Source organism: Hemiscyllium ocellatum, chromosome 5 (genome assembly GCF_020745735.1).
Source record: "Hemiscyllium ocellatum isolate sHemOce1 chromosome 5, sHemOce1.pat.X.cur, whole genome shotgun sequence".
NCBI classification, from domain to species: domain Eukaryota; kingdom Metazoa; phylum Chordata; class Chondrichthyes; order Orectolobiformes; family Hemiscylliidae; genus Hemiscyllium; species Hemiscyllium ocellatum.
In genome coordinates, this window is record NC_083405.1 from 133,541,944 (window position 1) to 133,614,032 (window position 72,089).

The 72,089-nt window shown below is 45.8% G+C and overlaps 1 protein-coding gene across 5 annotated transcripts; it reads left to right on the top strand.

The window, feature by feature from the left end:
- The first annotated feature begins 19,139 nt into the window (after window positions 1-19,139).
- LOC132816171 (leucine-rich repeat-containing protein 14-like) lies at window positions 19,140-38,593 on the top strand. Of its 5 annotated transcripts, XM_060825659.1 has the most exons (6): window positions 19,140-19,272; window positions 20,972-21,041; window positions 21,853-22,228; window positions 23,550-23,591; window positions 35,453-36,094; window positions 37,874-38,593. In XM_060825659.1, the coding sequence occupies exons 3-6, from the start codon at window positions 21,903-21,905 to the stop codon at window positions 38,445-38,447; spliced, it is 1,584 nt and encodes a 527-aa protein (XP_060681642.1). In that variant the 5' UTR covers window positions 19,140-19,272; window positions 20,972-21,041; window positions 21,853-21,902; the 3' UTR covers window positions 38,448-38,593. The 5 variants fall into 5 exon arrangements, with proteins under 5 accessions (XP_060681642.1, XP_060681640.1, XP_060681641.1 ...); XM_060825657.1 differs by lacking the exon at window positions 20,972-21,041; XM_060825658.1 differs by lacking the exon at window positions 20,972-21,041 and having other exon boundaries at window positions 19,140-19,267.
- Window positions 38,594-72,089: the final 33,496 nt, after the last annotated feature.

A 72,089-nucleotide genomic window follows, 5' to 3' on the forward strand; every position in this document is an offset into this window, starting at 1 on the left:
TCTTGGTCATGACAATGTCCAAATGGAAATAAATTGCAGCTAGATCTTCAAGGTTTCCAGTGTTAGGACTGGGATTATTCTCACTGGCAGCCTGTTCAGTCGTTAGATTGAAAGATTGGGAAGAAAGATAGTTGATAAGCTACCTTGGAAATAAATGGTCTGTGCCGTTTTTAGGAGGACCACCTCATAGATTGACAGCTACTTTCAATTCCTCCCAGTTCAGGTGAGGGAGAAGGAGGAAAGGGCAGTGGCTCAATGGTTAGCACTACTGCCTCCCCAGTGCAAGGGACCCCCTTCGATTCCAGTCTTGGGCAACTATCTGTGTGGGCTTTGTGCATTCTCCCTGTGTCTGTGTGGTTTCCTCCCATAGTCCAAAGATGTGCAGGTTAGGGGGATTGGCCATGTTAATTTGCCCATCATGTTCAGGGATGTAAAGGCTAGGTGGGTTAGCCATGGGGAACGCGGGGTCCCAGGGATAGAGTGGGTCTGAGTGGGATGCTCTTCAGAGGGTTGATGTGGTCTCGATGGGCTGAATGGTCTGCTTCCACACAGTAGGGATTCTATTCAACGAAAGGGTATGCTTGCAGAGTGAGATGAAGCAAGGAAGGTCAGAAGAGACCTCTATGGAACATTAACGCATGTAGGCACAGTCTTGATGGGCCAAATAGCCATTGACTTTGTTACAGAGGTGAAGGGATGTGTTCACCTTGCAGGTTGGACATGTTTTAGCAGGGAGGGAATGGCTGACAACCAGGCTGCCCCAGAATACCAGGCGGCTGGTGCACCAATCCTCTGAGCTTACCATGTTTGCTAATCACTTCCATTTCGAACACGGGGGAGGGCAATGGCTCCTCAGGGGTGTGTGGTCACACAAGTGGGTCAGCTGTACGTGGGAAACTGAAGGAGAAAAGGAGTCCGATAGTGATAGTTGATTCCACAGTCAGGAGATCAGCCAGGCATTTCTGTCACCATCAATGTGACTCCAGAGCAGTATACAGCTCCATGGCACCATTGTAGAGATGGCTACAGGACATTGATTTGGGGGAAGGGGGACTGGGGATGATTAGTCATAAGACATAGGAGCAGAATTAGTCTATTCAACCCATCAGGTCTGATCTGCCATTCAATCATTGCTTATAAGTTTCTAATCCCCATTCTCCCACTTTCTCACCATAACCTTTGATCCTCTTGTTACTCAAGAACCTATCTATCCCTCTCTTAAATATCCTCAATGACCTGGCCTCCACAGCCTTCTGTGGCAATGAATTCCATAGATTCCCCACTCTCTGGCTGAAGAAGCTTCTCCCTATCTCCGTTCTAAAAGGTTTGCCCTTTACTCTAAGGCTGTGCCCTCAGGTCCTAGTCTCTCCTGCCAATCAAAACATTTTCCCAACATCCACTCTGTCCAGGCCATTCAGTATTCTGTATGTTTCAATTAGATCCCCCCTCATCCTTCTAAACCCCATCGAGTATAGACCCAGGGTCCTCAAACATTCCTCATATGTTAAGCTTTTCATTCCTGGGACCTCCTCTGAACATGCTCCAGGGCTGGTACATCCTTCCTGCTCACAATACTCCAAATGCAGTCTGACCAGAGTCTTATACAGTCTCAGGAATACATCCCTGCTTTTATATTTAAGTCCTCTCAAAATAAATTCTAATATAGCATTTGCCTTCCTAATACTGACTCAACCTGCAAGTTTACCTTGAGAGAATCCTGGACTCGAATTCCCAAGTCTCTTTCCACTTCAGACTTATGAATTTTCACCCCATTTTAGAAAATAGTCCATGCCTCTATTCTTCCAACCAAACTGCACTCCCTCACATTTTCCCATGTTGTATTCCATCTGCCAATTCTTTGCCCACTCTCCCAATCTGTCTAAATCCTGTAGCCTCCCCATCTCCTCAATACTGCCTGCCCCTCCACCTGTCTTTGTATCATCTGCAAACGTAGCCAGAATGTTGTCAGTTCCTTCACCCGGATCATTAATGTATAAAGTGAAAAATTGTGGTCCCAACACTGATCCTTGTGGAACACCACTTGTCACCAGCTGCCATCCTGAGAAGGGCCCTTTTATCCCCACTGTCTGCTTCCTGCCCGACAGCCAAGCTTCTATCCATGCTAGTACCTTGCCTCTAACACCATGGGCCCTTATCTTACTCAGCAGCCTCCTGTGTGGCACCTTGTCAAAGGCCTTCTTGAAGTTGAGGTAGATAACATCCATAGGCTCACCTTGGTCTAACCTGATCGTTGTCAGCTCATGGATTTCTAACAGATTTGTCAGGCGTGCCCTCCCCTTGATGAGACCGTGCTGACTTTTCCCTATTGTACCATGCACTTCCAAGTATTCAGAAATCTCATGCTTCACAATGGATTCCACGATCTTTCCCACGACTGAAGCTAGTTTAATTGGTCTGTAACTTTCCATCTTTTGCCTTACGCCCTTTGGGACCTTCCCTGACTCTAGCGATTCCTGAAAAATCACCACGAAAACTTCCACTATCTCTTCAGTTTTCTCCCTTAGAACTCTGGGGTGGAGTCCATCTGGTCCAGGTGATTTATCCACCTTCGGGCAATTTAGATTTTCTAGCACCTTCTCCTTGGGGATGGCCACCATATTCAGCTCTGATCCCTGACTCTCTTGAAGTTTTGGGATATTACTCACGTCTTCCACCGTGAAGAGGTTGTCCAGAGGTCATGGTCCACCTTGGTACTGCTGTCACAACGAGGAGTGGGGATGAGGTCCTGGAAGTAGATTTCAGAGAGTTAGGTAGGAAAGTGAAAGGCAGGATCTCGAAAGACTAGTCTCTGACTTCCAAACACAGGTACTAGGGAGTGTGGAAATGGGAGAACTGCAGGAGCTATAGTTAGTAAGTTTGAAGATGACACCAAAATTGGAGGTGTAGAGGACAGCGAAGAGGGTTACAATGAGATCTTGATCAGATGGGCCAATGGGCTGAGGAGTGGCAGATGGAGTTTAATTTAGATAAATGTGAGGTACTGCATTTTGGAAAGGCAAATCAGAGCAGGACTTATACACTTAATGGTAAGGACCTACGGAATGTTGCTGAACAAAGAGACCTGGGAGTGCAGGTTCATAGCTCCTTGAAAGTAGAGTCACAGGTAGATAGGATAGTGAAGAAGGCATTTGGTATGCTTTCCTTTATTGGTCAGAGTATTGAGTACAGGAGTTGGGAGGTCATGCCGTGGCTATGCAGGACATTGGTTAGGCCACTGTTGGAATATTGCATGCAATTCTGGTCTCCTTCCTATCGGAAAGATGTTGTGAAACTTGAAAGGGTTCAGAAAAGATTTACAAGGATGTTGCCAGGGTTGGAGGGTTTGAGCTACAGGGAGAGGTTGAATAGGCTGGAGCTGTTTTCCCTGGAGCGTTGGAGTCATAGAGTCATAGAGATGTACAGCATAGAAACAGACCCTTTGGTCCAACCCGTCCATGCCGACCAGATATCCCAACCCAATCTAGTCCCACCTGCCAGCATCTGGCCCATATCCCTCTAAACCCTTCCTATTCATATACCCATCCAAATGCCTCTTAAATGTTGCAATTGTACCAGCCTCCACCACATCCTCTGGCATGTCATTCCATACACATACCACCCTCTGCATGAAAATGTTGTCCCTTAGGTCTCTTTTATAACTTTTCCCTCTCACCCTAAACCAGCAAGGCATTTGATAAGGTTCCCCATGGTAGGCTCGTTCAGACGGTCAGGAGGAATGGGATACAGGGGAACATAGCTGTCTGGATACAGAATTGGTTCGTCGACAGAAGACAGCGAGTGGTAGTGGAAGGGACGTATTCTACCTGGAAGTCAGTGGTGAGTGGTGTTCCACAGGGCTCTGTTTTTGGGCCTCTACTCTCTGTAATTTTTATTAATGACTTGGATGAGGGGATTGAAGGATGGGTCAGCAAGTTTGCAGACGACACATAGGTTGGAGGTGTCATTGACAGTATAGAGGGCTGTTGTAGGCTGCAGCGGGACATTGACAGGATGCAGAGCTCGGCTAAGAGGTGGCAGATGGAGTTCAACCTGGCTAAGTGCGAGGTGATGCATTTTGAAAGGTCGAACTTGAAAGTGGAGTACAGAATTAAAGACAGGATTCTTGGCAGTGTGGAGGAACAGTGGGATCTTGGTGTGCAGGTACATAGATCCCTTAAAATGGCCACCCAAGTGGACAGGATTGTTAAGAAAGCATATGGTGTTTTGGCTTTCATTAACAGAGGGATTGAGTTTAAGAGCCGTGAGATCTTGTTGCAGCTCTATAAAACTTTGGTTAGACCGCACTTGGAATACTGTGTCCAGCTCTGGTCACCCTATTATAGGAAAGATGTGGATGCGTTGGAGAGGGTTCAGAGGAGATTTACCAGGATGCTGCCTGGAATGGAGGGCCTATCTTATGAGGAGAGGTTGACTGAGCTCGGACATTTTTCATTGGAAAAAAGAAGGAAGAGAGGGGACCTAATTGAGGTGTACAAGATAATGAGAGGCATAGATAGAGTTGATTGCCAGAGACATTTTCCCGGAGCAGAAATTGTTAACATGAGGGGTCATACTTTTAACCTGTTTGGTGCAAAGTATAGAGGGGATGTCAGAGGCGGGTTCTTTGTGCAGAGAGTTGAGAGAGCATGGAATGTGTTGCTGGCAGCAGTTGTGGAAGCGAGGTCATTGGGAATATTTAAGAGACTGCTGCACATGCATATGGCCATAGAAATTTGAGGGTTCGCACATTAGGTTTACCTTACATGAAGATCAATGGTCGGCACAACATCGTGGGCTGAAGGGCCTGTTCTGTGCTGTACTGTTCTATGTTCAATATTCTATGCCCTCTAGTTCTGGACTCCCCAACCCCAGGGAAAAGACTTTGTCTGTTTACCCTATCCATGCCCCTCATAATTTTGTAAACCTTTATAAGGTCACCCCTCAGCCTCTGACACTCCAGGGAAAACAGCCCTAGCCTGTTCAGCCTCTACCTATAGCTCAAATCCTCCAACTCTGGCAACATTCTTGTAAATCTTTTCTGAACCCTTTTCATGAGGGACAGGGAGAGGGTAACTAGACAAAGTCTGCTGTTCCAGCAGCAGGAAGTGCGGAACGTCGAGCAGGAGGCTGTTGGAGAGGTCACAAGGTTACATATCTGGGCAGTTGCTTTACCTGAAACAGTACTCAGATAGTGCCTCCCACCCATCCTCCTCCTCCTCTAACCAAAAAATGTTGTGTGTGTCGGTTGGTAAGGTGGTAAGTGTTTTCTTTCGAGTTTCATTTTTTTCAGCTGTCTATTTAGGAATCTGTAACAGTGGGAACGGAGGTTAGGGCAGTTGAATGGTCCTCCTGCCGTATGTGGAGGTAAGGGTCACCTCTAGTGTCCCTGCTGACTTCATTTGTTGGAAATGCACCCAACCCGAGCTCCTCAAGAACTGTGTTAGGGGACTGGAGCTGGAGCTGGATGAACTTCCGATCATTCAGGAGGTGGAGGGGGTTATTGAGAGGAGTTACGGGGAGATAGTTACTTCACAGCCACAGAAGGAAGGTAGATGGGTTACCATCAGGGTTAGGAAAGGGAACCGGCAGGTAGTCCTGTGGTGGTTCCCCACAACAACAAGTAAACCATTTTGGATACTGTTGGAGGGGGTATGATTTACCAAGGGGTAAGCAATGGGACACAGGTCTCTGGCGCAGACTCTCTCCCTGTTGCTCAGAGGGGAAGAGGGATAAGGAGCAGAGCTTTAGTCATGAGAGACTCCATAGTTAGGCAGGCAGATAGGAGGTTTTGTGGGCAGGAGAGAAACTCCCAATTGGTTTGTTGCCTCACAGGTGCCAGGGTTTGTGATGGCTCTGATCGTGTTTTTGGGATCCTTGAGGGGCAGGGGGACCAGCCGTAAGTCATGGTCCACATGGACACCAACGGCATAGGTAAGAAGATAGATGGGGATCTAAGGCAGAAATCCAGGGAGCTAGGGTGGAAGGTTACAGCTAGAAAAAGAAAAGTTGTTATCTCTGGTTTGTTGCCGATGCCACATGCGAGTGAAGCGAGGAATAGGGAGAGAGAGGGGATAAAGACGTGGCCGCAGGGATGCTGCAGGACGGAGGGTTTTGGATTCTTGGATAATTGGAGCTCTTTGTGGGGAAGGTGGGACCTCTACAAGCAGGATGGTCTTCATCTGAACCAGAGGGGTACCAATATCCTTGGGGGTGGGGGTGGGGGAGATTTGCTAATGCCCTTCGGGGGAGGGGGGTTTAAACAAATGCAGCAAGGGAATGGGAATCCGAATTGTAGAGGAAGTTGAGGGTAGTGAGGTCAGGGGTAGGTTTACAAGGTCGTGGGGGATCACCGGCAATCAGGATGTTGGTTTGAAGTGTGTGTACTTCAATGCCAGGAGCATCTGGAATAAAGTGGGTGAACTTGCAGCATGGGTTGGTACCTGGGATTTCAATGTTATGGCCATTTCAGAGAGGAGAAAGTGAGGACTGCAGATGCTGGAGATCAGAGCTTAAACATGTGTTGCTGGAAAAGCACAGCAGGTCAGGCAGCATCAAAGGAGCGGGGGAATCGACGTTTCGGGCATAAGTTTCCTGAAGAAGGGCTTATGCCTGAAACGTCGATTCTCCTGTTCCTTTGATGCTGCCTGACCTGCTACGCTTTTCCAACAACACATTTTTAAGCCATTTCGGAGACACGAGTAGAGGAGGGACAGAAACGGTTGTTGCAGATTCCAGGATTTAGATATTCCAGCAAGAACAGAGAAGATGGTAAAAGAGGCGGGGGGGTGTCATTGTTAATCAAGGGTAGTATTACAGTAGCTGAGATAACATTTGAGGACTCATCCACTGAGATAGTTTGGGCTGAGGTTAGAAACAGGAAAGGAGAGGTCACCCTATTGGGGGTTTGCTATAAACTTCCGGATTGTTCCAGGGAAGTAGTGGAAAGGATAGCAAAGATGATTCTCAATAGGAGTGGAGTAACAGGGGAGTTGTTATGGGGGACTTTAACTTGTCAAATTTTTTTTTTGATTAGATTACTTACAGTGTGGAAACAGGCCCTTCGGCCCAACAAGTCCACACCGACCCTCCGAAGAGCAACCCACTCAGACCCATTCCCCGACATTTACCTCTTCACTTAACACTACAAGCAATTTAGCGTGGCCAATTCACCTGACCTGCACATTTTTGGACTGTGGGAGGAAACTAGAGCACCCTGAGGAAACCCACACAGACACGGGGAGAATGTGCAAACTCCACACAGACAGTTGCTTGGGGTGGGAATTGAACCCTGGTCTCTGACGCTGTGAGGCAGCAGTGCTATTGACTGTGAATACTATAGTTCAAGTAGGTTGGATGGGTCAGTTTTTGTTCAATGTGTGCAGGAGGGTTTTCTGACACAGTATGTAGACAGGCCAACAAGGGGTGATACCGTATTGGCTTTGGGACTGGGGAATGAACCAGGTCAGGTGTTTGATTTGGAGGTAGGAGATAGTGACCATAATTCGGTTATGTTTGCAATAGTAATAGGCAGGGATAGGTGTATACCGCAGGGAAAGAGATATAACTGGAGGAAAGGCAATTATGATGCGATTAGGCAAGATTTAGGATGCACAGGATGGGGAAGGAAACTGCAGGGGATGTTCACCCTTGAAATGTGGAGCTTATTCAAGGAACAGCTACTGCGGGTCCTTGATAAGTATGTACCTGTCAGGTAGTTGTCGAGAGAGGGAGCCATGATTTACTAAAGAAGTTGAATCTTATGTCAAGAGGAAGAAGAAGGCTTATGTGAGGATAAGGTGTGAAGGCTCAGTTTGGGGGCTTGAGAGTTATGTTAGCCAGAAAAGATCTAAAGAGAGGGCTAAGAAGAGCCAGGAGAGGACATGAGAAGTTGTTGGTGGATAGGATCAAGGAAAATCCTAAGACCTTCTATAGGTATATCAGGAATAAAAGAATGACTAGAGTAAGATTAGGGTTTAGATTAGAGTGGTGCTGGAAAAGCACAGCAGGTCAGGCAGCATCCAAGGAGCAGGAAAATCGATGTTTCAGGCAAAAGCCCTTCATTCCTGATGAAGGGCGTCGATTTTCCTGCTCCTTGGATGTGCCTGACCTGCTGTGCTTTTCCAGCACCACTCTAATCTAAACTCTGGTTTCCAGCATCTGCAGTCCTCACTTTTGCCTAGAGTAAGATTAGGGCCAATCAAAGATAGTATTGGAAAGTTGTGTGTGGAACCTGAGGACTTAGGGAAGTGCTTAATGAATACTTTTCGTCAGTATTCACATTGGAAAGGACAACATTAGTGAGAATATGGAGATACAGGCTACTAGATTAGATGGGATTGTGACTGACAAAGAGGAGGTTTTAGCAATTTTGGAGGATCTGAAAATAGATAGGACCCTGGAACCAGATGGATTTATCCTTGGATTCTCTGGGAAGCCAGGGAGATTGCAGAGCCTTTGACTTTGATCTTTATGTCATCATTGTCAACAGGAGTAGTGCCAGAAGACTGGAAGATAGCAAATGAACTCTTGTTTAGGAAGAGGAGGAGAGTCAACCCTGGTAATTATCGGCTAGTGAGCCTTACTTCGGTTGTGGGTAAGGTGTTGGAAAAGGTTATAAGAGGTAAGATTTAAAATCATCTGGAAAGGAATAATTTGATTAGGGATAGTCAACACGGTTTTGTGAAGGGTAGGTCGTGCCTCACTAATCTTACTGAGTTCTTTGAGAAGGTGACAAAACAGGTGGATGAGGGGAAAGCAGTTAATGTGGTGCATATGGCCTTCAATAAGGCGTTTGATAAGGTTCCACATGGTAGGTTATTGCACAAAATACGAAGTTTCGGGATTGAATGTGATTTAGCGTTTGGATCATAAATTGGTTAGCTGAAAGAAGACAGAGGATGGTGGCTGATGGGAAATGTTCATCCTGGAGCTCAGTTACCAGTGGTGTGCCACAAGGATCTGTTTTGGGGCCACTGCTGTTTGTCATTTTTATAAATGTTCTAGATGTGGGCATAGAAGGATGGGTCAGTAAATTTGCAGATGACGCTAAGGTAGGCAGAGTTGTGGGTAGTGCTGAAGGATGTTGTGGGTTACAGGGGGACATAGATATGATGCAGAGCTGGGCTGAGAGGTGGCAAATGGAGTTTAATGCGGAAGAGTGTGAGGTAGTTCACTTAAGAAGAAATAACAGGATCGCAGAGTACTTGGCTAATGGCAGTGTAGATGAACAGAGATCTGTGTCCAGGTGCATAAATCCCTGAAAGATGCCACCCAGGTTGATAGGGTTGTTCAGAAGGTATATGGTGTGTTGGTGTTTATTGGTAGTGGGATTGAGTTTTGGAGATGATGTCATGCTGCAGATGTATAAAACACTGGTAAGGCTTCACGAGGAGTATTGAGTACAGATGTGGTCACTGCATTATAGGAAGGATGTGGAATCTTTGGAAAGGGTTCAGAGGAGATTTACTAGGATGTTGCCTGGTATGGAGGGAAAGTCTTACAAGGAAAGGCTGAGGGGCTTGAGGCTGTTTTCGTTGGAGAGAAGAAGGTTGACAGGTGACTTAATCGAGACATATCAGATAATCAGAGGGCTAGATAGGGTGGACAGCGAGAGTCTATTTCCTCGGATGGTGAAGGCTAACACAAGGGGACATAGCTTTAAATTGAGGTGTGATAGATTTAGGACAGATATTAGGGTAGTTTCTTTACTCAGAGTAGTAGGGGCATGGAACGTCCTGCCTACAACAGTAGTAGACTCGCCGATGTTAAGGGCATTTAAATGGGCATTGGACCTACATATGGATAATAATGGAATGGTCTAGGTTAGATGGGCATCAGATTGTTTTCACAGGTCGCGCAACATCAAAGGGCCTGTACTGTGCTGTAAAGTTCTATGTTCTATGTTCTATGTCTTTTCCCTGGGGTGGGGCAAGTCCAGAACTAGAGGGCATAGGTTTAAGGTGAGAGGGAAAAAACTTAAAAGGGAGCTGAGAGGCAACTTTTTCACGCAGAGGGTGGTACGTGTATGGAATGAGCTGCCAGAGGAAGTGGTGGAGGCTGGTACAATTACAACATTTAAAAGGCACCTGGATGGGTATGTGAGTAGGAAGGGTTTAGAGGGATATGGGCCGGGTGCTGGCAAATGGGTCTAGATTGGGTTGGGATATCTTGTTGGCATGAATGAGTTGGACTGAAGGGTCTGTTTCCATGCTGTACATCTCTATGACTCTAACTGAGTGATTGAACACGAGTGGAAAACTGATGTTGGAGGGAAGGGATCAGATTTCTGCACATTGGGACCAGTTCTGGAGAAGGTGGGATCCCTTTAGAAATGGTCCAAGCCTGAACAGGCTAAATATCATTTGCAAGGAGACTTGGTGACCCTACTGGGGGAGGGTTTACAAAAGTTTATTAGAATGGCAAGTTGTCTTTTCCCTTGGATGGAGGACTCTAAAGGTGCATATTTTTAAGGTGAGTGAAGAGAGAGATTTAAAAAAGACTTGAGAAGCAATATTTTTTACACAGAAGGAAGGAAGTTGTGGAATGAACTTCCTGAGGACGTGGTAGATACAGGTACAATTACAATGATTAAAATACATTTGGATAGATCCATGAAAAGGAAAGGTGTGGAGGGATATGGGCCAGGAACAGGCAAGTGGGGCTAGTTTAGTTTGGGATTAGGTTCGGCATGAACTGGTTGGACCGAAGGGTATGTTTCTATGATGTATGACTCTTTGACAGAGGATGGGAACTTGAGCAGGGAAACAGAGGAAGGAAAAGCAAGGACAAAGACAGAAGACAGAAAAGAAAGAAGAAAATGTAAAAGGCAGAAAAACAAGGGCAAAAAACAAATGGGGCCATAGTGCAAAATAAAGCTAAGGTCACTAACAAGTTTAAAAAGATTAACCTAAAGGTCTTGTGTCTTAATGCACAGTGTATTTCACAATAAAGTGGGTGAATTAGCAAATAGACACAAATAGTTGTGATTACAGAAACATGCTGCAGGGTGACCAAGGATGAGAATTACCACCCAGAGAGTATTCAATATTTGGGAAGGACAGACAGATATTGAAAGGGGGTGGGGTAGGGTTGTTAGTAAAGGAGTAATTCATTGCAATTGTGAGGAAGGATATTGGTTTGGAAAATTATGATATGGGATCTGTCAGATGAATATAAGAAATACTAGGGTTCAAAAACATTGTTGGATGTTGTCTATACATCCCTGAAACAGTGGTGGAGATGGAAGGGAAGGCATTACACAGAAGATTAGAGATGCATGCAATAAGACTACAACTATAATTACGAGTGATCTACATATGGATCAAACTGGCCATATTACTGTGGGGGAGGATTTCCTGGAGTGTGTGATTTTTTTTTAGAACAATACTTTGTGGAAGCAAATAGACAGCAGGCTATCCTATACTATGTACTATGCAATGATAAAGGATTAATGGAACTTGTTTTGCAGGATCCATTGGAGAAGTACAACTATAAAATGATAGAATTGTTAATTTAGATGGAGAATATGAAGATGAATCCAAAGCTAGGGTTATGAATAGAAAAAATAAACCACAAGGTTATGAGGCATGAATTGGCAATGGATTGGGGAATGTTATTCAATGTGATGGCAATAGAGAGGCTTTGGTGAAGATTTAAGGACGAACTGGATGAAGTACAGCTGGAGTTCTTAGTTCTTAACTGGAGCAAAAATTAAACAGGAAAGATGGCTGAACCATGGCATATAAAGAAATTAGGGATAGTATCAATCTAAAGAGAAAACTTATAACATTGCAAGAAAAGCAAGCCTGAGGCCTGAGAGCTGTTTAAAATTCAGGACAAAAAGGTTTGACCAAGAGGGGTAACACAGAGTATCAGAGCAAACCTGCAGGGAACATAAAAACTGACTGTAAAAGCTTCTATAAATATGTGAAGAGAAAAGTATTAACAAAAGCAAATTAGATCTTTTAGAGTCAGAAATGGGGGAATTTATAATGGGGAACAAAGAAATGGCAGAAGGTTTAAATACATATTTGATTTGTCTTCATTAAAAAGGAAATAAATAACTTGCAGAAAATTTGGGAATCAAGAGTTTAGTGAGAGGGAGAAATTGAAGACAATAGTATTATAGTTTTTAAAAAGAAAAATTGTGCATTAGAAACTAATGGGGTTAAAGGTTAACAGATATCCAGGGACTGATAATCTGCATATCAGAAATCTGAAATATTATGTTCAGTTTTGATCTCCCTAATTAAGAAAGGATATACCTGAGAGAAGAATAGTGCAGTAGCTGATACAAGGGATGGCTGGATGTTTGTTGTGAGGGGAGTTTTGTTCAATTGGACCTGTATCCACTCGCGTTTAGAATGATGAGCAGGGAGATCTGATTGAAAAGTACCAAATTCCATCAGGTCTGGACAAACTGGATGTAGGGAGGATGTTTCCCCTGGTTGGGGAGTCTATAACCAGGAGTCACAGTCTCAGAATATGGGGTAGACAATTCAAGACTGAGATAAGGAAAGATTTTTTCACTCTCAAAAGGTAGTGACTGTGGAATTCACTACTGTGAAGGCTGTGGAAGCCAAGCAAGAGCTAGATGGGTTTATATTCAATGGAGTTTAGAAGGATGAGGGGGAGTCTACTTGAAACATACTGAAAGAATGCTGAAAGATCTGGAAGAGTAGATATTGGGAAGATGTTTCCATTGGTAGGAGAGACTAGGACCCAAGGGCACAGCCTTAGCGTAAAGGGAAGACATTTTAGAACAGAGATAAGGAGAAACTTCTTCAGCCGGATAGTGGGGAATCTCTGGAATTAATTGTCACAGAAGGCTGTGGAGGCCGGGTCATTGAGTATATTTAAGACGGAGATAGACTGGTTCTTGTGTATCAAGGTGATCAAGGGTTACGGGGAGAAAATGGGAGAATGGGGTTGAGGAACTTGTCAGCCATGATTGAATGGTAGATCAGACTCGAAGGGCTGAATGGCCTAATTTCTGCTCCTATGTCTTATGGTCATATGGTCGGTGTGGACTGGTTGGGCCAAAGGGCCTGTTTCTGCACTGTAGGGAATCTAATCTAATCTAAAGAGTTCAATGTGAGCTTATCCAGTGTCTTCATTGTTGAATCTCTCTGTCCCAGGCAACAACCTGGTGAATCTCCTCTGCCCTCCCTGATATAATCATGTCCTTCCCATAGTGTGGTGACCATACTTGCTGGGAGAACGTGACGTCTGTAGATGCTGGAGATCAGAGTCGAGAGTGCGGTGCTGGAAAAGCACAGCAGTTCAGGCAGCATCCGAGGAGTAGGAGAGTCGACGTTTCAGGCAAAAGCCCTTCATCTTTCCTGATGAAGAGCTTATGCTCGGAACGTTGATTCTCCTGCTCCTCGGATGCTGCCTGACCAGCTTTGCTTTTCCAGCACCATATTCTCAACCATGTTTGGTGACCTATATCAGAGTGACCAGCCCTGTAACTGTGTGGAACTTACACAGTTCCTGGTCAAGTCACATAAAGGCTTGGGAATGTTCGGACTTGGATTCTCCATCATTCAATCACTAAAGGCTGTGATTGTTGTGGAGAAAATGTAGAGAATCACCAGGAGACGCAGAGAGTTCTTCAAGGAGTAGTTCTTTTATTTGCAAACAAAAAACAGTGACACTCAGAAAGCAAATTCTTGAATGTCCCCAAACCGTGGGTCTGTGGTTCTTTATGCCGTTTTTTTATCATGTTTTTGTTAGCTTATCAGCATGTCCAACTGTGTTAATCAGAATTACCTCACTCCAACTATACAATAAACCAACGATGTTAATCCCATTATCTCTCTAGTTCCGCCACTATAGTTTTTCCTACATTCTAATTAATGTTATTCTAATGTCATGATTAGGCATTTTATTGTCAACTCTGCAACAATGGCCTTTCATCCCAGACCCTACTAATATTTTTTTAGATATTTTACTGTCAAGGGTCTCGAGCAGGCTGACTCTACTAACTATTAATTACATATATAATGTCATGTCCCAAATATTTATTGTCACAACCTGTCCCAACCTGCCATGATGATATTTAGCAGGCGAGGCTGACTTTACTAACTGTGTTATCTCATCCTTTCAGCCCCAATCTGCTAATTGTAGGAGCATTCTACTATCCTTATCCCATCCTGTCACACTGACCTTTTCACTAGTGTAGCATTCCACAGACCTCTTGCAACAGATCGCCCGTGGTCTTCATGTTTAATCCTTCCCATGCTTTCATGCTCCTTATTTTCTATATGATAGAGCTATAGGATGGGTGTGTGTGTGTGTGTGTGTGTGCGTGCGCGCGCGCTGGGGTAAGGTGGAGTGAAGGGAGCTCCGCTAGCATTGGTTATTACAATGTGGAGGTTGATACTTCTGATAACTAAAACCAAATCACCCAGAAAGGAGCACCTTGCTTTGTAATCTGTTAAAAGAAAGGTGACAAAGAGTATACCTACTTCTCACACCCCCCAATCTGTTACAAAGGACCAATTAAATGAAAGGAATCCCTGATACTCACTTAATCAGTAACAAGTAACAATTTATTTATTTAACAGTGAACAAATTAACAAAATTACTAACAAACCAGACAATTCCTCCCTAACTACTACATGGTCCCTAGCTAAACTAAATTCTCTTGGCATGCTATTTCAGTAACACAGGTCCCACTTAGAGTCATAGAGACCAGAATTGCATGCAATAGTCCAATAGTGGCCTAACCAATGTCTTGTACAGCCGCAACATGACCTCCCAACTCCTGTACTCAATACTCTTCCCAATAAAGGAAAGCATACCAAATCATTGCCTGGCAGTTTTGTCATGGATGTTACTTGCCACTTATCAGTTCAAGCCTGGATCTTGTCTGGGTTTTGCCTCATTTGAACATGGACTGCTTCAATATCTGAGGAACGGTGCTAAACATTGTTCAACCATCGGCAAATATCTTCACATCTGACCTTATGGTGGAGGGACGGTCATTGATGAAGCAGCTGAAGATGGTTGGGTCTGAGGAACCCCTGAAGAAGGGCTTATGCCAGAAAAGTCGATTCTCCTGCTCCTTGGATGCTGGCCTGCTGTGTTTTTCCAGCACCACATTTTTCAACTCTGGTCTCCAGCATCTGCAGTCCTCACTTTCGCCCTCCTGAGGAACTCCTGCAGAGATGTCCTTGAGCTGAGATGACTTGGTAAAAAACACTGAAGTGTTCAATCAGCCATGATTATATTGGAAGCACACTAGCTTTCGGAGCGTAGCTCCTTCATCAGGTGATAGCGGAGGACACAATTGTAAGGCACAGAACTTATAGCAAGAATTTACAGTGTGATGTAACTGAAATTATACATTGAAAAATACCTTGATTGTCTGTTGAGACTTTCATCTGTTTAAATACCATGATAGTTTCACTTCTTTCATGTGTAAATCACAAAACCTTTTTTAAAAGTTGCATTCTCAGTTTAGCTGTAACAATGAGTGTTAGCTAGACAATATGTTGAAGGTATTAGCCCCCTGTGTTCTCTGTCTACACCATGATGTTTAGATTGATTCTAATCTAAAAAGTGAGATAACAGAGGTTTACATGAATCCATACAGTTTTTGAGCAAAGTACGATGTAACTCTGCAAGTACAAATTCAGCCCACAAAATATATGTGTGCATGTGTGCTTTTGTGTCTGTCTGTGAGTGTGTCTGTTTGGATTGGGGGTTGTGAGTGTGAGAGATAGTGTATGTGTGTTGTAGTGAGTGTAGAATGTCTTAAGTCTGTGAGGGGATGCATGTGTGAGTGTGGGAGTGTGTGTGCGTGTCTGGGGTGGGAGGTTGTGAGTATCTGTGAGAGAGAGTGTATATGTGTGTACCTGAGTATAGAGTGGTCTAAGTCTCTGAGAGGCTGCCTGTGTGAGTGCAGGATCTCTAACCAACATTATACACCAGGTACCATTGATGACATTTTCTTCCTCTGGACCCATGGCAAGGAGTCACCGATAAAACTACACAGTGATATCAACACATTTCATCCCACCATCAAACTCACCATGGACTACTCTCAATTATCTGTCTCATTCTTGGACACGTGCGTCTCCATCAAGGATGGACACCTCAGCACCACACTCTACTGCAAACCCACAAACAACCTCACAATGCTACACTTCTCACACCTAAAATATGTTAAAACAGCCATCCCCTATGGACCAGCCCTACGCATACACCAGACCTGCTCAGGTGAGGAGGAGCGTGATGGGTACCTGGAAGTACTCAGGGATGCCCTCACAGAACGGAGTACGATGCCCAACTCATCGACTGCCAGTACCGAAGTACCAGTACCACAACGAGGAACTGTAATGACCTCCTCAGGAGACAGACACGTGCTGCAACCGACAGGGTACCCTTCGTTGTTCAGTATTTCCCAGGAGCCGAAAAACTACACCATGTTCGTCGTGACCTGCAACACATTATCAATGAGGATGAGCACCTCACCAAGACCTTCCCCACACCTCCACTACTTGCCTTTAAACAACCGCCAAACTGCAATCAGATCGCTGTCCGTAGCAAACTGCCCAGCTCTCAGGACAACTCCATACAACCATGTCACAGTAGGCGCTGCAAGACGTGTCAGTGTGTGGACATATGCACCACCATTCTGCGTGGGGACACCTCCCACCTTGTACATGGCAGGTACTCATGTGACTCAGCCAACGTTGTCTATCTTATACATTGCAGGCAAGGATGCCCGGAGGCATGGTACATTGGGGAAACTGAGCAAAGGCTACGACAACAGATGAATGGGCACCGCACAACAATCAACAGACAGGAGGGTTCCCTCCCAGTTGGGGAACACTTCAGTGATCCAGGACATTCAGCCTCGGACCTTCGGGTGACCAACCTCCAAGGTGGACTTCGGGACAGGCAGCAGAGGAAAGTGGCCGAGCAGAGGCTGATAGCTAAGTTCGGTACCCACAGGGAGGGCCTCAACCGGGACCTTGGGTTCATGTCACATTACAGGTGATCACCATTACACTATATACACACACACACACACACTCACACAGGACTCCTCTCAGAGACTTAGACCACTCTACACTCATGCACACACATATACACTCTCTGTCACAGATACTCACACAACCCCCCCACCCAAGACACGCACACACACTCCCACACTCACATATGCACCCCCTCACAGACTTAAGACACTCTACACTCACTACACACACATATACACTCTCTCACACACTCACAAACCCTCCCCAGACAGACAGACACACACACAGACAGACACAAAAACCCACACGCACACATATATTTTGTGGGGTGAATTTGTACTTGCAGAGTTACATTGTACTTTGCTCAAAAACTGCATGCATTCATGTAAAACTCTGTTATCTCTCTTTTTAGATTAGAATCAATCTAAACATCATGGCATAGACAGAGAACACAGGGGGCTAACACCTTCAACATATTGTCTAGCTCACATCAATTGTTACAGCTAACCTGAGAATGCAACTTTTTAAGAGTCATAGAGATGTACAGCATGGAAACAGACCCTTCGGTCCAACCTGTCCATGCCGACCAGATATCCCAACCCAATCTATTCCCACCAGCCAGCACCCGGCCCATATCCCTCCAAATCCTTTCTATTCATATACCCACCCAAATGCCTCTTAAATATTGCAATTATACTAGCTTCCACCACTTCTTCTGGCAGCTCATTCCATACACGTACCACCCTTTGCATGAAAAAGTTGCTCCTTAGGTCTCTTTTATATCTTTCCCCTCTCACCCTAAACCTATGCCCTCTAGTTCTGGACTCTCTCACCCCAGGGAAAAGACTTTGTCTATTTATCCTATCCATGCCCCTCATGATTTTATAAACCTCTATAAGGTCACCCCTCAGCCTCCGACGCTCCAGGGAAAACAGCCCCAGCCTGTTCAGCCTCTCCCTTTAGCTCAAATCCTCCAACCCTGGCAACATCCTTGTAAATCTTTTCTGAACCCTTTCAAGTTTCACAACATCTTTCTGATAGGAAGGAGACAGGAATTGCATGCAATATTCCAACAGTGGCCTAACCAATGTCCTGTACAGCTGCAACATGACCACCCAACTCCTGTACTCAGTACTCTGCCCAATAAAGGAAAGCATACCAAACGCCTTCTTCACTATCCTATCTACCTGTGACTCCACTTTCAAGGAGCTATGAACCTGCATGCCAAGGTTTCTTTGTTCATGTGAAACTATCATGGTAGTCGAACAGATGAAAGATTCAACAGACAATTAAGGTATTTTTCAATGTATAATCTCAATTACATCACACTGTAAATTCTTGCTATAAATTCTGTGCCTTATAATTGTGTCTTCCACTATCACCTGGTGAAGGAGCAGCACTTCGAAAGCTAGTGTTGTACCAATTAAACCTGTTGGACTATAACCTGGTGTTGTGTGATTTTTAACTTTGTACACCACAGTCCAATACCAGCATCTCCAAATCATGATTATATTAAGTGACAGGACAGACTTGATGGGCTGAGTGGCCTTACTCCTTTTCTATGCAAGCCCATCTGTATTCTAAACTTGTCTTTGTCCCATCATAGACAAGAGTCACTGCAGTGCAGGACATAATTCTGCTGCTAGCTCCCAGTGAACAGCTAGCCTTTGCCCTGCAGTTTTCAGCAGCCATTCATTTGGAGAGCTCACAGCGAGTGACCTCCGACCTTCAGGTGGCGCTGTAACCGAGCCCACAATTCAACGCCGGGCCGATGGAGGGCGCACGCACGCACTTACGGTTGCGCGGGTGCTCTCACGCCATTCACCAAACTAGGCTCCGCCCTTACGTCACACCACGCCCGTTCATCTAACCCCGCCCATTCACGGACAACGCCCTCCGCACTAGCCCCGCCCTCTCCAAATTCCCAGCCCATGCACCGGATCGCGTCCCATTCCTTACGCCCCGCCTCTTTACCCAGACCACGCCTCCTCCATGGAAGACGGTCATCTTTCACTCCGCCCCTTCCCCCGCTACAGGCCCCGCCCACCACCCTACGTTCGCAATTTCACATCGGCCCCGCCCCTTCTCGCGTTGCCGCGCCCACTTCCTTCCTCACTTCCGACCACGCCCTGCGTTGACGTCATAATGCGGAGAGCAGGACGGGAAGGCGGTGCTGGTGCGCAGGCGCGGCCCGCCGCTCCCGGTAACGGCCCCGTCTCCATGGAGTGTCACCCCGCCGTCCCGCAGCGCACACTCCCGTCTCAACCGCGGCCGGACAACAGGCAAGGTGCGGGCCCGGCCCCGGCCCCGGCCCCAGCCCCAGCCCCAGCCCCAACCTCCCGCCTCAGCACACTCTAATGGAGGGGGGAGGGGATGGGAGCTGTAGGCCCGGTCTCCTTTCCCCTGGGGGGGGGGGGCTGCAGGCCTGATCTTCCCCTGGGGGGGTGGGGGCTGCAGGCCTGATCTTCCCCTGGGGGAGGGGGGGGTGGGGGCTGCAGGCCTGATCTTCCCCTGGGGGGGGTGGGGGCTGCAGGCCTGATCTTCCCCTGGGGGGGGTGGGGGCTGCAGGCCTGATCTTCCCCTGGGGGGGGGGGGGGGCTGCAGGCCTGATCTTCCCCTGGGGGGGTGGGGGCTGCAGGCCTGATCTTCCCCTGGGGGGGGGGGGGGGCTGCAGGCCTGATCTTCCCCTGGGGGGGTGGGGGCTGCAGGCCTGATCTTCCCCTGGGGGGGGGGGGGGGGGCTGCAGGCCTGATCTTCCCCTGGGGATGGGGTGGGGGCTGCAGGCCTGATCTTCCCCTGGGGGGAGGGGGCTGCAGGCCTGATCTTCCCTTGGGGATGGGGTGGGGGCTGCAGGCCTTATCTTCTTCTGGGGGTGGGGGAGGCAGGCCTGATCATCCCCTGGGGGTGGGAGGAGAGGGGGAGCTGTTGTCCCGGTCTCCTTTCCCCTTGGCGTTGAGCGGAGGGATGCATCAGCCTATAACTGACCTGTCCAATCACTCCTCAGCCTGACTTAGATATAAAGTTAAATTGAATTTATTGTCATGTGTACCGAGGCACAGTGAAAAACTTCGTCTTGTGAGCAATACAGGCAGATCAGAGTAGAGTGGCAAAGATAAGTAAATAATAGGTAAACAGCAGCAAAAACAAAAACACAGATTGAGACGAATGTTAAGAGTTTGAGAGTCCATTCAGGACCCTAACAACATTAGGGTAAAAACTGTGCTTTCGAAACCAGCTGATGTGTGTTCAGGCTTCTGTACCTTCTCCCCGATGGTAGAGGTTGTGGAAAAGCATTGCCAGGGTGGGGTGGATCTTTAAGAATGCTGGCAGCCTCTCCTTGACAGCGGGCCTGGTAGATGGATTCTCTCAACGGGATTGTCTGGGTCGAGTTCACCCTCAATGTAACCGTCTCCGATCTTGAATGGTACAGTTGCCATACCTGGTAGTGATACATCCAGAGAAAGAATGCTCTCAGTGGTACTCCTATAAAAGTTGGCAAGGGTATGCATGTTGTGTGTAATTTGTTGGCGGTGGGTTGAGTAGGCCAGGGACTGACTGAGTGTGTGCCACACTCTTCACAACCTTGGCCCAAGCATCACTTGACTTCAATTCCCCCTCCCCTTGTATGCCGTACAGGGCTTGACTGGCAGATTTCTTTCCTTAAAGGACATTAGTGAATGAACATGCAAAACAAACCCTTTCAGCAAGGTCAGAGGACACCAGGTTATTGACCTGTAGGTTTCCTATGAAATCTTTCGTAAGCCAAAATGGCGTCAAGTGAAGAAGCTTTAATTTATATGGGAAAAACTTCACCTTTTCTTGTAAAACTGAACATCCTCTTTGGTTAGTACAAACATGTACTCATGTCAGTCTTTCGTAAAATGAAGTGACGTAAAACAAACTTTTGAAAAATGGGGATACCTGTATTTGAAATCACAAGCTCCTGGAACACTGCTGCTTTCTCAGGTGAAATGTTCTTTCAACAGATTCAACTTGCCAAATAAGCGTTTGTCAAGCTGGGATCAGGTACTGCTGGATGGTGACAGTCTGTCTGAGGTATAGAGGTTCACTTGAGATAATGATACACTCATCGTTCCTGGGATATGTCTTTAATACTGCATGTGGCTGAAATATTGCCATTGAGAATGCTCTAGGTAGTAATTCTCCACACATACCCTGGTTTAAGCTTGAAGGCACAAAGTTTAGACAAGTTCTTTCTGTCTGCGGAGGACAGGCTCCAGTGCATTAATATAAGTGGCTTCTATTAAGTGTATGTTAGCCACACAAAAAAAGCAGATGTGTTCTTGACACTGACTGTTGTCCTGTTTCCCCTATCTCCGTATCAGTCAAAGCAAAACACTCAGACACAGTATGGCTTTACCTCCTTCATCTTTATTCCAGGCCCTGGAAGGAGAGAGAACGATTGCCCATGTGTACAAAGACATGAGTTCTCGGTCTTCTCTTGAACTGCAGAATTCTGTTGATGAATTATATAGTCATTTACAGGAAGGATCATTCGGATAAGGCAACATACATATTGATTGGGTGACCATTACAATCAGCGAGTGACGATAGTAAAGATTAAGCTATCTGCTGTTACACGATGAATGTTCTTAACCTTGTGAACTGACTTTACATAATGAATGCCTCTTCATCTTATTGAATGGCTTCCCATAATGAATGCTTATTCACCTTTTTAACCCATGACCTTGCCTCCAGCACCTCATTGTTTGCTGCAAGTTCTGATCTAATCCAAGTCCTGCTTAGCTGAGCCTTTGGTTTCTCACAAGCCAAAACTTAACTCTTTCCCTAACTGCTCATATCTTACACACATTCTCATGACCACCATCTTTCTCTTTTCCACCAGCCACCCACTGACTGCAACATCAACTTGATCTGCACTATTTGTCAAGAAGGATGCATTCTCTGGTGTTCTTTTGCGCGCAGAAAGTGATCTCTGACTATGCCTCGACTCGCAAAGCCTTGGACTATATCCCCCGTGAAATCTACCCGGTGCTGTTTAAAGCTGCCTTTTTGGACATCCGGACGCTGGTGCTGCGTGATGTGGTGCAGAGGTGGCCCTTTGGTGTTCTCAACTTCTCAACCATCCTGAAGAAGTGCAAACACTGTGACCGGGACGTGATCCGAGAGAAGCCCAACAAGCAGTGCCTGCAGGCAGTGATAATGGGAGTGAAGGATTATCTATTGAACGAGTTACGACAGAACCGCTCTGCTTCCAACAGGTAAAAAACTAAACTGGCTCTGCCTGTTTAGCAATATTTAATACTGATGGGGCCTGTCGATGATTTATTGGCTCAGTGGTTAGCACTGCTGTCTCACAGCGTCAGGGACCTGGGTTCGATTCCAGCCTTGGGCGACTGTCTTGTCTGGAGTTTGCACATTCTCCCCGGGTCTGCATGGGTTTCCTCCGGGTGCTCCGGCTTCCTCCCACAGTCCAAAGACGTGCAGGTCAGGCGAATCGGCCATGCTAAATTGCCCATAATGCTAGGTGCATTAGTCAGTGGGAAATGTGTCTGGGTGGGTTACTCTACGGAGGGTCGGTGTGGATTTGTTAGGCCAAAGGGCCTGTTTCCACGCTGCAGGGAATCTAATCTTAAAAAAAAACTGTGATTGTTCCACTGATGTTGTCACCAGCTGACCGACCCACACCAAGGGCTTGCTAACCCTGCTGTCAGAACTGGGCACTGCTACAACTTACCCTGCGGAATCTCCACAGGACAGGAAAGGAATATTCAAACCCCTCCCCAGGCTGATATTCAATGACATGCCTCCCACATGATGAATGGTCACTTGGCTGAGGGTGCCCTGGGTGTTTGCAGTTCTGTGACCCTGCACACAGCGGGTCTGCAGGGCAAGGAACAGAACAGTATCCACCCTGAGCTGGATTTAAATCTACTTTGTGGATTACGCTGTGCGCAACTGATCTGGAGGGGGAATGGTGTAGCTAATGTCCATTGAGATGATGATCAATTTCTGCAGCAAAATAGGGTGATGGTCTCTTGACCTGTTACTCAGCTGTAGTGCTCAGGTACAGTGTGATTTCGGATGTGTCTGTCAGTCTCTGTGGGGGCCTAGCCTGTTGTGTTTGAGCATCAGGCTGCTGGGAAGTGTACCCAAGCCTTGTTCTTCTGTATCTCTACCTTGATGTTGTGGAGAGGACGGAAGACGTTTGTAAAGAGAGTAGCATTGAAACTGCTGGTGTTTGTTCCAGCTGTATCTCAGCAACCCTCAGTGCCTTGCCAAGTTAAAAAGAGGCAGAAAGTAAGCATTATGACACCTCTACAGGGAAAAAAAAGTTCAGTTTTACATTCATGCACACTGAGTTCATTAGAATGACTGAGCTCTCCTTCTCCAGGATATAGTGTGTGGATTATTACGTTGAGTGAGATTTGATCTTGAGAGGGAAATGCTTAAAGCAGAAGGTATGGCAGAGAGAACTTGGCAGGGTTTCGGAGGGGTGAGGAGAAGACTGTGTAAGTAGGTGATAGTAGAGATAAGGATGGATGAGCTGGAATTGTTAACTTCCTTTTTGTTATTTTTCAGAAAAACAAAAGCATCAACATCACAGGACAGTATCAAGCTTAGGTACAGCACATGTCATTAATCTGGATGAGAGACAGAACAGGAAGCGTGTACTTTTCCATGCAAAGGTTTTCTTTGTGTCTCACGGCAAGGGTTCAAAACAAAGCAGTAGCTGCTAAGATTAATTTGTGACAGACCTCTGTACCTGTCCACAGTGCTTGTCAGAGGGTCTTTGGTTTTGTCCGCCCCCCCCCCCCAGTTAAACTGGAGGATGGTACAGGCCTTTATTGTATCATGTAGGAAAGTCATGGAGCCATCTGAGACCTCAACACAGCTCAGTGGGAGAGTCACAGACTGTTCCCTGTGAAGCCCTGGGGAGGGAGGCATTTGGCTGCTTTATGTTCAATTAGTACAAATGCTATGCTGGAGTAGTTTCCTCTCCCTGTTATTCTGGTGAAAGTCTTGCGGGTTGAGGTTAAAACCGGAAGCTTGCTCCTGTTTTCTGAACTGTTCCCTAGTTTATGCTTCCATCAGTATTCCCACTCCGCGCCGAAGGCTAATGAGTGGTATTCATCTGCCCTCGTTAGTCCACGAGGGCTTTTAAAGGCTTGTGGTACAATAACATGGATGAGAACGAACCTTACATTCGAGCTACTGTGTATCCCAAGCCCTGCTGTCACCTAAAGGTAAGCTTGCTGGTAAAAACCCCAGTATTGATGACTTTTACCTTGGAGGGATGTGATGTGCAACCCCTGGAAGTAGGACATAGTAACCAGTATTCTTCCTCGGTGTCACAAAGAAGATTGCTCTTAAAGCTGGCGTTGCGGGGAATTATGGGGCCATCACCCCTACCTCTCTCCTGCAGAGTTGTAATGTGCATGGGGCAGGTTTTGGTTTGGCGCCCTCATTTAAGGGGAGAACTTCAGGTGGCAAAAAGAAATATTTGTAGTTGTTAAAATTAACATAGTGTTGTGTTTAAAATCCATTGTGATAGCATCATTTGACAGCAATTAACTATGCTCAATGACTCAAGTTTGGAAAGATCAAGGTTAGTCACAGGTTGAAGGGAGCAAAAGAGAAATAAGTTGGATCTAGATTTGATTATTGACTAATTGAGCCTTTGACAACGTTCGAGTTGCAGAGAGACAATTCATTCACAAAATCTGTGTGTCGTCGGCAAAGTCATTTATTGCTCATTCTTAATTAACTTTGAGAAAGTAATGGGCCATCATCTTGAATATAACTAAAGCTGGGCCACTGGAGAAAGTAGGGTTGGGGGAGGTTATGCTGTTACACTGCTGTCAGTCTGATGTCAGCTATCTTCTTCCTCCTTATGATTTAGTGTCAGATTGGAAGCACAAGGGATTCATCTGGCTTTCAGTGACACTCAGGTTAATGTTACTGTGACACTCAGGTTCTGGATTCTGTTAATCCAGAGATACAGCTAATGTTCCGGGGATGACACCAAAATTGGAGGTGTGGTGGACAGTGAAGAATTACAACAAGGTCTTGACCAGATGGGCCAATGGGCTGAGAAGTGGCAGATGGAGTTTAATTCAGATAAATGTGAGGTACTGCATTTTGGGAAAGCAAATCTTAGCAGGACTTATACACTTAATGGTAAGGTCCTAGGGAGTGTTGCTGAACAAGGAGACCTTGGAGTGCAGGTTCATAGCTCCTTGAAAGTGGAGTCACGGGTAGATAGGATAGTGAAGAAGGCATATGGTATGCTTTCTTTTATTGGTCAGAGTATTGAGTAAAGGAGTTGGGAGGTCATGTTGCGGCTGTATAGGACATTGGTTAGGCCACTGTTGGAATATTGTGTGCAATTTTTGTCTCCTTCCTATCAGAAAGATGTTGTGAAACTTGAAAGGGTTCAGAAAAGATTTACAAGGATGTTGTCAGGGTTGGAGGATCTGAGCTACAGGGCGAGGCTGAACAGGCTGGGGCTGTTTTCCCTGGAGCATAGGAGGCTGAGGGGTGATCTCATAGAGGTCTATAAAATTATGAGGGGCACGGATAGGATAAATAGTCTTTTCCCTGGGGTGGGGGAGTCCAGAACTAGAGGGCATAGGTTTAGGGTGAGAGGGGAAAGATATAAAAGAGACCAAAGGGGCAACATTTTCATGCAGAGGGTGGTACGTGTATGGAATGAGCTGCCAGAGGAAGTGGTGGAGGCTGATACAATTACAACATTTAAGAGGCATTTGGATGGGTATATGAATAGGAAGGGGTTGGAGGGATATGGGCCGGGTGCTGTCAGGTGGGACTAGATTGGGTTGGGATATCTGGTCAGCATGGATGGGTTTCTGTGCTGTACATCTCCATGACCTGGGTTCGAAACTCGCTAGGGCAGATGGTAGAATTTGAACTTAATAACTATCTGGAATTAAGAGTCTAATGATGACCATGAGTCCATTATTGATTATTGGAAAAACTGATCTGGTTCACTAATGTCCTCCAGGAAACTGCTATCCTTGCCTGGTAGATGTACATGTGACTCCAGGTAAAAACAATGACTGCAGATGCTGGAAAACAGATTCTGGATCAGTGGTGCTGGAAGAGCACAGCAGTTCAGGCAGCATCCAATGAGCAGCGAAATCGACGTTTCGGGCAAAAGCCCTTCATCAGGAAGGGCCCCAGACCCCATACCCACAGACCCACAGCAATGCGGTTGACTCCTATTTGTGCTGTGGGCAATTAAGGATGGGCAATAAATGCTGGTCTTGCCAGCATCATCCTCATCTTGTGAATGAATTAAAAAACCAAAATTGCCCAACAAATTGAATTTAAACTCTCCAGCCGACAAGGTGGCAATTGAAGTCATGTCTCTGGATCATTTGATCAATGTGTACTGGATTATGTGGCCAGGAACATTTTACCCTTTAAATAGGTCACAGAGTGATACATCTTGGTTTTAACACAGAAACTGGGAAATAGTGTGGAGAATTGTGAATCTGGAGAATCTTGAATAGATGTAGAAACTTCTGTGACGCACAGGTCATACAAATATTAAACTAGTGATGATGGTAGAATCTGCAAAGGTTGTTTCCATACCTGTGGAGGATTATTAATATTACCAGACGATGTCTCGCGATAAGGGCCATGTCAGTTAACACTGCTTAGAGACAGGAACAGTGTTCTCTTATTGGCTGGAATTGCCTTAATGGAGTGGATTTGTTAAATGGAGGCTATCTGGGTGTGAAAATGATGAGAGATTCTTAATTAAAGCTTGTCCATGAGGAAATGATGCATGACATTAGTCAGAGTGAAGCCCAGAGCCCACCATAAATCAAGGTGTGATGCCACAACTATGAGAAGAGTGTTTCAGGGAGGAATAAAGGACATTGTAGCTGGGTTTAGCTTGGCTGATTGGGAAGTTGTGGTTGATAGTCATTATGGAGTAGTGAGGAGGGGGAGCTGCCTGGTTACACTGGTCCCAGAGGCTTACTGTTTCCCAACCACATGTCAACAGGATTTTCTCCAAATTCATTTGGAAGCTGTAGTTGAATCACTTCTAAAACCCTTTCAGGTGCTGCTTCCAGATGACACGTTAGTGCGTATTATTGTCGCTCCCCAACTTCCTCGGTTCCATTACTTTAAAGCTCTTCCCTTGGTTTACCCAACTCTTCAGACAGTGGGAATGGTTTGTCCTCATTTGCTCTATCAAAGCCCTTTAATGATTTTGGCTGCCTATTGAAATTTCTGCTCCAGGATGGCAGCACGGTGGCTCACAGCGCCAGAGACCAGGGTTCAATTCCCGCCTCAGGCAACTGTCTGTGTGGAGTTTGCACATTCTCCCTGTGTCCGTGTGGGTTTCCTCAGGGTGCTCCGGTTTCCTCCCACAGTCTAAAGATGTGCAGGTCAGGTGAATTGGCAGTGCTAAATTGCCCATAGTGTTAGGTGCATTAGTCAGAGGGCAGTGGGTCAGTGTGGACTGGTTGGGCAGAAGGGCCTGTTTCCACACTGTAGGGAATCTAATCTAATCTAAATGTTCAAAGCCATCCTTCTCCAGTGTCTCTGAATCGTTAAAGTCCCTCATGAACGATCTAGCGAGAGCGAGCCAATTGGATTCAGAATTGGCTTGCCAATAGGAGACAGAGGGTGGTGGTAGAGGGTTGTTCAGATGGGAAACCTGTGACCAGTGGTGTGCTGCAAGGATCGATGCTGGGTCCACTAAGATTACAACTAGGCCAGCGGGCTGAGGAATGGCAGATGAAGTCTAATTCGGGTAAATGCGAGGTGTTGCATTTTGGTAAGACTAACCAGGGCAGGATTTACACAGTTAATGCTAGAGTCCTGAGGAGTGTTGTCAAACAGAGAGACCTAGGGGTTCAGGTATATAGTTTCTTGAAAGCAGTGTCACAGGTAGACAAGGTGGTGAATAAGGTGTTTGACACGCTTGCCTTCAGTCAGAGGATTGAGTATAGGAGTTGAGACATCATGTTATGACTATACAAGATATCGATAGCTGATATTTGAGTACTGCGTACAATTCTGGTTGCTCTGCTATAGAAAGGATGTTATTAAACTGGAAAAGATTTATATAGATGTTACTGAGACCGGAAAATTGGAGTCTAGATTAGAGTGTGATAGGGTTAGGGTTAGAAGGGCTTTTGCCCGAAACGTCGATTTTCCTGTTCCTCGGCTGCTGCCAGACCTCCTGTGCTTTTCCAGCACCACTCTGATCTAGACTCTGATTTCCAGCATCTACAGTCCTCACTTTTGCCTGGAAAATTGGAATTATAAAGAGAGGCTGGATGGGCTAAGACCTTTCTCCATGGAGCTTAGGAGGCGCAGTGGTGACTTAATAGAGGGGAATAGATAAGATGAATATCCAGGATCATTTCCCCAGAGAACCCAAAACTAGAGGGTATTGTTCTTCACACCCAGGGTTGTGCGTCAATGGAATGAGCTGCCTGGGGAAGTGATAGAGACACATACAATTACAACATTTAGAGATATTTGGATTGAAACATGAATATGGGCTAAATGCAGGTAAATGGGACGAGTTCAGTTTCGGAACCCTGGCAGGCATGGATGAGTTGGGCCTAAAGACCTGTTTCCATGCTGTATGACTATAAATAAATCCCTTTTGCACCTTTCGCAGCCTTCCTAACATGTGCCCAGTGTTGGTCACACATCAAGCTCCCTGCTTACCAATGTTAATAAAGGTTTAGTGCAACTTACCTTTTTAACTATCTCTGTTTATAAAGCCAGTCACTCCATCTGATTCTTTCACTGTCTTTAAAAGTTGTTCTGTCACCAAAGATTTACTGCTTAAACTTGTCCCCATGTAATTTATTTCTTCCTCTCCTCCTCCTGAAGATTTTCAAAATCCTGAAAGGTTGTAGTTCCAGTTGTAAAGTGTGAAGAATAATTGAACTTTGAGGCAAGGGCGTGAGGGCTAGCCAGTTGGGCGAAGATGTGAAGCAGGAAATGCATGAACCAACATGAGCACTGCTGCCTCTGTTCGATTGCTACAGAAAAGAGGGTCGAGTCAGAGAAGTGAATCTTGGGTACTTAGAGAAGGGTGGAGCTGAAGATCAAAGCCATGAAGTTACGGAAACTGAACACGTTTAGAGCTTACTAAGAGGATGTGCAAGTGTATAAGAGAAGCTGAGCTCTAATGCTGAAGGACGGATTGACCCCACTTGAGCGGAAATGCATATTGAAGCCTTAAAGTTTGACATTGGGAGACTGTGTGGAACAGATTGTCAGGGGAGGTGTTAGAGTTAGGTTACATTTAGAAATTTCAGTGTGGTGAACATTTGGCACGAGAAATGGTTGACTGGGAAAATGAGATGAAACGCAGTAATCTTGCTGACATGATATAGGGCTTTGATGAGTCCAATCCTGGACGTATGTGTACAGTTTTGTTTCCGCCACTGAAGGTAGACTGAGGAGTCACCAGGCTGATGCTGAGATCAGACGGTTGGTCTTGTCAGGAGAGATTGGAGTAGATGAGGTCTATAACATACTGGCAGTAGTGCTGAAGACATGTGTTCCAGAACTTGCTGCTCCCCTAGCCAAGCTCTTCCAGTACAGTCACAACACTGGCATCTACCTGATGGAAAATTGCCTAGGTATGTCCTGTACACACAAAGCAGACAAATCCAACCCAGCCAATTACCGCCCAATCAGTCTCCTCTTGATCATCAGTAGAGTGGTGGAAAGTGTCATCAACAGAGCTATCAAGCAGCACCTGCTCAGTGATGCCCAGTTTGGGATTCGCCAGGGTCACCAGTTCCTGACCTCATTGCACCCTTGGGTCAAACATGGACAAAGGAGCTGAATTCCAGAGGGGAGGTGAGAGTGACAGCCCCTGACACCAAGGCTGCATTTGATTGAGTACGGCATCAAGGAGCCCTGGCAAAACTGGGATCAAGGGGAAATTCTCTACTGGTTGGAGTCATACCTGGCACAAAGGTAGATGGTTGTGGAGGGTCAGCTCCAGGACATCTCTGCAGGAGTCCCTCAGGGTAGTGTCCTAGGCCCAACAACCTTCAGCTGCTTCGTCAATGACCTTCCCTCTGTCATAAAGTCCGAAATGGGGATGTTCGCTGATGGTTGTGCAGTGTTCAGCACCATTCGCGATGACACGTGTATTGAAGCAGTCTGTGCTCAAACACAACAAGATCTGGACAATATCCAGGCTTGGGCCGACAAGTGACAAATAACATTCGCGCCACACAAATGCCAGACAATGATCACCAGCAATAAGAGAAACTCTAACCACCGTCCCTTGACTTTCAACGGTATTACCATCACTGAATCCCCCACTGTCAACATCCTTGGGGTTACCATTGACCAGAAACTCAACTGGACTCATCACATAAACACAGTGGCTACAAGAGCTGGTCAGAGACTAGGGACACTGGTGAGTAACTCACCTTCTGACACCCAAAAGTCAATCCCCCATCTGCAAGGCACAAGTCAGGAGGGTGATGGAATACTCCCCACTTGCCTGGATGGGTGCAGCTCCAACAACTCTCAAACTTGATGCTATCCACGGCAAAGCATCCTGCATGATTGGCACCACACCTACAAACATTCAATCCTTCTACCGCCAGTCCTCAGTAGCAGCAGTGTGCACTATCTACAAGATGCACTGCAGAAATTCACCAAATATCCTTCGACAGCACCTTATAAACCCCTGACCACTTCCATCTAGAAGGACAAGGGCAGCAGGTACTTGGGAACACCACCCCCTGCAAATTCCCCTCCAAGCCACTTGCCATTCTGGCTTGGAAATATACCGCTGTTCCTTCACAGCTGTTGGGTCAAAATCCTGGAATTCCATTCCTACTGGCATTGTGGGTCAACCCACAGCAAGTGAACTGCAGCAATTCAAGAAGGCAGCTCACCCCCACCTTCTCAAGGGCAGATAAGGATGGGCTATCAATGTTGGCCCAACCAGCTGCACCCAAGTCCCGGAAATGAATTTTAAAAAACTCTCCGGACTTTAGAAGATTGAGGTCAGCATAAGGGATTGCATATTTAAGAGAGACGAGGAACATTTTCTTGTTGGTGTCGCAAATCTGTAGGTTTCTTTTAAACTAAAGAGAAACGTAGAAGCAGCGAGACATTTTTAATCAGCAAAAGGGAATCGAGGGTTAAGTAAGCTCTGTGCTGAAGAGTTTCATCTAGTCTGAGCAGCATGTATGGGGTTAGAAACCGAGTTAATGTTTTGAGTCTGATATGACTTTTCTTCAGAATGAGTTCATGATTTCAGGGAGGGTATAGCCTACTGCTGTTCCTATTTTAAATGTCCTTTCTAGTATTCCAGCATTTTACTTGTTCATAGTAATTACATCCAGTGCAGTGCTGACATTTAACGATTATTTAGTATTTTTGGTGATCCTGAAATCTGTCATGGTTTAGACTGCAACATTTCCATTCTGGAGAATTATTTTGTTTAAACATCAGGGTTTATGTACTTTACTCCATTTTGACTTGAGGAGATCTTTGTGTCTGTTATGACCAGCGATATCAGTTGTTGGGTGTGACTAGCTTTCTAATTACTGTATCAGGTCAATGACAAGGTGAAATGCCTAAAACTGTTGCTTAATAATTACATTGAACTCTGTAATTCGGAGCAGTATCTGATCATTTGGATTGCAGCGTGACCATGGACTTTGCGCTGAATGTGGCCTCTGCTTGATTCTCACCTCCACTCTTCGCTGGCTGTCAAACTCCCCAGTGAAGTGTAGCACCGATAAGCTGTTATCCAAACCACTGGCTTACCCAGTGGAAGAGCTACCTTGTGGATTTGGTGTTATAATTTGAATATCTAACTGGACCCCCTCTCATGAATAACAAACAAATCCTAAAAAGTCAACTCCATCTGATCGACCTAATACCTGCATCATCTGTCAAGAGAATTTGACAGGTTTATTATTGAGGCTTTTAACGTTAACTCTCGAGGTTCATTGATCTGACACCCCTCTTTCTGTAGCGGTCTAACAGAGGTACCAATGGTCATGTTAATTCGAGTATTCCCTGCTTCATATCTTTTTTTTAGTACTAGATGCCCAAAATACAAGTTGGTGACTGAACAAAAGGGAAACATTCTCAGCAGCCACTACATTGGGAAATGAAACGAGGTTTGAGCCTTGCAGCTCCTTGAGCTTCCTCTGCCGTGCAATGAAATTATGGTTGGAATGTTTACAACAATTTCACTTTTGCACTGGGCTGCCACATATTTCAACACCCTTAATATTCATCTTTAACATCCACAACACTCAGAATACAGAATTATAGCAAATCACAATCCCGTGAATAAAGATATTTTTCATTAGTCCTAAATTCCTTCATCTCAAAACCATAAATTCTCATTCTTGAGCTCTTCAGCCAGCACATGCCTGGTCAAGCTCTCACACCTGAAGTATTTAAAAAGAATGAAGCGTGTTTCTTTTTAAACATTGTGCTTAGATTTAAATTACATCACTAGCACTGGCCAAATTCTGACAGTTATAGAGTCACAGACATGTATAGCATGGAGACAAACCCTTCGGTCCAACCCATCCATGCTGACCAGATACCCCAACCTAATCTAGTCCCACCTGCCAGCACCCGGCCCATATCCCTCCAAACCCTTCCTATTCAGATACCCATCCAAATGCCTCTTAAAATGTTGCATTTGTACCAGCCTCCACCACTTCCTCTGGCAGCTCATTCCTTACATGTACCACCCGCTTTTATATCTCTGACCCTCTCACCCTAAACTTATGTCCTCTAGTTCTGGACTCCCCCACCCAGGGAAAAGACTTTGCCTATTTAGCCTGTCCATGCCCTTTATGATTTTGTAAACCTCTCAAAGGTCACCCCTCAACCTCTGAAGCTCCAGGGAAAACAGCACGCAATATTCCAACAGTGGCCTAACCAATGTCCTATTCAGCCATAACATGACCTCCGCCATAACATGACCTCCCAATTCCTGTACTCAATTCTCTGACCAATAAAAGAAAGCATACCAAATGCCTTCTTCACTATCCTATCTATCTGTGACTCCACTTTCAAGGAGCTATGAACCTCCAGTCCAAGGTCCATTTGTTCAGCAACACTCCCTAGGACCTTACATTAAGTGTATTCTTCAAATCTTTCCCTGAAACATCCGAAGAACTGAATTAACGCTGACTGACTACATTTTAAAAATACGTACCTGTCCTGGGTGTAGTTTGTATACAGCCTTAGAGCTTCTAAAAATTACAAAGCTACCCCAACAAAAAAAAATTAAGTCTGGAAATTAAGTGGTGCATATCTCAGTGTTTTAGTATTTTAATGTGGGTTGTGAAATTCTCTTGCATGTGCTTGTTAAAAGAAGAGAAACCCATTGATTAAAATGCCTACACAACTAGGTATTTGTTTGCCAATCCAGTGCACCTTAACAGCATGATCCTAAGTATTCAACGGACTTGTAGTTATAGAAAAATTATGTTTTATATCTAGATCAATAAATTGAATAAAGTGATTATGTTCAATTGCAGGCTTTCCATGAATAAACAGAAGATTGAAATTTAAATCAAAAATGAAGTTTTCAATACCAGGGGACAGTTTTGGAAGTGGCTTTGAAATTCGATAAAAGATTACAAGTGAAGATAAACATTTTTGGATCAAAAGACTGTCCATATGAAAAGAAAAGATGGATAACTTTTTGATTCTGCGAAAAGACAAGTTCCAAACATCTACACAACATTAAAGCATTATCTATTGACGATGAAAGCAGGAGCCATATGGATATCTTTGGATGGTTCCCAATATAAGGGCGGCACGGTGGCACAGTGGTTAGCACTGCTGCCTCACAGCGCCAGGGACCTGGGTTCAATTCCCAACTCAGGCGACTGACTGTGTGGAGTTTGCACATTCTCCCCGTGTCTGCGTGGGTTTCCTCCGGGTGCTCCGGTTTCCTCCCACAGTCACAAAGATGTGCGGGTCAGGTGAATTGGCCATGCTAAATTGCCCGTAGTGTTAGGTAAGGGGTATATGTAGGGGTATGGGTGGGTTGCGCTTCGGCGGGTCGGTGTGGACTTGTTGGGCCGAAGGGCCTGTTTCCACACTGTAAGTAATCTAATCTAATCTAATCTAATCTTCACCCAGCTTGCTAAGCTTGTCTCTGTGAGTTCATCAATTATTCTTCACAACTGGAATGGCAACTTTTCAGGGACAATTTGAGAGGAAAAAGAACTCTGTGCAGAGAAGGACTTATTGTGAAGGGGAGGGGCACAGAATTAGACACAAAGCTTTAAGGAAGTGGTGTTTAGGATGGGAATTAATAAGAAATAGGGTGTGGGTAGCTTCCATTCTTGGTTGGTGTGTGTGTGTGTGTAAGATGCCGAAGGGACAGGAGCCTGGCTGAATATGTAGAAATTGTAGATGCAGAAATGGAGGGGAGAGAAAAACACCACCCACAGACTTCAATTTGGAGTTGGAAACTTATCGTTGTCAATCTTTGAGATTCAGAAACCTGTTTGCTAACGTGATCACCTCAGGACTGAGTTTGTCCAAGTTAGATCCACATTTGAAGAGAGTACATGCAGTAGAGTTCTGAATGAGCTGAAACTTCTTTAGTATATTAGTTATAGTTCTGAGGCTCATTTTTCAGATCTGACTGACCTGTACTCTGTACCACATCTCCTGTTTAAGGACAAAAGTCACACCACACCAACAGGTTTATTTGAAATCGCAAGGTTTCAGCGCACTGCTGCTTCATCAGTTGAAGTCCGTCACCTGAGGAAGGAGGCGTGCTCTGAAAGCTTGTGATTTTAGATAATCCTGTTGGACTATAACCTGGTGTCATGTGACTTCTGACCTTGTCCACCTGAGTCCAACACTGGCACCTTCACATCATGTTTAAGGAGACTTATCACTGGCAAAGTAACAGATTCTAGCTTAAAGTCACAAGTAGGGACAGTAATTTGTGAAAAACATTGCTTTGAATCTGCTGAAACAGACTGTTAAGCTCTTTTGGAGTGTCTACACTCTGTTGGAACTGCTTCTCATTATATTTCATCTCACCCTCACAGAACAGGCTTATGTTCCTTTGTCATGAATCGCCTAGCTTCCCTTTAAATGTGTTCAAGTTATTCATCCAATTCCTCCCTGAGTTAGCACATCCCACATTCTCTGCAGTTTTCTCGGTAAAATAGTTTCTCCTGAATTGGAGTGATTTAATAATGACCTGCTTGTATTTTTGACCTGATGTTGTGGTCGCCCCATAGTTGGGAATATCTTGTTAAAGATTTGTATAATCCCATTCTCCAACCATCACCACCCCCCGTCCCCCTTCTCTTTGAGATGTGAAAAGCTGTGGAACACTGTAATATGTATTTTTGTTCATTCTGGGTGATGCGTTTGCCTTATTATATTGTTGAGTCATTGCATTGCGAGTGTGTTTGACACTCTAGTGATTCTGTTGTTCACAGGAAACACCGATTCCTCCGTGTCGTGGATCTCACAGGACTTCAAGATGATGGAGACAGGCAAGATGCAGATACCATTGGCCAGTGGTCCCGAACTGTGGCTTTGGCCAAAGCTTGCATTGATATATCCCGGACCAGCAGGAGGGATGAATACAGCTCATCTAAAAGGAGGAAGAGCAGAAGTGGTACTGCGTTGGATGCAAACTGTGAAAACCAGCTGTGCGTAGAGTTACACGCCAATCTTTTCATCACCAGTAACTCTTACACAACAGTAAAGGATGCTCTGCAAATCGGCAAGTCCTCTCCCCTGTGTTTGAAATGTCGGGACCTTCGAGCAGAGGAGCTATCTGCAAAGAAGACCGTCAGTATCCTGGAGCTCCTGGACCCAGTGGTTCTCCGGAAGATTGAGTTGCGTTACAATAACCTGGGCCTCACTGGGCTCAACACGCTGTTCCCTTACTTCCCCCTGTTTGGTAATCTGAGCAGCCTGAGACTTCCCTACAGTAATATCGATGTGAGGCACATGACTCCTGAGATGGAAGAGTCCTTCCAGAGCATGGTTTCAATGTTAGGCCAGCTACCTAATGTGAAAGAGTTGAACCTGGCGTCGTCCAGACTATCAGGACGCATCCGCGAGCTGCTGAAGTAAGTGGTCAGACCTGCGTCCTGCTCTAACTCAGTGCTTCAAATCCCAGCCACCTTTGGCATGATTGCAATGTCAAAGGTGAGTGATAGTTTGGAAGGAAAGGTTAGCCACTGTCCAAACGAGTACCTCTGGTCTTCTCAACTACATCTGGTGTATACCTTCCCAGTGAGCTATACCTTAGCAAGTATTGTTCCATTGTTCTCATGCTTGTGCTAACACACTCCCCATGGGGTCCTCAAGAGTTGTGGGTTAGAGATCCTCCATGCTAAAAGCCCTTCATGATAACCTCAGCTGGTGCGGAAGCTGAACCCACACTGTTGACATCACTCTGCATTGCGAACCAACCTTCCAACCTACTGAGCTAACCAGGCTCTGTAGGTAGCACTCAGCTCAGTCAGGAAGCTGTGGGTTCAAGTCCTACTCCTTAAACCCAAGCACTGAATCCAGTTGGCACTGGCTCTGCTCTTTGAGGTGCCATCTTTTTGATGAGGGGTCTCAGGTGGACTCTGAGGGATGCTATTTCTAAACAGAGCAAGGCAGTTATTTCCAGCACAGTGGCAAATATATATTCCACAACTAAACATTACAGGTCGGGGAGGGGGAGTGCAAATGGGTTGCTCCATTTTCCCACACGCAGTGACTAAATTTCACCACCAGCTGTAAAATGGAAGCCAAGAATGGTACTGTATGAGTGCAAGTCTTTTAACTGTATCTCGATACTTAAATGATCAGGTTTTGCATTAACAGGAGACAACGTAGTTTCACCAGTCATCTGACATTGTGAAACTTGAAAGGCTTCAGACAAGATTTACAAGGATGTTGCCAGGGTTGGAGGATTTGAGCTACAGGGAGAGGCTGAACAGGCTGGGGCTGTTTTCCCTGGAGCGTTGGAGGTTGAGAGGTGACCTTAGAGAGGTGTATAAAATCGTGAGGCATGTATAGGGTGAATAGAGAAGGTCTTTTACCTGCAGTGGGTGAGTCCACAACTAGGTTTAAGGTGATGGGGGGGGAATTTAAAGGAGACCTCAGGGCAACTTTTTCACACAGAGGATGGTACATGTATGGAATGAGCTGCTAGAGGAAGTGGTGGAGGTTGGTACAATTGCAACATTTAAAAGGCATCTGGATGGGTACATGAATAGGAAGGGTTTAGAGGGATTGTTGGCAAATGGGCCTCGATTAATTTCGGATATCTGGTCAGCATGGACGAACTGGACCGAAGGGTCTGTATCCGTGCTGTCCATCTCTCACTTCTCTTTGTGGGCTTTGGTTGCTGCATTTCTGTTTGTAACAGCAGGGGCCCACTTCAAACGTCGTGAGGGGGTCTCTCAGACAGAGGTGATTCTTACATGTTTGTTGCTTCTTGCAAAGAGACCGTATTCGAGAATCTCCATTGGTATTTGGAAATCCCTGTTGACACACTGTTAGTAGTTTGGGCTGTTCTCTGTTGGATACAGTGAGAACCAGATGAGTATTTACATCTGCAGTGACCTGCTGTGAACTTGCTTTTAATGCCCTTTAACCTTCACTGGAACACCGATTTAATGTCAAGGAGATGTTTCTTGATCAGTTCTAGTGCAAAATCTGGTCATTTAAATGTTGAGGTACAGTTAAAAGACTGCAAGATTTTGTCTCTTTCAAATATGGTGTCAGTCCCTTATAAAAAAAACCTTTGCCCTAAGATGACCTCTAACTCGTTAACTCCAGTAAGTGGTTTGATTCTATTGGGTTTGCTGTATGACTGTCACTGTGGTGTCTAATGGATTTGTTTTAAACAGTGTTTTGCAGAAATCCTTGGAAAGCCTGGAACTCGCTTACTGTTACCTTCTCCCAGCGGATGCTACCTACCTGGCTAACAGCCATCACGCCCCTTACCTGAAGAAGCTGGATCTGAGCGGCAACAACCTCTCCGACGTCCTGCTGGGCCCTTTCTGCCAGATCCTGCAGCACTCCTCTACCTCGCTGGTCTACCTGGACATCATGGAGTGCAGGGTGATGGACAGACAGCTCACCACCTTCCTGCCTGCCCTCGGCCTGTGTTCTCAGCTGCAGTATTTCAGCTGCTTCTGTAACCCGATTTCCAGCCAAGGCCTGAAGGCCTTGCTTCACACTGCAGTGCAGCTTCCGGTCCTGAAAGTTGTCGTGCACCCTATCCCAGTCGACTGCTATGAAGAAGGGCTCCCCTGGCCCCCATCTACATATGACCTTATTGACTATAGTATCGATCAGGAGAAGCTTGGTCGGGTTGATGCAGAACTGAACGAGATACGGTTGAAGGCAGTGAGAACAGATATTCTTACAACAGTTGAATTATACAACGACTTCTCACTTGACATATTGCAGTTGTACTGAAGCGAACACCCGTCATTTCTTTTACAAAACACCAGGAACAGCTTGTATTAAATGCGTTTGAGACAGATACAATTTATATGAATTGGTTTTATATATTCAGTTACCTGAGATTTTTTTATATACATACCTAAATCTTATATATAGTTTAAAACCTCAGTAATAAATTTCATTTCATTAACTTGTCTTTCCAAGGAAGGAATGAGATGAACCATTTTCTTTGTCTTCTGTCTAGGGATTACACACAGGTTGAACAATGCAACCAGTTGGGTTTCTCTCTCCCCTCAGAGTCAACCCTGTTTGAATTAGAAGGTGCTTGTCAAGTAGGCAGGTTGAGGCCTGGGAGGAAGACTTGAGAGGCTGGTTTGTGGATGGGGGGTAGGGAAAGGCCATACTGAATGAAACCATCTGTGGCACGAATTGATCAAATACTCATCAAAAGGTTGATTTGACTGACAGTTATAACGAGCACGCCTGACCCGTGGGTCATGTCCAACTTTTAGGTGGATGTGACAGTGAGAAAGACAGGATCTTTGGAATTCTGATGCCCTCATCCTGCTGCTTAGGAATCAATTTGAGCATTGTAAGGCTGTAAATATAGGAAGAAGTATCTCCAGGGTGGGTGCTTGCTTTCTTAAATGTTCAAAGAATAAGCTTATTGTGCTCCCAGATCAGTTCACCATGCTGTTTAGTTAGAGCAGCTGGTGCTCTACATATGACCTTCTGCAGACTCAGCCATGTCTGGCCTTTAGAAGATTGATGTTGCTCGAATCCTCGGATTGCTTTGGGCGCAGGCATTTAATACTACACAGTGACTGACCCGGTGCAAACTCCGATTTCCATGGACGGAGGTGCTGCAACGCTTGGGGACACCGCAGCAGGTGTGTAGACCGCCCAGGAACTCTGGGGCTTCCTCCCAGCTGGACTGAATTCAGACCCAGGTGCTCTTTCCCTGAAGAGGTCGCCTTGCACATTAGTAATGTCCCTCCCTGGCTCTGGAGGCTGGGGTTCAGGTCTCCGAGTAAAAAATGAGGTCTGCAGATGCTGGAGATCACAGCTGCAAATGTGTTGCTGGTCAAAGCACAGCAGGTTAGGCAGCATCTCAGGAATAGAGAATTCGACGTTTCGAGCATAAGCCCTTCATCAGGAATAGATTCCTGATGAAGGGCTTATGCTCGAAACGTCGAATTCTCTATTCCTGAGATGCTGCCTAACCTGCTGTGCTTTGACCAGCAACACATTTGCAGCAGGGGTTCAGGTCTCACCTGTTCCAGAGGTTGGCTGCACCGTGTCTGAGCAGGTTGATAAGAGAGCTTTTTCAGTGTTCTACACATGCTGGCATTTACAAAAGCCAGGAGCCAGTTGCTCACCAGGGACTGAAACCCCTCCCTGGTAAAGTGCTGCATGAGCTGAAAATGTATAGCTGGAAAAGCGCAGCAGGTCAGGCAGCATCCAAGGAGCAGGAGAGTCGACGTTTCGGGCATGAGCCCTTCTTCAGGAAAGTGCTGCATGATTCCGTTATATCCAGTGTTTTCAGTAAATTCTGTGTGAATGTCCTATTTAGTTGGATTACCAGCTGTACGTTAGAAGTTGTGAGTGTGAGGTCGGGCTGATACGTGTGCAGCACATGCCTAATTATTGCATGTCCTTGCTCCCTTGTAGATCCCAGGGAACACTGATCACCAGTGAGTAGTAGAGTTTGGGGTCTCTCTGTTCCGCGATTGGTCAGTGAACACTAGCAATTTGGTCTGATTTTGTAAGATTTCACACTTAGTGTCCTGAGGAAAAACTGCGCGCATGGCTTAAAACAAAGATTTTTTTAATATCTATTTTGCAAAAGACGCGCAGCCATCATTGCAGAGCAAATTCAAACAATTACCAATCAAGTTTAATAAAATGTCTTTACTGACATCAATTTAGCCCAATAATATTTTCTGGGAACAAACCTTACTTTCCACATCCAGGCACGCCTGTCTTGCACCTGCACTTGCAAGGTCAGTTAGGATGGCTAGTAATGTCTTGTCTGGTTATTTATAATCTGTAAAGGAAGCATTGTAGTTCAGGAATGCAGCTTTTAGCAAGGCTAAAAGCCATTTTTATGCAGCTTTAAGCAGAATTGCCAATTTGTAGCCTAGAAGCCATTTTGTCATGCTATTTGCAGTTAGCCATTTTATTGCTGCCTATGTTAGTAAGAGCAGGTATTAAATGGTTCCTGACTTCAACCAGTTACTTCAGCCAGTATTCAGATTTCTGATCCTTAAGATCAACATGCAAGCCAGGGAGAACCAGCCAATTGGATACAAAATTGGCTTGACAGTGGTGGTAGAGGGTTGGGTTTTGGGACTGGAGGCCAGCAGTGTTCCACAGATCATTTTTGCAAACGATATAGGTGGGAATTTAGGAGCACGGTCAGTAAGTTTGTAAAATTGGTAGAAGTTTCCAAAGGGATCTTGATCAACAGGGCCACCGGACGAAGGATGGCAGGTGGAGTTTAATTCCGATCAATGTGAGGTATTGCATTTTACTACTGCTGAAAATGTGTTGCTGGAAAAGCGCAGCAGGTCAGGCAGCATCCAAGGAGCAGGAGAATCGACGTTTCGGGCATGTGCACTTCTGCCTGAAATGTCGATTCTCCTGCTCCTTGGATGCTGCCTGACCTACTGCGCTTTTCCAGCAACACATTTTCAGCTCTGAGCTCCAGCATCTGCAGTCCTCACTTTCTCCATTGCATTTTACTAAGTCACGTAAGTGCAGGGCTTACTCTTGTTAATTGTCGGGCCTTGTTGTTGGACAGAGACCTAGGAGTGTAGGTACATAGATCCTTGAAAGTGGCATCACAGTGAGAGAGGGTGGTGAAGATGGCATTTGGCACACTTGCCTTCCTCACAGCATTGGGATGTCATATTGAGGTTGTACAGGATATTGGTATGGCCACTTTGGAGTACTGTGTACAGTTCTGGTTATTATTAAATTGGTGAGCGTGCAAAAAAGATTACCAGCAACATACTTGTCAAGGTTGGGTTTGAGTTATAAGGAGAAGCTGGATAGGCTGGGGCTTTTTTCACTGGAGCGTAGGAGGTTGAAGGGTGACCTTTTATAAGATTACAAAATGATGAAGGGGTAACACATTTTCAGCTCTGATCTCCAGCATCTGCAGTCCTCACTTTCTCCTCGAAGATTATGAGAATAGACGCAAAGAGTGCAGCAGGTCCAGACGGGATGAAACTGGACAATATCCAGAACGAGGAAGCCAGACGTCTGCCTCTACTCTTTCCTGTGGCCGAGATTGAGCATGTCTCCGGAATCCCTCAGTAAGAGTCCTGCTGATCATTAGAAAAATTTTTCAAAATAATCAGCAATGTCACAAGCCAATTTCTGTCTCCTGCTCCGTACAAATGGATGGTATTTGTTTTATAATGAGGACAAAAGGCTAGGATTACCCACAATCCCTGCTGCTGTCGCTAGGCAAAGAGAATCACCTGAGGTTTCAGGAGGTCCCATGAAGGCCTCTCTTCAGTTGTCAGGGAAGAACAACTTGGAGATTGGAGAGGGATTGAGTGAACTGGAGATGCTAGAAGAGGTTGAGGTACCACATCTGCAGTTGAAGGAGCTGAGTCCCAGGTATCCAAGTCCAGAACATTTCACACCAGAGGTAGTGCCATTGAGCAACTACAGCAAGTGAAAGGGAAAATGGCCAAATGAATGGAGCTAAGGATCTGGGCTTAGTTATTTAAAGAATGACTGTCTTAAATACTTGAATGAAACCTTATAATAATAGTACATCAAGACTAATGAATGAACGATTATGATGCAATTGATGTCCAACTAGGATAGCTTTATCTAGAGGTCGACCGCACATACAAACAGAGTGTCAAAGATGTGAAGACCCAAAGGAAACAATAGGATATCTTTCAGGTAGAGATTGTTCATTCATTAAGAATGCATGAAAATAGAATAAAGATTGCTGGGAGAGTAGATGGACAACAGCACCAGTGGAAACAACATGAAATTTAAGAACCAAGATATCGCAGTCATGGACATAATGATTTGCGTTGAAAATAACAATAAATGTTTAGGTGGTGCCTGGAATGAGCAAGCCATGTAATACAATCATCATAACTAAGAAATGAAGGAGCTCACTGGAGATTCCTCCTGTAACTATTTTGGATTAGTTATGGGTGCAAGGGAGTCATGGTACAAACAAAACAATAGTCTGGATGTACATTTGCTTGCTGTGATGAAAGGTTCGTTTCCAGACGTTTCGTCACCATACTAGGTAATGTCATCGGTGAGCCTCCAAATGAACTACTGGTGATGTAGCCCACTTCCTATTTATATGTTTAGGTTTCCTTGGGTTGGTGATGTCATTTCCTGTGAGGATGTCATTTCCTATTATTTTTCTCAGGGAGTGGTAAATGGGATCCAAGTCAGTTTTTGTTGATAGAGTTCTGGTTGGAATGCCATGCTTCTAGGAATGCTCATGTGTGTCTCAGGCTTGTCCTAGGATGGATATGTTGTCCCAGTCGAAGTGGTGTCCTTCCTCATCTGTATGTAAGGATACTAGTGAGAGTAGGTCATGTCTTTTTGTGAATAATAATCTGAATAATAGTCTGCTAAGGTTTCTTGGGATTTAATGCTTTCAACAAATGATATCTTGGGCAAATGCCTTAACGATTGCCCAGATGTTCGAGGTCTTTCCAATTTTCAAGAACAGATGAAGGTGACCATAATTTATAATTGATACATGGCCTTTCATTGTAGTAATATTTTTAATATAAGATTTAGTTGAAACAATATAGAATGTTGTATATAAAGTGGTGGGTTAAGGAGACAAGTAAAAAATGATGTAAGTGTCTTTAGACAGCTGACCAGAATGGCTTTGAGTCCCTGTTGGTGGGTGATGTTTGTTGTTTGGTGAATTTAGACCCTTGGGCCTACCTTTTTCTGTTCTGCTTGGTATTGGCTGCAATCCTCCAACTTGTACAAAGGATGCAGACTAACAAATCTGCAGGGAAGTTACTGAAAAATACCAATGTTATAGATTGGATAATGCAGGGGACTTCAATTACCTAAACACATAGATCGTGTTCCAAGATCGTGTTCAAGAAACTTTCCAACAGCAGTGATGTTTCCAGTCCAGGAAGAAAGGAAACATTCTTTAGAAATGAAGTATGCCAAGTGGATCAAACGATCGTGAGGGAATATTAAAGAGGCAGTGATCATTGTATCACAAGGTTCAGGATGGTGTTGAAGAATGATGAATAGCAATGTAGACTGAAAACAAATCAATTGGCAGAGAACTATTTCACTGGGGCAAGAGCAGAGCTAAGTGGGATTAACTAGAATAAGAGATCTGGCAGAAATCCAGTAGCTGAACAAAGGATCACTTTCAAAAGGGCTGATGGTTTGAGTACACACGCGATACGTTCTCTCAAACGGGAAAGGTAGGACAGACAAATCCAGAATTCCCAGGTAATCAATTAGCAGGAGAGAAAAAATGGCATGTGACAGGTTAAGGCAGAAAAAACATAAACTGAAAATGAACAGCTATCCTGAGGTCTTAATCTTTCATACCTAATGGACCAAGGGTAAGGTGCCAAAAGACTGAAAGAAAAAAAATCACGAACATTAGTCTTGTTCAAGAAAGGTTGTAAAGATAATCCCAGCAATTGCAGACAGGTTAGCCTGATGGTGGGGGAAACTTCTAGAAACAATTATTTGGGATCGAGCTAGTGGTCACATGGTAAAAGGTGGATTGACTAGGAAGAGTCAGCCCTGATTTCTAAAGGCAAAATGGTGTTGAACTAACTTAATAGGTAACAGAAACGGTCAATGATGGTACCACTGTTGATGTGGTATATATTGATTTCCAAAAGGAATTTAAATAAATTTCAGTGTTTAAATAAATTATTTTCACTTAACATCGAGTAGTTTGACCAGTTGCATTGCATCAGGGACACAGCATTTCACATTCTCTTATCTTGAAGGCAAATGTCTAGGCTACCTTATTCAAATAATATGAGAGAGTCTGGTCTGGTCCATTACATAGCAAGATGTGAATACATTGGAGACACTATGGAAGGGAATTACAGGAATGGTTCCAGGAATAAGAAACTTCAGTGATGAGGATAGATTAAGGAAGTTGGGACAGTTCTCCTTGGAAGGATGGCTGAGGGGCGATCTGAAAATGAAAGGATTCTGGGTATTCCAAGATGGAGGATGGGAACAATTTCTGCCTGTAACAAGCAGCACCTTTTTTTTGAAGATTTTAGGCATTGGAGGTGATTTCCTCGATTTCTAGGAGCAGCAATTACTGTTTTATATGCTGTTGCATTGTTTTGGAACTTTTTTAAAAAAAAGTTTAAAAATGGCACTTTTTAAAGGTAGAGGAACAGACAAAGGCAGCACAGAGAGAGAGAGAGAGAGAGAGAGCAAGCCAGCCAGCCAGCCAGCCACACTGCTCCCTGACACAGCAGTGAACCTGCACAGTTACTGCCTTTGCTGTCTAATTCATGTATCTTTGGACATTGGAGTGTGTCTAGGAAAATTCACAAACAGTGAAATTCACAACTAATCTTGGAGGAATCTGTTTGGGAGAGGTCACAGTGCAGAAACAGGTAAGTGAAAAGTTTTAAGTGTGGCCTTGCTGTAAGTCTGCAGTAGTGAGTAGAGTGGGTTCTTTCTTGATTGTATGTTTTATTGAGATACGTCTTTTGATTAAAATTTAAAATATAAGCCATAAGCATTAAGTTAGGATTATATCCGCAATCCTATCAGATCAAATGGGTCGGGTGGAGCGACAGTTAGGGGCAATGAGGAATTTACAAGAGCAAGGGAATGTGATGGATGGCAGTTATAGGAAGGGAGAAATGTTGCAGATACAGTCACCGAGATTGGGTTAACTCCAGGAGAAGTAAAAGAGGGAGGCAGGTAGTACAGGAGTCTTCTGTGGCTATCCCCATTTCAAATTTGTATGCTGTTTTGGAAAATGTAGGGGGGTGATAGATTCTCAGGGGAATGTGGCATGAACAGCCAAGTTTCTGGTATTGAGACTGGCTCTAATGCAATAAGGGATACATCAGGTTCCAAGAGAACTATTGTGTTAGGAGACTCTCTAGTCAGAGGCACAGACAGACATTTCTGTGGCCAGCAGAGAAAAATCAGAATGGTGTGTTGTTTCCCTGGTGCCAGGATCAAGGATGTCTCAGAGAGGGTGCAGAATGTTCTCATGGGGGAGAGGGGCTAGCAAGAGGTCATTGTCCACATTGGAACCAACGACATTGGAAGGGAAAAGGTTAAGATTCTGAAAGGGGATTACAGAGATTTAGGCAGGAATTTAAAAAGGGTGTCCTAGAAAGTATTAATATCTGGATTACTCCTGGTGCTACGAGCTAGTGAGGACAGGAATAAGAGGATAGGGCAGATGAATGCATGGCTGAGGAGCTGGTGTCTGGGAGAAGGATTCACATTTTTGGATCATTGGAATCTCTTCTGGGGTAGAAGTGACCTGTACAAGAAGGACAGATTCCACCTGATTTGGAAGGGGACTAATATACTGGCAGGGAAATTTGCTAGAACTGCTCGAGAGGATTTGAACGATTAACGTTAGACCATAAAACCATAAGACATAGGAGTGGAAGTAAGGCCATTTGGCCCATCGAGTCCACTCTGCCATTCAATCATGGCTGATGGGCATTTCAACTCCACTTACCCGCATTCTCCCCATAGCCCTTAATTCCTAGTGACATCAAGAATCTATCAATCTCTGCCTTGAAGACATTTAGCGTCCCAGCCTCCACTGCACTCTGCGCCAATGAATTCCACCACTCTCTGGCTGAAGAAATGTCTCCGCATTTCTGTTCTGAATTGACCCCCTCTAATTCTAAGGCTGTGTCCACGGGTCCTAGTCTCCTCGCCTAACGGAAACAATTTCCTAGCGTCCACCCTTTCCAAGCCATATATTATCTTGTACGTCTCTATTAAGTCTCCCCTTAATCTTCTAAACTCCAGTGAATACAATCCCAGGATCCTCAGCCGTTCCTCATATGTTAGACCTACCATTCCAGGGATCATCCGTGTGAATATCCGCTGGACACGTTCCAGTGCCAGTATGTCCTTCCTGAGGTGTGGGGACCAAAACTGGACACAGTACTCCAAATGGGGCCTAACCAGAGCTTTATAAAGTCTCAGTAGCTCTGCAGCTGGAACAGGACCGGGCGTGGGTGCTGGTTTGAGCCGGGCCCACGTATTGCGACCTGGTAGGCCCATTCCATCCTTACCTGGCCTGATCCAGCATGCAGATTTAAAAGCTGTGGCAGCCACTGCTCGAGAAATGCTGTAAGCTGGCCTTCCTCTTCCCGTCCGGGAAGGCCCAGCAAACGAATATTTTTTCGGCGACCTCGATTATCGAGGTCATCAATATGATTCTCTAAGGTCCGGACTTGCTATTCGAGAGTCCGGACCTGATCCACGGCCGATTGCGCTGTAGTTTCGGAGGTCGCGGCCTTTAGCTCTGCCCCTCCGACTCGGTGCTCAATTTCTTTAATGTCTCGGTCGTGCTTCTGCAGCGCGGCCGAGAGTGAGTCCCATCGATTTCGGGATTCTCCAATGAAAGCGTCAATCGTCGCATCCAGTTTGGAGATGATTTCCACAAGGCTGGCCACTGTGGGTAAGTCCCCCAGGGCGGCTGTGGACGCCTCTGCTGCAGCTGGAGAGGATGGGGGAGGGGTTCCTGCTTGCTGAGAGCTGTGGGCTCTCATCCCTTTAGTTATTTTTACTAAAGATTAGATTATTTAAATTTAATACTAAACAACTAATTACATTAAATAAAAGCTATTTTAAGTGATCTGGTGAGTGTGGTGAGGGTGGGTGACCCACTTTGTCCAAGTCTTGGGAGGAGCACTGTAGACTCAGACTTGCTGGGTCGCCGCCATCTTGGATCCCCTCCTAACATCCTTAAACACAAGTGAGGTGCTGGAGGGTTGCTCCTGTTGTCCCCCTGTACAAGAAGGGTAGTTCGGGATATTCTGGGTAACTACAGACCAGTGAGCCTGATGTCTGTGGTGGGAAAGATGCTGGAGAAGGTACTGAGAGATAGGATCTATTTATGTTTAGAAAAGAATGGGTTTATCAGTAATTGGCAACATGGTTTTGTGTGGGGGAGATCATGCCTTACCAACTTAATAGAGTCCTTTGAGGAAGTGACCAAGTTGAGAGATGAAGGGAGGGCTGTTAATGTCATATACATGGACTTTAGTAAGGAATTTGATAAAGTTCCCCAATGTAGACTAATGGAGAAAGTGAAGAATGTGCAGGGTGCTTCAGCTGGGTGGACAAAGAGCTGGTTGAGCAACAGGAGACAGAGTAGTTGTTGAAGGGAGTTTCTCAAAATGGAGAAAGGTGACCAGTGGTATTCCACAGGGGTCAGTGTTGGGGCCACTGTTGTTTGGAATATACATCAATGATCTGGAAGAGGGCACTGTTGGTATGATCAGCAAGTTTGCAGATGACACAAAGATTGGTGGGGTAGCAGAAAGCATAGGGGACTGTCAAAGAATACAGGAGAATATAGGTCGACTGGAGAGTTGGGCGGAAAAGTGGCAGATGGATTTTAATCCAGACAAATATGAGGTGATGCATTTCGGCAAGTATAATTCTAGATCAAATTATACAATGAATGGAAGAGCCTTGGGAAAAGTTGATGAGAGGGCTCCGAGTTGTAGGCCTCAGTCTCTCGGAAGACTTCGCGACGGCTGGTGGGTAAGTTTGGTCGTTTATTTAATAGTTAAAAATTTAAAGTTTTCCTTTAAAAAAGCGGTAGCAGACCCGGAAGGCGCGCTAGGTTACCTGGGTAAGGTTTTTTTTCTCTCTCCCCTTATTTAAACGCGTAGGCGAGTCACCCGAGGCACTACACGAGTAGTGCCTCCCACCCTTCCACCTCCTCTAACCTAATAATAAGACCAATTGTGACTAGCGGGTAAGTGCTGCATTTTCCTTGTTTGTTTCTTTAGATTTAGTTGGTTTTTGTTTTTTTTTAAGGAAAGCTTACTTTTAGAGGGATGGCAGTGCAGAGAGGGCAATGTTCCTCTTGCAACATGTATGAGGTGAGGGAAGCCATCAGCGTCCCTGCTGAGTACACTTGCAAGAAGTGCACCCATCTCCAGCTCCTCCAAACCCGTGTTAGGGAACTGGAGCTGGAGTTGGATGAACTGCGGATCATTCGGGAGGCAGAGGAGGTCATAGATCGGAGCTATAGGCAAGTAGTTACTCCGAAAGTTCAAGATAGATGGGTGACAGTGAGGGGGAGTGGGAGGAGGAAGCCAGTGCAGGGACCCCCTGCGGTCATTCCCCTCAAGAACAAGTATACCGTTTTGGATACTTGTGGGGGGGATGACTTACCAGGGGCAAGCAACGAGGTTCAGGCCTCTGGCACGGAGCCTGGCCCCATTGCTCAGAAGGGTAGGGTGGAGAAAGGTAGAGCAATTGTTCTTGGGGACTCGATAGTGAGGGGTACAGACAGACGGTTTTGTGGGGGCGACAGGGACTCACGTTTGGTATGTTGCCTCCCAGGTGCAAGGGTACGTGATGTCGCTGATCGTGTTTTCCGGGTCCTTAAGGGGGAGGGGGAGCAGCCCCAGATCATGGTCCACGTTGGCACCAACGATATAGGTAGGAAGAAGGGTGAGGATGTAAGGCAGGCTTTCAGGGAGCTAGGTTGGAAGCTCAGAGTTAGAACAAACAGAGTTGTAGTCTCTGGTTTGTTACCCGTGCCACGTGATAGAGAGTCGAGGAACAGGGAGAGAGAGCAGTTAAATGCGTGGCTACAGGGATGGTGCAGGAGGGAGGGATTCCGGTTTCTGGATAACTGGGGTCCTTTCTGGGGAAGGTGGGACCTCTATAAAAAGGATGGTCTACACTTGAACCTGAGGGGCACCAGTATCCTTGGGGGGAGGTTTGCTAGTGCTCTTTGGGAGGGTTTAAACTAACTCCGCGGGGGCATGGGAACCAGGACTGTAGCTTTAGGGTACAGGACCTTGAGTGTAGGGAGGTTAGGAATAATGCAGCGATCTCTAAGGAGGGTGCCTGTAACCAGAAAGGTGGATTGAAGTGTGTATACTTCAATGCCAGAAGTATAAGGAATAAGGTAGGTGAACTTGCAGCGTGGGTTGGTACCTGGGACTTCGATGTTGTGGCCATTACAGAGACGTGGGTAGAACAGGGACAAGAATGGCTGTTGCACGTTCCAGGGTTCAAATGTTTTAGTAGGATCAGACATGGGGGTAAAAAAGGGGGAGGCGTGGCATTACTTGTCAAAGACAGTATCACAGCAGTGGAATGGACGATGGAAGAGGACTTGCCATCTGAGGTAGTTTGGGCTGAGGTTAGAAATAGGAAAGGTGAGGTCACCCTGTTAGGTGTTTTCTACAGGCCTCCTAATAGTCCTAGAGAAGTAGAGGATAATATTGCGAGGATGATTCAGGAAAAGAGTGAAGGTAGCAGGGTGGTTGTTATGGGGGACTTTAACTTCCCAGATATTGACTGGGAGAGCTATAGCTCGAGTTCATTAGATGGGTCGGTGTTTGTACAATGTGTGCAGGAGGGTTTCCTGACACAATATGTCGACAGGCCAACAAGAGGGGAGGCTATATTGGATTTGGTTCTAGGTAATGAACCAGGCCAGGTGTTAGACTTGGAGGTAGGTGAGCACTTCGGGGACAGTGACCACAACTCGGTGACTTTTACTTTAGTGATGGAGAGGGATAATCGTGCGCCGCAGGGCAAGAGCTATAGCTGGGGGCAGGGAAATTATGATGCAGTGAGGCATGACTTAGGATGTGTGGATTGGAAAAACAGGCTTCAAGAGAAGAACACTAATGAGATGTGGGGAGTGTTCAAGGAGCAGCTACTGCGTGTCCTCGATAGGTATGTACCAGTCAGGCATGGTGTAAAGGGCCTTGTGAGGCAGCCGTGGTTTAGTAAGGAATTGGAGTCCCTTGTGAAAGGGAAGAAGGCGGCATATGTAAAGATGAGGCGTGAAGGTTCAGTAGAGGCGATTGAGAGTTATAAGGTAGCCAGGAAGGAGCTAAAGAGGGAGCTAAGAGAAACGAGAAGGGGACATGAAAAGTCTTTAGCTGGTAGGATTAGGGAAAACCCAAAGGCTTTCTATAGGTATGTCAAGAATAAAAGGATGACTAGGGTAGGTATCGGTCCAGTCAAGGATAGTAGTGGGAAGTTGTGTGTGGAGGCGGAGGAGATTGGAGAGACATTAAATCAGTACTTTTCATCAGTATTCACTCAGGAACAGGACACTGTTGCTGATGTGAATATGGAATCACAAATAATTAGAATGGATGCCCTGGAAATATGCAGGGAAGAGGTTTTGGGAATATTGGAAAGGATGAATATAGATAAGTCTCCTGGGCCTGATGGCATTTACCCCAGGATCCTATGGGAAGCTAGGGAGGAGATAGCAGAGCCATTGGCCTGGATTTTTATGTCGTCGTTGTCAACAGGAATAGTACCAGAGGACTGGAGGATAGCGAATGTGGTCCCATTGTTCAAGAAAGGGAGTAGGGATAGCCCTAGCAACTATAGGCCAGTGAGTCTGACTTCAGTGGTGGGCAAAGTCTTAGAGAGAATGGTAAGGGATAAGATTTATGAACATCTGGGTAGGAATAACGTGATCAGGGATAGCCAGCATGGTTTTGTGAAGGGCAGGTCGTGCCTCACAAACCTTATTGAGTTCTTTGAGAAGGTGACCAAGGAAGTGGATGAGGGTAAAGCAGTAGATGTTGTGTATATGGATTTTAGTAAGGCGTTCGATAAGGTTCCCCATGGTAGGCTAATGCTAAAACTTCGGAGGTATGGCATTGAGGATACATTAGAGGTTTGGATTAGGAATTGGCTGGCTGGAAGGAGACAGAGGGTAGTAGTTGATGGATTATGTTCATCTTGGAGCGCAGTTACTAGCGGTGTACCACAAGGATCTGTTTTGGGACCATTGCTTTTTGTTATCTTTATAAATGATCTAGAGGAAGGACTTGAAAGCTGGGTAAGCAAGTTTGCGGATGACACAAAAGTCGGTGGAGTTGTGGATAGTGAGGAAGGAAGTGGTAGGTTACAGCGGGATATAGATAAGTTGCAGAGCTGGGCGGAAATGTGGCAAATGGAATTCAATGTAGCTAAGTGCGAAGTCGTTCACTTTGGTAGGAATAACAAGATGATGGATTACTGGGCTAATGGTAGGCTACTTGGTAGTGTGGATGAGCAGAGGGATCTTGGTGTCTATGTACACAGATCTCTGAAAGTTGCCACCCAGGTAAATAGTGCTGTGAGGAAGGCATATGGTGTACTGGGCTTTATTGGCAGAGGAATTGAGTTCCGGAGTCCTGAGGTCATGTTGCAGTTGTATAAGACTCTGGTGCGGCCTCATCTGGAGTATTGTGTGCAGTTTTGGTCGCCATACTATAGGAAGGATGTGGAAGCTTTAGAACGAGTGCAGAGGAGGTTTACCAGGATGTTGCCTGGAATGGTAGGAAAATCTTATGAGGAAAGGCTGAGGCACTTGGGGCTGTTCTCATTGGAGAAAAGAAGGTTTAGGGGAGATCTGATAGAAGTGTATAAGATGATTAGGGGTTTAGATAGGGTAGATACTAAGAACCTTTTACTGCTAATGGAGTCAGGTGTTACTAGGGGACATAGCTTTAAATTAAGGGGTGGTAGGTATAGGACCGATGTTAGGGGTAGATTCTTCACACAGCGGGTTGTGAGTTCATGGAATGCCCTGCCCGTATCAGTGGTGAACTCGCCTTCTTTATGGTCATTTAAGCGGGCATTGGATAGGCATTTGGAAGTTATTGGGCTAGTATAGGTTAGGTAGGATTCGGTCGGCGCAACATCGAGGGCCGAAGGGCCTGTACTGCGCTGTATCCTTCTATGTTCTATGTTCTATGTAAGAGAGATCTGGGAGTGCAGGTCCATTGTACCCTGAAGGTTGCTGCACAGGTGGGTAGAGTGGTCAAGAAGGCATATAGTATGCTTGTCTTCATTGGACGGGGTATTGAGTATAAGAGCTGGCAGGTCATGTTAAAATTGTACAGGACATTGGTTCAGCCGCATTTAGAATACTGTATACAGTTCTGGTCGCCACATTACCAAAAGGATGTGGATACTTTGGAGAGGATGCAGAGAAGGTTTATGAGGATGTTGCCTGGTATGGAAGGTGCTAGCTATGAAGAGAGGTTGAGTAGGTTAGGATGGTTTTCATTAGAAAAAAAAGGAGATTGAGGGGGGACCTGATTGAGGTTTACAAAATCATAAAGTGTATAGACAGGGTGGATAGAGACAAGCTTTTTCCCAGGGTGAGGGATTCAATAATGAGAGGTCACACCTTCAAGGTGAGAGGTGGAAAGTTTGAGGGGGATACACACGGCAACTACTTCACACAGAGGGTGGTGGGGGTCTGGGACGCGTTGCCAGCAGAGGTGGTAGAGGCAGGCACGGTAGATTCATTGAAGATGCTTCTGGACAGATGTAGGAGTAGGTGGGAGGCAGAGGGATACAGATGCTTAGGAAGTGGGTGACAGGTTTCGACAGTGGATTTGGATCGGCTCAGGCTAGGAGGGCCGAAGGGCCTGTTCCTGGGCTGTAAATTTTCTTTGTACAAATGTGTTTCACTTTATTAACTTTTACCTGTTACCAAATTGGCCTCTTCCATTCTTCAGGTTTATTTTGATATTTTTATTTTTGAGCTTTAAAATTTAAATATTTTAGTCACATTTAAAAGTGGAGGATAGATAAAGGTGTGAAATAATAAAATTCTCTCATCACATCAGATGATAATTGGGAAATGACTAACTTGATGGCCACATAATTTGGACTCTAACCCTTCACTTGGTATACTACTTTGATAATGAAAGGAACCAGCCCTATTACATTGGGCGGTGGTTTCAGCTTTATAGCAGTTTTACAAATACATTGACGAACGCCAGATTAAAACTCTGATGGTGCACAAAATTAAATATTTTATTATTGCTTTTAGTGTTTTAAATAGCTAAATACATCGTCACCTAATTAGTAATGCACCTGAAATGGACAAACGGGATTCCCTCTGAAAAAAAGCTGAAGAATGTTTAAATTTTTCAAGTTATTCATTCACTCTTCCCAGCTACCTTCCTCCCAGCCACATCCCCACCCTCTTCCCTCCCCTTCATTCCTAATGAATGGTGCCCTGAATGGTGGCTCCCCTGCTCCTCAGATGCTGCCTGACCTGCTGTGCTTTCTCCAGCGTCACTCTGACTCTGTCTCTTCAGCATCTACAGCCCTCACTCTCTTCTAGTCACTGTAACCTCACTGCGAAGCCTCTTCCAAGGTTACCCACCTTGAAGTTCTCCTCCTCCCTCCACAAAGATCTCGGAGTCTCTCCTCCACTATACCCCCGCCAGGTCACCTCCTCTGTCCTGAAACTCTTCAGCCACATCCTGAAGCAGACGCGTTCCTGCAGCCGACGCGTTCCTGCAGCCACGTCTCCTTCCTCAGCACCTGCCTACGTAACTGACTGATTTTCCCCGCCCCCCGCCCCCCAAGGACTCCAGGCTACCTTCAGACTGGAACGGGACAACCATTACCTACAGCAAACCCACAGCCTCCAAAAATGGATCCTCCACTCCACCCTCACAGCCAGGCACCGGCACCCACTCTCCCTGCAGTCAGCTGTCCCCCACTCACTGTCACACTCTCCCAGCCCTGCAAAGGACCTCTGCTGTTCTTCACCCAAAGAAGGAAGGATCCACACCCTCCACCAACGCTATTTCTCCAGGGTATCGGACACTGAGGAACATAGGTACACCAAACTCTCAGTTACTTTCAAACCCAGGATTCCTTGCCAACTTGCATGACATGATGTTTTATGTAATTAAGACCCCTTTCCCAAGGAATATCATTGGATTACAGTTGAAAATGTGTTGCTGGTTAAAGCACAGCAGGTCAGGCAGCATCCAAGGAATAGGAAATTCGACGTTTCGGGCATAAGCCCTTCATCAGGAATGAGGAGAGGGTGCCTAGTAGGCTAAGATAAAAGGTAGGGAGGAGGGACTTGGGGGAGGGGCGATGGAGATGTGCTAGGTGGAAGGAGGTCAAGGTGAGGGTGATAGGCCGGAGTGGGGTGGGGGCGGAGAGGTCAGGAAGGCGGTGCTGAGTTGAGGGAACCGACTGAGATAAGGTGGGGGGAGGGGAAATGAGGAAACTGGAGAAATCATTGGATTAACCTGTCAATCATGTCACCTTATTATATGTGACAGTTCCAAGAAGAGACTAATCTCTTAAAAAACAAAATGTGTAATTGCACCATTTCTCCATGGAACACAGAAGCTTTGAAGCTCTGGGTTGCTGAACAAATCTGCACCAGGCTGCCTTATGTTATTAAACTGGTAAACTTGCTTTAAACAGACCGTACTCCTAGTGATTCTTTGGACCAATCTTGAACCGAGGGGTCCCTTTGGAGGGGTCGAGATCTTTACTACAGGAGTAACAACTGATCCACTGTCATGACAGTGACAGGTCAGACACACTTGATGAGAAGTTTATACAAAAGAACTCTAATAAACACTGAAAAAAAACCACTGTCCTGCTCCGTAGACTGAACCACAACCGTAAAGACGCAGACAAAGTGGGCTTCCAAGCTGCACACAAATCCACACTTGGAACCAAATGTGTATAAAAGGAGCAAAAATTCCCATCAGGTTGTGGCTATATCCTCGACTAAAATCCTCAGAACATTGGACTTAAGTTCACTGACCTTTGAACTCAGGCAGCTCTGGACCTCAGCTGAGTCAGAGACTGTGTAATACACAGGCCTCAGGGGCAGCTGTCTGGAACAGGGACTAGCTTGTAGAACTAAAGGAAGACCCCCATTCCCACCCCAGCTCAATACAGTGAAAGCCAGACTGCAGAACAAAACAACTTCACACCTTCTGGAGCCTGAGAGACAGCCATTCAACCTACAACCAGGGCTTGGGCACAGGAAGACCCAACATTCCACACCATCGTGCTGCACGTTAACCTGTAGGGTCGGTGTTGGACTAGGGTGGACAAAGTTAAAAATCACAATACCAGGTTACAGCCCAACAGGGTTATTGGGAAGCACTAGCTTTCGGAGCGCTGCTCCTGCATCAGGTGGTTGGACTATAACCTGGTGTTGAGATTTTTTTAAACTTTGTTTCACCTTTGATTGTAAGAGCCTTCACACAACTGGTCAAACCTTGATCAAAACCCCATCCAAGGGAGATACTGGAGATTCCAAACCATCGGAAAACCATTCCCACCCCATCCAGTAATCAGGAGGCTCCTTCAGCCCTGAGGAGGAGCAACAATAACTCACTGATCCAAACCAGGTCTGGTGGAAGATAGGGGCCTGCAGTTGAGTATATCTGGGGGGAGTCCCTGAGGAGTTAAAATTTGAATTTAGGCTGTTGTCAGGAGCAAGTATATGTACGCTTTCGTTAACCACAAAATGGCTTTTCAATTTAAAAAACAACAACAAAATGGCTTCAAATTACAATTTGACACCATGAACCTGCATTTCTGCTTTGCTGAGTTAGCTGAACTAGAAGATAAAGCAGACAAGGAAGTCTTCATAAAATGAATAAGACATTAAAAGACCATTCAAACAAACCTTGAACTGTAAGCATAAGATGATATATGTAAGACAAAAACCATTTTCCAGGAAATATCATTGGATTTTCCTACTGTCAATCATGTCACCTTATTACATTTGATTGGTCATTCCTTGTAATTAAGGCTGTACTGTCTCTTAAAACATAAAAATTGCTTATTGTTCAATTTAAATTGCATAGTTTCTCCACAGAACACAGAAGCGTTTAACCTCCGTGTTGCTGGATAAATCTGCACCAGGCTGCCTTATTTCATTAAACTGGTAACCTTGCTTTAAACAGACAGTACTCAGAGTGATTCACTGAACTAAAAGGCCCTCTCGAGAGGTCCAGATCTTCACCCCAATCTCTCAATCGGGGGGAGGGAGGGAAGGAGGTCCGAAACCTGTTGATCTTCCAGCTGAAGGAGTTGACCCCGACTGAGTGTTGCAGACTGGCACATTCCAAGGTCCAGGACTACGTGTTGAGGGACGCGCTGAAGCTTGGGGCAGCTGCCGCCAAGGCGCGGTGGGGAAAGACCACCGTTTAACATCTGCCTGTCTAAAGATGATCAGGGGGCCCATGCAGTCGTTTGGGCTCTGCTGACACCTCAGCTCAATATATGGGCATATGAGCGAGAAATGCACAGACCTGTATGTAATAAATGATAATTTCTGATTTGTGTATGTAAATGTTGACATATATATGGCATGACCAAATGTACAGACCATCAAATTATTTTATGATTATTTTACAAAGGAAGTATATTTTTGAAATAAAAAACAAAGGAGGGAGGGAGGGAGGAACAAAGACACCCTGAGACCAGCACTCTCTGGGTAAAGAACCTACCCTTGAAATCCCCCATACCTTCCACCCTTCACTTAAATTTATGTCCCCTTGTAACACACTGTTGTACCCAGGGAAAAAGTCTCTGACTGTCTACTCTATCTATTCCCCTGATCATCTTATAAACCTCTATCAAGTCACCCCTCATCCTTCGCCGTTCCAATGAGAAAAGGCCTAGCACTCGCAACCTATCCTCGTACGACCTATTCTCCATTCCAGGCAACATCCTGGTAAATCTCCTCTGCACCCTCTCCAAAGCTTCCACATCTTTCCTAAAATGAGACTACCAGAGCTGCACACAGTACTCCAAATGTGGCCTGACAAAGGTCCTATACAGCTGCAACATCACCTCACGACTCTTGAATTCAATCCCTCTGCTAATGAACGCTAATACACTATAGGCCTTCTTACAAGCTCTATCCACCTGAGTGTCAACTTTCAAAGTTTTTTTTTAGAAAAGCACGGAATGGACCCGGAAGCTGGTGTAGCGCAAGCTTACCTGGGAAGGTTTTTCCTACAAAGGTGCGCAGGAGAGGAACCCGAGGAACTACAGGAATAGTGCCTCCCACCCACCCTCCTCCTGTAACCTAATAATAAGGCCCGTTGTGGTAAGCAGGTGGGTGCTGCATTTTGCTTGTTCTATTCCTTAGACCTAGTTTTTTTTTTAAAGGTTACTTTTAGAGGGATGGCAGCGAAGGCAGTGCAATGTTCCTCTTGCAACATGTTTGAGGTGAGGGATGCCATGGTCGTCCCTGCTGATTACACGGGCAGGAAGTGCACCCATCTCCAGCTCCTCCAAGACCGTGTTAGGGAACTGGAGCTGGAGTTGGATGAACTTAGGATCATTCTGGAGGCAGAGGGGGTCATAGATCGGAGCTTTAGGGAAGTAGTAACTCCAAAGATTGCAGACAGATGGGTGACAGTGAGGGGGAGTGGGAGGAAGCAGCCATTGCAGAGACCACCTGCGGCCATTTTCCTCAAGAACAAGTATACTGTTTTGGATACTTGTGGGGGGGGAACGACTTACCAGGGGTAAGCAATAGGGTTCAGGCCTCTGGCACGGAGCCTGTCCCTGTTGCTCAGAAGGGAAGGGTGGAGAAGAGCAGAGCAATAGTTATTGGGGACTCGATAGTTCGGGGCACAGATAGGCGGTTTTGTGGGGGCGAGAGAGACTCACGTTTGGTATGTTGCCTCCCAGGTGCAAGGGTACGTGACGTCTCTGATCATGTTTTCCGGGTCCTTAAGGGGGAGGGGGAGCAGCCCGAAGTCGTGGTCCACATTGGCACCAACGACATAGGTAGGAAGAGGGGTGAGGATGTTAGGCAGGCTTTCAGGGAGCTAGGTTGGAAGCTCAGAGCTAGAACAAATAGTTGTTGTCTCTGGTTTGTTACCCGTGCCACGTGATGGAGAGTCGAGGAATAGGGAGAGAGAGCAGTTAAATGCGTGGCTACAGGGATGGTGCAGGGAGGGAGGGATTCCGGTTTCTGGATAACTGGGGTTCTTTCTGGGGAAGGTGGGACCTCTATAAACAGGATGGTCTACACCTGAACCTGAGGGGCACCAGTATCCTTGGGGGGAGGTTTACTAGTGCTGTTTGGGGGGGTTTAAACTAACTCTGCAGAGGCATGGGAACCTGGACTGTAGCTTTACGGTGCAGGACCTGGAGTGTAGGGAGGTTAGGAACATGGCATCAATCTCGAAGGAGGGTGCCTGCAAACAGGAAGGTGGCTTGAAGTGTGTATACTTCAATGCGAGAAGTATACGAAATAAGGTAGGTGAACTTGCAGCGTGGGTTGGTACCTGGGATTTCGATGTTGTGGCTATTACGGAGACATGGGTAGAACAGGGACAGGATTGGCTGTTGCAGGTTCCAGGGTTTAAATGTTTTAGTAGGGTCAGAGTTGGGGGTAAAAGAGGGGGAGGTGTGGCATTGCTCATCAAGGATTGTATTACAGCAGTGGAAAGGACAGTGGATGAAGAGGTAGTTTGGGCTGAGCTTAGAAATAGGAAAGGTGAGGTCACCCTGTTAGGAGTTTTCTACAGGCCACCTAATAGTCCTAGAGACGTAGAAGAAAGGATTGCGAGGATGATTCAGGAGAAGAGTAAAAGTAGTAGGATGGTTGTTATGGGGGACTTTAACTTTCAGATATTGACTGGGAAAGCAATAGCTTGAGTACGTTAGATGGGTCTGTGTTTGTCCAATGTGTGCAGGAGGGTTTCCTGACACAATATGTAGACAGGCCAACAAGAGGTGAGGCCATACTGGATTTGGTTCTAGGTAATGAACCAGGCCAGGTGTTAGAATTGGAGATAGGTGGGCACTTCGGGGACAGTGACCACAATTCAGTGACTTTTACTCTAGTGATGGAGAGGGATAAGTGTGCACTGCAGGGCAAGGGTTATAGCTGGGGGTAGGGAAATTATGATGTGGTGAGGCATGACTTAGGATGTGTGGCTTGGAAAAGTAGGCTTAAGGGCACAATTGATATGTGGAGCTTGTTCAAGGAGCAACTACTGAGTGTCCTTGATAAGTATGTACCAGTCAGGCAGGGAGGAAAGGGTCGTGTGAGGGAGCCGTGGTTTAATAAGGAATTGGAATCCCTTGTTAAAGGGAAGAGGGCGGCCCATGTAAAGATGAGGTGTGAAGGTTCAATTGGGGCGATTGAGAGTTATAAGGTAGCCAGGAAGGATCTAAAGAGAGAGCGAAGAGCAGCAAGGAGGGGATATGAAACGTCCTTGGTTGGTAGGATTAGGGAAAATCCAAAGGCTTTCTATAGGTATGTCAGGAATAAAAGAACGACTAGGATAGGAATAGGTCCAGTCAAGGATAGTAGTGGGAAGTTGTGTGTGGAGGCTGAAGAGATTGGGGAGACACTGAGTGAATACTTTTCGTCAGTATTCACCCAGGAACAGGACATTGACTCGATATTCACATCGGCAACACAATTAATTAGAATGGATGACTTTGAGGTATGAAGCAAGATGTGTTGGAAATTCTGGAAAGGATGAAAATAGATTAGTCCCCTGGGCCTGATGGCATTTATCCTAGGATTCTCTGGGAAGCAAGGGAAGAGATTGCAGAGCCATTGGCTTTGATTTTTATGTTCTCGTTGTGTACAGGAATAGTGCCAGAAGACTGGAGGATAGCAAATGTGGTTCCCTTGTTCAAGAAGGGGAGTAGGAATAACCCTAGTAACTATAGGCTGGTGAGTCTCACTTCCGTTGTGGGCAAAGTCTTAGAGAGAATTGTAATGGATAGGATTTATGAACATCTGGATAGGAATAATGTGATCAAGGATAGTCAGCATGGTTTTGTGAAGGGTAGGCCGTGCCTCACAAACCTTATTGAATTCTTTGAGAAGATGACTAAGGAGGTGGACGAGGGTAAAGCAGTAGATGTGGTGTATATGGATTTTAGGAAGGTGTTTGATAAGGTTCCCCATGGTAGGCTACTGCAAAAAATACAGAGATATGGCATTGAGGGTGCGTTGGAGATTTGGATTAGGAATTGGTTGGCTGGAAGAAGACAGAGGGTAGTAGTTGATGGTAAAGGTTCATCTTGGAGTGCAGTTACCAGCGGTGTTCCGCAAGGATCTGTTTTGGGACCATTGCTGTTTGTCATTTTTATAAATGACCTGGAGGAGGGGCTAGAAGGTTGGGTGAGCAAGTTTGCGGATGATACGAAAGTCGGGGGAGTTGTTGACAGTGAGGAAGGATGTGGCAGGTTACAGCAGGATATAGATAAGCTGCAGAGCTGGGCAGAAAAGGTGGCAGATGGAGTTCAATGTAACTAAGTGTGAAGTGATTCACTTTGGTAAGAGTAACAAGAAGATGGAGTACTGGGCTAATGGTCAGATACTTGGTAGTGTGGATGAGCAGAGGGATCTTGGTGTCCATGTACACAGATCTCTGAAAGTTGCCACCAGGTAAATAGTGCTGTGAAGAAGGCATATGGCGTACTGACTTTTATTGGTAGAGGAATTGAGTTCCGGAGTCCTGAGGTAATATTGCAGTTGTATAAGACTCTGGTGCGGCTGCATCTGGAGTATTGTGTGCAGTTTTGGTCGCCATACTATAGGAAGGGTGTGGAGGCACTGGAACGGGTGCAGAGGAGGTTTACCAGGATGTTGCCTGGTATGATAGGAAGATCGTGTGAGGAAAGGCTGAGGCACTTGGGGCTGTTCTCATTGGAGAAAAGAAGGTTTAGGGGTGACTTGATAGAGGTGTACAAGATGACTAGGGGTTTAGATACGGTTGACCATGAGAACCTTTTTCCACGTATGGAGTCAGCTATTACGAGGGGACATAGCTTTAAATTAAGGGGTGGTAGATATAGGACAGATGTTAGAGGTAGATTCTTTACTCAGCGAGTCGTGAGTTCATGGAATGCCCTGCCAGTAACAGTGGTGGACTCTCCCTCTTTATGGGCATTTAAACAGGCATTGGACAGGCATATGGAGGATAGTGGGCTAGTGTAGGTTAGGTGGGCTTGGATCGGCGCAACATCGAGGGCCAAAGGGCCTGTACTGCGCTGTATTTTTCTATGTTCTACGTTCAGCAAGGCATTTGATACGGTTCACCATGGTAGGCTCATTCAAAAGGTCAGGAGGAATGGGATACAGGGGAACTTAGCTGTCTGGATCCAGAATTGGCTGGTCGACAGAAGACAGTGAGTGGTAGTGGAAGGGAAGTATTCTGCCTGGAAGTCAGTGGTGAGTGGTGTTCCACAGGGCTCTATATTTGGGCCTCTACTCTATGTAATTTTTATTCCTGACTTGGATGAGGAGATTGAAGGATGGGTTAGCAAGGTTGGAGGTGTCATTGACAATATAGAGGGCTGTTGTAGGCTGCAGCGGGACATTGACAGGATACAGAGCTGGGCTGAGAGGTGGCAGATGGAGTTCAACCTGGATAAATGTGAGGTGATGCATTTTGGAAGGTCGAACTTGAAAGTGGAGTACACGATTAAAGACAGGATTCTTGGCAGTGTGGAGGAACAGAGGGATCTTGGTGTGCAGGTACATAGATCCCTTAAAATGGCCACCCAAGTAGACAGGGTTGTTAAGAAAGCATATGGTGTATTGGCTTTCATTAACAGAGGGATTAAGTTTAATAGCTGTGAGATCTTGTTGCAGCTCTATAAAACTTTGGTTAGACTGCACTTGGAATACTGTGTCCAGCTCTGGTCAGGCGACATCATCAGTGCTGTGGAGCCTCCTGCGAAGCGCTTCTTTGATGTTTCTTCCGGTATTTATAGTGGTCTGTCCTTGCCGCTTCCGGGTGTCAGTTTCAGCTGTCCGCTGTAGTGGTTGGTATATTGGGTCCAGGTCGATGTGTTTGTTGATGGAGTTTGTGGATGAATGCCATGCCTCCAGGAATTCCCTGGCTGTTCTCTGTCTGGCTTGCCCTATGATAGTAGTGTTGTCCCAGTCAAATTCATGTTGCTTGTTGTCTGTGTGTGGCTACTAGGGATAGCTGGTCATGTCGTTTCGTGGCTAGTTGATGTTCATGTATGCGGATTGTTAGCTGTCTTCCTGTTTGTCCTATATAGTGTTTTGTGCAGTCCTTGCATGGTATTTTGTACACTACATTAGTTTTGCTCATGTTGGATATCGGGTCCTTTGTTCTAGTAAGTTGTTGTCTGAGTGTGGCTGTTGGTTTGTGTGCCGTTATGAGTCCTAAGTGTCGCAGTAGTCTGGCTGTCAGTTTTGAAACACTCCTGATGTATGGTAGTGTGGCTAGTCCTTTTGGTTGTGGCATGTCCTCATTCCGTGGTCTTTCCCTTAGGCATCTGTTGATGAAGTTGCGCGGGTATCCGTTTTTGGCGAATACCTTGTATAGGTGTTCCTCTTCCTCTTTTCGCAGTTCTGGTGTACTGCAGTGTGTTGTGGCCCTTTTGAATAGTGTCCTGATGCAGCTTTGTTTGTGTGTGTCAGGTACAGACCACCAGTCAACAATCCACAAGCCAGGGAAACAGCCAAGCAGAATGGATTAACGATGGTCCAGGTAATGATCACAGACGCTCACAACCGACTCCACAAATACAAACAAGAAATTGCGCGCCAAAAGTCGATAATTTCAAAAACCACTAATGGTGAATGGACCCGTGCCATAGAACAGGCTGTCACTATACGACAGAATAGGACAACACACCGCAAAAAAATGGCACTAAAAGAAAAAATGGCCAAACTAACACGCAACAAAGAGGACACTACAACACACAACCTGGATTAAAAACCTCTCCCACAAACAGCTCACAGACATGGAAAGAACAATACTGGCCAAGGGACTCAACTACAACCACAGGGACGCCAAGACAGCAGACTTCCTAGCATCACTGGAATGCACACTCAGGAACAATGGACTGACAGAAGAGACACAACAAACAGTGAGACAAACTGTCGTACCTATGATGATAAGGAAAAGACAAACACATAACCTCAACACCAAGGAGAGGGAAGCACTGAAAGCACTAAGAAACGATAAGAACATAATCATACTACCAGCAGACAAAGGCAGAATGACGGTCATCCTAGATAAATCAGATTACATCCAAAAAGCACTACTCACAGATACCAACACCTACCAAATGAAGGAATTTGACCCCACACCACAACTCACCAAGAGAATAAATAACACACTAAGGAATCTACAAAAAAACGGACAGATAACCAAAGCTGACCTACAAAGAATGAAACCGGAAAGCAACAACACCCCCAGATTCTACGGACTACCTAAAGTACACAAACCAGACATCCCACTCAGACCCATAGTATCACTACCAGGGACACCATCATACAAACTGGCCAAAGAACTACAACAGAAACTGAAACACCTGGTCAGCGGATCCAAACACTCCATACAAATCAACACAGGAATTCTTGAACATCATCAGAAATATACACACAGACAAAGAAGGAACCATGATCTCATTCGACGCAACGGCACTGTTCACTTCGACTGACAAAACCCTAGCCAGAGAAACAATAGCCAACCTACTGGACATACAGAACAGAAAACAGGAGGCGGAACCTATCAACAAAGACAGCATACTTAAACTACTGGACTTGTGCCTCACTACACACTTTACATTCAACAACCAGATATACGAACAAATCAACGGAACACCCATGGGATCACCAATCTCGGGACTCATAGCAGAGGCAGTTATGCAAAGGTTAGAACAAACAGTCCTACCACAAATTCAACCCAAACTCTGGGTCAGATATGTCGATGACACGTTTGTAATCATCAAAAACACGGAAATAGAAAAAACACACCGGATCATCAACGCCACACTCACAGGAATCCGATTCACGAGAGAAGAAGAAAAGGATAGCCAACTCCCATTCCTAGACGTGATAGTACAGAGAACACCGAACGGAGAATTCACCACAAGGGTACACAGGAAAACAACACACACAGACCAAGTCCTAAACTATGAAAGTAACCACCCCAACACACAAATGAAGCTGCATCAGGACACTATTCAAAAGAGCTACAACACACTGCAGTACACCAGAACTGCGAAAAGAGGAAGAGGAACACCTATACAAGGTATTCGCCAAAAACGGATACCCGCGCAACTTTATCAACAGATGCCTAAGAGATAGACCACGGAACGAGGACATGCCACAACCAAAAGGACTAGCCACACTACCATACATCAGGAGCATTTCAGAACTGACAGCCTTAGGACTCATAACAGCACACAAACCAACAGCCACGCTCAGACAACAACTCACTAGAACGAAGGATCCGATACCCAACATGAGCAAAACTAATGTAGGGTACAAAATACCATGCAAGGACCGCACAAAACACTATATAGGACAAACAGGAAGACAGCTAACAATCCGCATACATGAACATCAACTAGCCACGAAACGACACGACCAGCTATCCCTAGTAGCCACACACACAGACAACAAGCAACATGAATTTGACTGGGAAAACACTACTATCATAGGGCAAGCCAGACAGAACAGCCAGGGAATTCCTAGAGGCATGGCATTCATCCACAAACTCCATCAACAAACACATCGACCTGGACCCAATATACCAACCACTACAGCGGACAGCTGAAACTGACAACCGGAAGCGGCAAGGACAGACCACTATAAATACCGGAAGAAACATAAAAGAAGCGCTTCGCAGGAGGCTCCAAAGTACTGATGATGTCGCCTAGCCAGGGGACGAAACGTTTGCAACAAAAACTTCCAGCTCGGCGAACAGAACCACAACAACGGGCACCCGAGCTACAAATCTTCGCACAAACTTTGAGTTCTGGTCACCCTATTATAGGAAAGATGTGGATGCTTTGGAGAGGGTTCAGAGGAGGTTTACCAGGATGCCGCCTGGAGTGGAGGGCTTATCTTACGAAGAGAGGTTGACTGAGCTCGGACTTTTTTCACTGGAAAAAAAGAAAGAAAGAAAGGGGACCTAATTGGGGTGTACAAGATAATGAGAGGCATAGATAGAGTTGATAGCCAGAGACTTTTTCCCAGGGCAGAAATTGTTAACACAAGCGGACATAGTTTTAAGCTGTTTGGTGGAAAGTATAGAGGGGATGTCAGAGGTGGATTCTTTATGCAGAGAGTTGAGAGAGCATGGAATGCGTTGCCAGCAGCAGTTGTGGAAGCGAGGTCACTGGGGATATTTAAGAGACTGCTGGAGATGCGTATGGTCACAGAAGTTGGAGGGTTCGTACATTAGGTTTACCTTACATGAGGATCAATGGTCGGCACAACATCGTGGGCTGAGGGACCTGTTCTGTGCTGTACTGTTCTATGTTCTAATATTTATAATACAACTGGTCAATTTAGGAAGCATTTAAATAAAAGCAGTGGGATAAAATCAGTTAGAGTTAGAGTTAAATGTAGTAAATGCGTCTGGGAGAATAGATATCATGCAGTCGCATGTCATTGTGCTAAATGTAATGGTAATAAAGATGTTAAAGACCCAGATAATACCGTCCAATGTGAGGTATGTCCTCTTAAAGTTACTACGGCTATAGGGCTCAGAAAGCACGAGAGGCACATGCATCCTGCAATCAGAAACATTCAAAGGAATCCAAGTAATAATGGAAAGGCAGAGAAAAATAATAAGGGTGTGTGGTCCAGCTCCGAGGTAGAACTGCTAAAAAGGTTAGAGAACAAGAGTTTAATGGCCAAAGGAATATTAATCAATTAATTGCTGAAAAGTTAGATTGCAGACTGAATGCTTTATCTGAGAAGCTGAGACCGTGGCCTCAGTAAACTATCAACATTTATTCCCATTGCTGTATTAAGAAAATGTGAATCGTTATACAAATCTTCAGACAAAATTTTACACGCCTCATTTGCGTTTGAAGGGACTAGTATAAACAAAGAAAGTGGAAAATTTGAGTAATTTAAAAAAGGTATTGAAAGAAATCTGGAATCCACATTTAATCAGCCAATCGGGAGAAAGAACGAGTGTCAATGATGGAGAATATAATAAAGGAATTGAAGAATACAGCAGTAGAAATGATATTAAATGGAGAGAATTGGAGCTGCAGAAATGGATGGCCTTGCCCTGTCAGGGCACAGGTATTCGTTATTTTAAAAAACAATAAAATCTCCAATTGGTTGAAAGGATTACAACATATGAAGACCACGAAAGTGATTAATTTAATCCTTTTCAGAACAAACCTGTATCCAACCAGGGCGACGTTATCAAACGCGAGGCCATTAAATGTCAAGAGCTGTAGGAGACGCAACGAAGGGACTGAGACGATCGCATCGGGGTGGTGCCCAGATGTGAAAAATATGGGAATTAAAACGGCAGAATAGAATAGTGGGAGTAGTAACTAAACTCAAAAACTAAAGGGTGGACTACTGAGATTGAACCCCGTATTAAGGATAATGGAGGAAATCTGTGAATACCAGATATAATATTTAAGAAGGATAATCGTATTATTGTGGTAGGCCTAACAATTCTGAAGGATAACCCAGAGAATTCACTAGAACAAACTTGGGATGAAAAAGATGGAAAAATACAAACATTTAAAGAAGGAAATTATGGATCTTGTTGGAGGAGCCAGTATATCTTTCTACGGATTGGTGATGGGAATCCGAGGCAAACGGTTCAATAAAAATAACGAACTGATGAAGGATCTCGGGATCGTAACATTGAAGGCATTTGCACAGAATATCACCAATCTCTGTTTATCCTGGACCCTCCAGCTGCTTCACATTTTCATGGAGCTGGAATGGACTCGGAGGTTCACGATTGGACATTAAAAATTAATTAAATCATGTTTCAATTGATGTAAGTTTTAGATAGTATTTTAATGTTAGATGGATTCTAGTAATAAAGTTATTTGTTTTTAGATCACAATAAATGGTGGTGGGTAGTTAGGGGGAGTAAAATTAGCCCTTCACCTGCCAGCACAACAGGTGATGAGTGAGTTGGGGGAGGGGACAAACTGGATGTTTAAAAAGGAAATTGGAGGGAAAGTTCAAACAAGGGAAGTCAAGAAAGACAACGGTATCAATGAGGCGGAAAACTCGGAAAGGGATCATGCTGTAAGGTTGAGTGAAATAGGGATTGATGGGAAGGGAGAGAGCAGTAACAAATTAAAAATACTATATATGAATGCACGAAGCATTAGACATAAGATGGATGAGCTTGAGGCTCTTTTGGAAATGGGCAGATACGATATTGTGGGGATAACTGAGACGTGGTTTCAAGTGGACAGGGCCTGGGAAATGAATATTCAAGGCTACATGTGCTATCGTAAGGACAGACTGATGGGCAGAGGGGGTGAGGTGGCCTTGTTGGTAAGGGAGGATATTCAGTCCCTTGCGCGGGGGAACCTAGAGTCAGGGGATGTAGAGTCAGTGTGGATAGAGCCGAGAAATACTAAAGGTAAAAAGACCCTCTTGGGAGTCATCTACAGGCCCCCAAACAGTAGTCTGGAAGTTGGATATAAAGTTGAATCAGGAGCTGAAATTGGCCTGTGGTAAAGATGTTACTACAGTTGTTATGGGGGATTTTAACATGCAGGTAGACTGGGAGAATCAGCATGGTATTGGACCTCAAGAGACTTTGTGGAGTGCCTCAGAGATGGATTCTTAGAGCAGCTGGTGCTGGGGCCTACCAGGGAGAAGGCAATTCTGGATCTGGTATTGTGCAATGAACCAGAATTGGTCAGAGACCTCGAAGTGAAGGAGCCATTGGGAAGTAGTGACCATAAAACATTAAGCTTCAATCTGCAATTTGAGAGGGAGAGGGTACAGTCGGAAGTGACAGTACTTCTGTTGAATAAAGGGAACAATGGAGCTATGAGGGAGGAGATGGCCAAAGTTCAATGGTGCAATATCTGAGCAGGGATGACCGTGGAGGAACAATGGCGGATATTTCTGTGTATAATGCAGAAGTTGCAGGATCAGTTCATTCCTAAAAAAGGAAGAAAGATCCCAGGAGGAGGCATGGGCGGCCGTGGCTGATGAAGGAAGTTAAGAAACATATAAAGTTAAAAGAGAAAAAGTATAACATAGCAAAGATAAGTGGGAAAACGGAGGACTGGGAAGCTTTTAAAGAGCAACAGAGGATTACTAAGAAGGAAATACGCAGGAGGAGAAATGAGGTACGAAGGTAAACTGGCCAACAATATAAAGGAGGATAGTAAAAGCTTTTTCAAGTATGTGCAAGGCAAAAAAATGGTTAGGACTAAAATTGGGCCCTTGAAGACAGAAACAGGGGAATATATTACAGGCTGAAGGACCTGAACTTAAGGGAATCTATATTTGCCAGGATTTGGTGTTGGAGAGACTGTTAGATCTGAAGGTTGATAAGTCTCCGGGGCCTGATGGTCTACATCCCAGGGTACTGAAGGTGGTGGCTCGGGAAATCGTGGATGCATTGGGTGATTTTCCAGAGTTCGATAAATTCGGGGTCAGTTCCTGAGGATTGGAGGGTGGCTAATGTTATACCACTTTTTAAGAAAGGTGGGAAAGAAAAAGCAAGAAATTATAGGCTCATTTGTCTGACCTCAGTGGTGGGAAAGATGCTGGAGTCTATTATAAAAGGATGAAATTACGACACATCTGGATAGTAATAACAGGATAGGACAGAGTCAGCATGGATTTATGAAGGGGAAACCATGCTTGACTAACCTTCTGGAATTTTTTGAGGATGTAACTCTGAAGATGGACGAGGTAGATCCAGTAGATGTAGTGTACCTGGACTTTCCGAAAGCTTTTGATAAAGTCCCACATAGGAGGTTAGTGAGTAAAATTAGGGCGCATGGTATTGAGGGCAAAGTACTAGATTGGATTGAAAATTGGTTGGCTGATAGGAAACAAAGGGTAGTGATAAACAGCTCCATTTCGGAATGGCAGGCAGTGACCAGTGGGGTACCGCAGGGATCCGTGCTGGGACTGCAGCTTTTTACAATATATATTAATGATATAGAAGATGGTATCAGCAATAACATTAGCAAATTTGCTGATGATACAAAGCTGGGTGGCAGGGTGAAATGTGATGTTAGGAGATTACAGGGTGACCTGGACAAGTTAGGTGAGTGGGTAGATGCAGTTTAATGTGGATAAATGCATGGTTATCCACTTTAGTGGCAAGAACAGGAAGGCAGATTACTACCTCAATGGAATCAATTTAGGTAAATGGGCAGTACAGAGAGATCTGGGTGTTCTTGTACACCAGTCAATGAAGGCAAGCATGCAGGTACAGCAGGTAGTGAAGAAGGCTAATAGCATGCTGGCCTTCATAACAAGAGGAATTGAATATAGAAGCAAAGAGGTGCTTCTGCAGCTGTACAGGGCCCTGGTGAGACGCCATTACACATGTGGCCGCTACAGCGCCCGCGGCACCAATGGCCGCTGCCGACCGTGACGTCACTTCCGCCCCCAACGACCTCGCAGCCTCGGCGATCGCCGCCCAAACAACCGCCCCGGCGATCGCCGCACAGACAACCGCTTCCACGATCGCCAGGAAGATCACCGACGGACTCGCGACCCCCGCGGCTACCGGGAATGACTACGGTTCTTTCGTCGCCACAACCATTTCCGCCCCTTCGGTTGCCGTCGCCGCAGCCACTTCCGCCCCCACTGACATCACTAACCTGCAGGACCACAACGCCTCAGGTGTCTCTGCCCCCACGCCGTCTTTCGTCACTACACGTTACCCCGCCCCCACGCAAACCTTCGTCACTACGCATAACCCCGCCCCCACGCTTGACCCCACCCACACACCGAGCAACGTCACCACGTTGAACCCCACCCCATGTCGATCTCTGTCCCTGCCCCTAACCCCACCCCCACTCCCAGCTCCAGTCCCACACCAGGTCCTAGCTCCCAGCCTTGCCGGATTTTCACCATCCCTCCAGATCTCCCCCTCTCTGAGGATGAAAGATCAGTCCTCAGCAGAGGCCTCACCTTCATTCCCCTACGCCCTCAATCAATGAGTTCAACACGCGGCGAGATATTGAACAATTCTTCCGCCGCCTTCGCCTCTGTGCCTACTTTCACAACCAAGACTCCCACTCACCCTCTGACGACTCCTTCTCCCGCCTCCAACACACCCCATCCACCTGGACACCCCGTGCCGGCCTCTTACCCGCCCTCGATCTATTTATAGCCAACTGCCGCCGCGACATTAACCGACTCAACCTGTCCACCCCCTCACCCACTCCAACCTCTCACCCTCAGAACGTGCAGCCCTCCACTCCAATCCCAACCTCGCCATCAAACCAGCAGACAAGGGAGGCGCGGTCGTAGTTTGGCGCACCGACCTTTATACCGCCAGCTCGCGGACGCCTCCTCTTATCGCCCCCTTGACCACGACCCCACCTCCCACCACCAAACCATCATCTCCCAGATCATCCATAACCTCATCATCTCAGGGGATCTCCCATCCACCGCCTCCAACCTCATAGTCCCACAACCCCGCACCGCCCGTTTCTACCTCCTGCCCAAAATCCACAAACCTGCCTGCCCCGGCCGACCCATTGTCTCAGCCTGCTCCTGCCCCACCGAACTCATCTCCGCGTACCTCGACACGGTTCTGTCCCCTTTAGTCCAAGAACTCCCCACCTACGTTCGGGACACCACCCACGCCCTCCACCTCCTCCAGGATTTTCGCTTCCCCAGTCCCCAAAGCCTTATTTTCACGATGGACATCCAGTCCCTGTACACCTCCATCCCCCATCACGAAGGACTCAAAGCCCTCCGCTTCTTCCTTTCCTGCCGCACCAACCAGTACCCTTCCACTGACACCCTCCTTCGACTGACTGAACTGGTCCTCACCCTGAATAACTTCTCTTTTCAATCCTCCCACTTCCTCCAAATTAAAGGAGTTGCCATGGGCACCCGCATGGGCCCCAGCTATGCCTGTCTCTTCGTAGGATATGTGGAACAGTCCATCTTCCGCAACTACACTGGCACCACCCCCCACCTTTTCCTCCGCTACATCGATGACTGTATCGGCGCTGCCTTGTGCTCCCACGAGGAGGTTGAACAGTTCATCAACTTTACTAACACCTTCCATCCCGACCTCAAATTCACCTGGACTGTCTCAGACTCCTCCCTCCCCTTCCTAGACCTTTCCATTTCTATCTCGGGCGACCGACTCAACACAGACATCTACTATAAACCGACTGACTCCCACAGCTACCTGGACCACACCTCCTCCCACCCTGCCCCCTGTAAAAACTCCATCCCATATTCCCAATTCCTTCGTCTCCGCCGCATCTGCTCCCAGGAGGACCAGTTCCAATACCGTACAGCCCAGATGGCCTCCTTCTTCAAGGACCGCAGATTCCCCCCAGACGTGATCGACGATGCCCTCCACCGCATCTCCTCCACTTCCCGCTCCTCCAACCGCCACCAAGACAGAACCCCACTGGTTCTCACCTACCACCCCACCAACCTCCGTATACAATGTATCATCTGCCGCCATTTCCGCCACCTCCAAACGGACCCCACCACCAGGGATATATTTCCCTCCCCTCCCCTATCAGCGTTCCGCAAAGACCACTCCCTTCGTGACTCCCTCGTCAGGTCCACACCCCCCACCAACCCAACCTCCACCCCCGGCACCTTCCCCTGCAACTGCAGGAAATGTAAAACTTGCGCCCACGCCTCCACCCTCACTTCCCTCCAAGGCCCCA

Bases quoted from the DNA above. Each gene is read 5' to 3' on its own strand.
- LOC132816171 (XM_060825659.1), top strand. From the start codon at position 21,903: ATGCATTCTCTGGTGTTCTTTTGCGCGCAGAAAGTGATCTCTGACTAT. The intron at 22,229-23,549 runs GTAAAAAACTAA...GTTATTTTTCAG, and splicing joins AACCGCTCTGCTTCCAACAG to AAAAACAAAAGCATCAACAT. The intron at 36,095-37,873 runs GTAAGTGGTCAG...TGTTTTAAACAG, and splicing joins CGCATCCGCGAGCTGCTGAA to TGTTTTGCAGAAATCCTTGG.